At 45.7% G+C, this 72,089-nt stretch overlaps 1 protein-coding gene across 1 annotated transcript; it reads right to left on the bottom strand.

The window, feature by feature from the left end:
• Positions 1-49,319: 49,319 nt before the first annotated feature.
• LOC136592639 (phospholipid scramblase 3-like) lies at positions 49,320-70,921 on the bottom strand. Its single transcript, XM_066588624.1, has 3 exons — positions 70,732-70,921; positions 68,330-68,458; positions 49,320-49,680 (listed from the first exon to the last, which is right to left on the bottom strand). The coding sequence occupies exons 1-3, from the start codon at positions 70,810-70,812 to the stop codon at positions 49,621-49,623; spliced, it is 270 nt and encodes an 89-aa protein (XP_066444721.1). The 5' UTR covers positions 70,813-70,921; the 3' UTR covers positions 49,320-49,620.
• Positions 70,922-72,089: the final 1,168 nt, after the last annotated feature.

The raw sequence follows: 72,089 nt of genomic DNA, 5'->3' as shown, positions 1-72,089 counted from the left end.
TACACCTTATACCCTACATACCATACACCTTATACCCTACATACCATACACCTTATACCCTACATACCGCACACCTTATACCCTACATACCACACACCTTATACCCTACATACCACACACCTTATACCCTACACACCACACACCTTATACCCTACATACCATACACCTTATACCCTACATACCACACACCTTATACCCTACATACCACACACCTTATACCCTACACACCACACACCTTATACCCTACATACCATACACCTTATACCCTACACACCACACACCTTATACCCTACATACCATACACCTTATACCCTACATACCGCACACCTTATACCCTACATACCACACACCTTATACCCTACACACCACACACCTTATACCCTACATACCGCACACCTTATACCCTACATACCATACACCTTATACCCTACACACCACACACCTTATACCCTACATACCACACACCTTATACCCTACATACCACACACCTTATACCCTACACACCACACACCTTATACCCTACACACCACACACCTTATACCCTACATACCGCACACCTTATACCCTACATACCACACACCTTATACCCTACATACCACACACCTTATACCCTACATACCACACACCTTATACCCTACATACCACACACCTTATACCCTACATACCGCACACCTTATACCCTACATACCACACACCTTATACCCTACATACCGCACACCTTATACCCTACATACCGCACACCTTATACCCTACATACCGCACACCTTATACCCTACATACCACACACCTTATACCCTACACACCACACACCTTATACCCTACACACCACACACCTTATACCCTACACACCACACACCTTATACCCTACACACCATACACCTTATACCCTACATACCACACACCTTATACCCTACATACCGCACACCTTATACTCTACACACCACACACCTTATACCCTACACACCACACACCTTATACCCTACACACCACACACCTTATACCCTACACACCACACACCTTATACCCTACATACCACACACCTTATACCCTACATACCGCACACCTTATACCCTACATACCACACACCTTATACCCTACATACCACACACCTTATACCCTACATACCACACACCTTATACCCTACATACCGCACACCTTATACCCTACATACCACACACCTTATACCCTACATACCACACACCTTATACCCTACATACCGCACACCTTATACTCTACACACCACACACCTTATACCCTACACACCACACACCTTATACCCTACACACCACACACCTTATACCCTACATACCGCACACCTTATACCCTACATACCACACACCTTATACCCTACATACCACACACCTTATACCCTACATACCGCACACCTTATACCCTACACACCACACACCTTATACCCCACACACCACACACCTTATACCCTACATACCACACACCTTATACCCTACATACCGCACACCTTATACCCTACACACCATACACCTTATACCCTACATACCGCACACCTTATACCCTACATACCACACACCTTATACCCTACATACCGCACACCTTATACCCTACATACCGCACACCTTATACCCTACATACCACACACCTTATACCCTACACACCACACACCTTATACCCTACATACCATACACCTTATACCCTACACACCGCACACCTTATACCCTACATACCACACACCTTATACCCTACATACCATACACCTTATACCCTACATACCACACACCTTATACCCTACATACCACACACCTTATACCCTACACACCACACACCTTATACCCTACATACCGCACACCTTATACCCTACATACCATACACCTTATACCCTACATACCACACACCTTATACCCTACATACCACACACCTTATACCCTACATACCGCACACCTTATACCCTACATACCACGCCCCTTATACCCTACATACCGCACACCTTATACCCTACATACCACACACCTTATACCCTACATACCACACACCTTATACCCTACATACCGCACACCTTATACCCTACACACCGCACACCTTATACCCTACACACCGCACACCTTATACCCTACATACCATACACCTTATACCCTAGACACCATACACCTTATACCCTACACACCATACACCTTATACCCTACACACCACACACCTTATACCCTACATACCACACACCTTATACCCTACATACCGCACACCTTATACCCTACATACCACACACCTTATACCCTACATACCATACACCTTATACCCTACATACCGCACACCTTATACCCTACATACCGCACACCTTATACCGTACATACCATACACCTTATACCCTACATACCGCACACCTTATACCCTACATACCGCACACCTTACACCCTACATACCATACACCTTATACCCTACACACCACACACCTTATACCCTACATACCACACACCTTATACCCTACATACCACACACCTTATACCCTACATACCATACACCTTATACCCTACATACCACACACCTTATACTCTACATACCGCACACACCTTATACCCTACATACCGCACACCTTATACCCTACATACCACACACCTTATACCCTACATACCGCACACCTTATACCCTACATACCACACACCTTATACCCTACATACCGCACACCTTATACCCTACATACCACACACCTTATACCCTACATACCGCACACCTTATACCCTACATACCATACACACCTTATACCCTACATACCACACACCTTATACCCTACATACCACACACCTTATACCCTACCTACCGCACACCTTATACCCTACATACCACACACCTTATACCCTACACACCACACACCTTATACCCTACACACCACACACCTTATACCCTACATACCATACACCTTATACCCTACATACCGCACACCTTATACCCTACATACCGCACACCTTATACCCTACACACCATACACCTTATACCCTGCATACAGCACACCTTATACCCTACATACCACACACCTTATACCCTACATACCATACACCTTATACCCTACATACCATACACCTTATACCGTACATACCATACACCTTATACCCTACATACCGCACACCTTATACCCTACATACCGCACACCTTATACCCTACACACCACACACCTTATACCCTACATACCGCACACCTTATACCCTACATACCGCACACCTTATACCCTACATACCATACACCTTATACCCTACATACCACACACCTTATACCCTAAATACCACACACCTTATACCCTACATACCACACACCTTATACCCTACACACCACACACCTTATACCCTACATACCACACACCTTATACCCTACACACCACACACCTTATACCCTACATACCACACACCTTATACCCTACATACCATACACCTTATACCCTACATACCACACACCTTATACCCTACATACCACACACCTTATACCCTACATACCGCACACCTTATACCCTACACACCATACACCTTATACCCTACATACCACACACCTTATACCCTACATACCGCACACCTTATACCCTACATACCACACACATTATACCCTACATACCGCACACCTTATACCCTACATACCATACACACCTTATACCCTACACACCATACACCTTATACCCTACATACCACACACCTTATACCCTACATACCGCACACCTTATACCCTACATACCACACACCTTATACCCTACATACCACACACCTTATACCCTACATACCACACACCTTATACCCTACATACCATACACCTTATACCCTACATACCGCACACCTTATACCCTACATACCACACACCTTATACCCTACATACCACACACCTTATACCCTACATACCGCACACCTTATACCCTACATACCACACACCTTATACCCTACACACCACACACCTTATACCCTACACACCACACACCTTATACCCTACACACCACACACCTTATACCCTACATACCGCACACCTTATACCCTACATACCGCACACCTTATACCCTACATACCACACACCTTATACCCTACCTACCGCACACCTTATACCCTACACACCACACACCTTATACCCTACACACCACACACCTTATACCCTACATACCGCACACCTTATACCCTACACACCACACACCTTATACCCTACATACCACACACCTTATACCCTACATACCACACACCTTATACCCTACACACCACACACCTTATACCATACATACCACACACCTTATACCCTACATACCGCACACCTTATACCCTACATACCGCACACCTTATACCCTACACACCACACACCTTATACCATACATACCACACACCTTATACCCTACATACCGCACACCTTATACCCTACATACCACACACCTTATACCCTACATACCATACACCTTATACCCTACATACCATACACCTTATACCCTACATACCGCACACCTTATACCCTACATACCGCACACCTTATACCCTACACACCATACACCTTATACCCTACATACCATACACCTTATACCCTACATACCGCACACCTTATACCCTACATACCACACACCTTATACCCTACATACCACACACCTTATACCCTACATACCACACACCTTATACCCTACATACCACACACCTTATACCCTACATACCACACACCTTATACCCTACATACCATACACCTTATACCCTACATACCACACACCTTATACCCTACATACCACACACCTTATACCCTACACACCACACACCTTATACCCTACATACCACACACCTTATACCCTACATACCACACACCTTATACCCTACATACCATACACCTTATACCCTACATACCATACACCTTATACCCTACATACCACACACCTTATACCCTACACACCATACACCTTATACCCTACATACCACACACCTTATACCCTACATACCGCACACCTTATACCCTACATACCACACACCTTATACCCTACACACCGCACACCTTATACCCTACACACCGCACACCTTATACCCTACATACCACACACCTTATACCCTACATACCGCACACCTTATACCCTACATACCACACACCTTATACCCTACATACCGCACACCTTATACCCTACATACCACACACCTTATACCCTACATACCACACACCTTATACCCTACATACCATACACACCTTATACCCTACATACCATACACCTTATACCCTACATACCGCACACCTTATACCCTACATACCACACACCTTATACCCTACATACCGCACACCTTATACCCTACATACCGCACACCTTATACCCTACATACCACACCTTATACCCTACATACCACACACCTTATACCCTACATACCACACACCTTATACCCTACACACCACACACCTTATACCCTACACACCGCACACCTTATACCCTACATACCACACACCTTATACCCTACATACCGCACACCTTATACCCTACATACCACACACCTTATACCCTACATACCACACACCTTATACCCTACATACCACACACCTTATACCCTACATACCATACACCTTATACCCTACATACCATACACCTTATACCCTACATACCGCACACCTTATACCCTACATACCATACACCTTATACCCTACATACCGCACACCTTATACCCTACATACCATACACCTTATACCCTACATACCGCACACCTTATACCCTACATACCGCACACCTTATACCCTACATACCATACACCTTATACCCTACACACCATACACCTTATACCCTACACACCGCACACCTTATACCCTACATACCACACACCTTATACCCTACATACCACACACCTTATACCCTACACACCACACACCTTATACCCTACATACCATACACCTTATACCCTACATACCACACACCTTATACCCTACATACCACACACCTTATACCCTACATACCACACACCTTATACCCTACATACCGCACACCTTATACCCTACATACCGCACACCTTATACCCTACATACCACACACCTTATACCCTACATACCACACACCTTATACCCTACATACCGCACACCTTATACCCTACATACCGCACACCTTATACCCTACATACCACACACCTTATACCCTACACACCACACACCTTATACCCTACATACCGCACACCTTATACCCTACATACCACACACCTTATACTCTACATACCGCACACCTTATACCCTACATACCACACACCTTATACCCTACATACCACACACCTTATACCCTACATACCGCACACCTTATACCCTACATACCGCACACCTTATACCCTACATACCACACACCTTATACCCTACATACCACACACCTTATAGCCTACATACCGCACACCTTATAGCCTACATACCACACACCTTATACCCTACATACCACACACCTTATACCCTACATACCGCACACCTTATACCCTACACATACCACACACCTTATACCCTGCATACCACACACCTTATACCCTACATACCATACACCTTATACCCTACATACCACACACCTTATAGCCTACATACCACACACCTTATACCCTACATACCACACACCTTATACCCTACACACCACACACCTTATACCCTACACACCACACACCTTATACCCTACACACCATACACCTTATACCCTACATACCGCACACCTTATACCCTACATACCGCACACCTTATACCGTACACACCACACACCTTATACCCTACATACCACACACACCTTATACCCTACATACCACACACCTTATACCCTACATACCACACACCTTATACCCTACATACCGCACACCTTATACCCTACACACCACACACCTTATACCCTACATACCTTATACCCTACATACCATACACCTTATACCCTACATACCATACACCTTATACCCTACATACCGCACACCTTATACCCTACACACCACACACCTTATACCCTACATACCACACACCTTATACCCTACATACCGCACACCTTATACCCTACACACCATACACCTTATACCCTACATACCATACACCTTATACCCTACACACCGCACACCTTATACCCTACATACCGCACACCTTATACCCTACACACCACACACCTTATACCCTACATACCGCACACCTTATACCCTACATACCGCACACCTTATACCCTACATACCACACACCTTATACCCTACATACCGCACACCTTATACCCTACACACCACACACCTTATACCCTACATACCACACACCTTATACCCTACATACCACACACCTTATACCCTACATACCGCACACCTTATACCCTACATACCACACACCTTATACCCTACATACCACACACCTTATACCCTACATACCACACACCTTATACCCTACACACCACACACCTTATACCCTACATACCATACACCTTATACCCTACATACCGCACACCTTATACCCTACATACCGCACACCTTATACCCTACATACCACACACACCTTATACCCTACATACCGCACACCTTATACCCTACATACCGCACACCTTATACCCTACACACCATACACCTTATACCCTACATACCATACACCTTATACCCTACACACCGCACACCTTATACCCTACATACCACACACCTTATACCCTACATACCATACACCTTATACCCTACACACCACACACCTTATACCCTACATACCGCACACCTTATACCCTACATACCGCACACCTTATACCCTACATACCACACACCTTATACCCTACATACCACACACCTTATACCCTACATACCGCACACCTTATACCCTACATACCGCACACCTTATACCCTACACACCACACACCTTATACCCTACATACCGCACACCTTATACCCTACATACCGCACACCTTATACCCTACATACCACACACCTTATACCCTACATACCGCACACCTTATACCCTACATACCGCACACCTTATACCCTACACACCACACACCTTATACCCTACATACCACACACCTTATACCCTACATACCACACACCTTATACCCTACATACCGCACACCTTATACCCTACATACCACACACCTTATACCCTACATACCACACACCTTATACCCTACATACCACACACCTTATACCCTACACACCACACACCTTATACCCTACATACCACACACCTTATACCCTACATACCACACACCTTATACCCTACACACCACACACCTTATACCCTACATACCGCACACCTTATACCCTACATACCGCACACCTTATACCCTACATACCACACACCTTATACCCTACATACCACACACCTTATACCCTACATACCGCACACCTTATACCCTACATACCGCACACCTTATACCCTACATACCACACACACCTTATACCCTACATACCGCACACCTTATACCCTACATACCACACACCTTATACCCTACACACCACACACCTTATACCCTACATACCACACACCTTATACCCTACATACCGCACACCTTATACCCTACACACCACACACCTTATACCCTACATACCACACACCTTATACCCTACATACCGCACACCTTATACCCTACATACCACACACCTTATACCCTACATACCACACACCTTATACCCTACATACCACACACCTTATACCCTACACACCACACACCTTATACCCTACATACCACACACCTTATACCCTACATACCACACACCTTATACCCTACACACCACACACCTTATACCCTACATACCGCACACCTTATACCCTACATACCGCACACCTTATACCCTACATACCACACACCTTATACCCTACATACCACACACCTTATACCCTACATACCGCACACCTTATACCCTACATACCGCACACCTTATACCCTACATACCACACACACCTTATACCCTACATACCGCACACCTTATACCCTACATACCACACACCTTATACCCTACACACCACACACCTTATACCCTACATACCACACACCTTATACCCTACATACCACACACCTTATACCCAACACAGCACACACCTTATACCCTACATACCACACACCTTATACCCTACATACCACACACCTTATACCCTACACACCACACACCTTATACCCTACATACCACACACCTTATACCCTACATACCACACACCTTATACCCTACATACCACACACCTTATACCCTACACACCACACACCTTATACCCTACATACCATACACCTTATACCCTACACACCACACACCTTATACCCTACATACCGCACACCTTATACCCTACATACCGCACACCTTATACCCTACATACCACACACACCTTATACCCTACATACCGCACACCTTATACCCTACATACCACACACCTTATACCCTACACACCACACACCTTATACCCTACATACCACACACCTTATACCCTACATACCACACACCTTATACCCAACACAGCACACACCTTATACCCTACATACCACACACCTTATACCCTACATACCACACACCTTATACCCTACATACCACACACCTTATACACTACATACCGCACACCTTATACCCTACACACCACACACCTTATACCCTACATACCATACACCTTATACCCTACATACCATACACCTTATACCCTACATACCATACACCTTATACCCTACATACCATACACCTTATACCCTACATACCATACACCTTATACCCTACATACCATACACCTTATACCCTACATACCATACACCTTATACCCTACACACCATACACCTTATACCCTACATACCATACACCTTATACCCTACATACCACACACCTTATACCCTACATACCGCACACCTTATACTCTACATACCATACACCTTATACCCTACATACCACACACCTTATACCCTACACACCACACACCTTATACCCTACACACCGCACACCTTATACCCTACATACCGCACACCTTATACCCTACATACCACACACCTTATACCCTACATACCACACACCTTATACCCTACATACCACACACCTTATACCCTACACACCACACACCTTATACCCTACACACCACACACCTTATACCCTACATACCACACACCGTATACCCTACATACCGCACACCTTATACCCTACATACCACACACCTTATACCCTACATACCACACACCTTATACCCTACATACCGCACACCTTATACCCTACACACCACACACCTTATACCCTACATACCACACACACCTTATACCCTACATACCACACACCTTATACCCTACATACCACACACCTTATACCCTACATACCGCACACCTTATACCCTACACACCACACACCTTATACCCTACATACCTTATACCCTACATACCATACACCTTATACCCTACATACCATACACCTTATACCCTACATACCGCACACCTTATACCCTACACACCACACACCTTATACCCTACATACCACACACCTTATACCCTACATACCGCACACCTTATACCCTACACACCATACACCTTATACCCTACATACCATACACCTTATACCCTACACACCGCACACCTTATACCCTACATACCGCACACCTTATACCCTACACACCACACACCTTATACCCTACATACCGCACACCTTATACCCTACATACCGCACACCTTATACCCTACATACCACACACCTTATACCCTACATACCGCACACCTTATACCCTACACACCACACACCTTATACCCTACATACCACACACCTTATACCCTACATACCACACACCTTATACCCTACATACCGCACACCTTATACCCTACATACCACACACCTTATACCCTACATACCACACACCTTATACCCTACATACCACACACCTTATACCCTACACACCACACACCTTATACCCTACATACCATACACCTTATACCCTACATACCGCACACCTTATACCCTACATACCGCACACCTTATACCCTACATACCACACACACCTTATACCCTACATACCGCACACCTTATACCCTACATACCGCACACCTTATACCCTACACACCATACACCTTATACCCTACATACCATACACCTTATACCCTACACACCGCACACCTTATACCCTACATACCACACACCTTATACCCTACATACCATACACCTTATACCCTACACACCACACACCTTATACCCTACATACCGCACACCTTATACCCTACATACCGCACACCTTATACCCTACATACCACACACCTTATACCCTACATACCACACACCTTATACCCTACATACCGCACACCTTATACCCTACATACCGCACACCTTATACCCTACACACCACACACCTTATACCCTACATACCGCACACCTTATACCCTACATACCGCACACCTTATACCCTACATACCACACACCTTATACCCTACATACCGCACACCTTATACCCTACATACCGCACACCTTATACCCTACACACCACACACCTTATACCCTACATACCACACACCTTATACCCTACATACCACACACCTTATACCCTACATACCGCACACCTTATACCCTACATACCACACACCTTATACCCTACATACCACACACCTTATACCCTACATACCACACACCTTATACCCTACACACCACACACCTTATACCCTACATACCACACACCTTATACCCTACATACCACACACCTTATACCCTACACACCACACACCTTATACCCTACATACCGCACACCTTATACCCTACATACCGCACACCTTATACCCTACATACCACACACCTTATACCCTACATACCACACACCTTATACCCTACATACCGCACACCTTATACCCTACATACCGCACACCTTATACCCTACATACCACACACACCTTATACCCTACATACCGCACACCTTATACCCTACATACCACACACCTTATACCCTACACACCACACACCTTATACCCTACATACCACACACCTTATACCCTACATACCGCACACCTTATACCCTACACACCACACACCTTATACCCTACATACCACACACCTTATACCCTACATACCGCACACCTTATACCCTACATACCACACACCTTATACCCTACATACCACACACCTTATACCCTACATACCACACACCTTATACCCTACACACCACACACCTTATACCCTACATACCACACACCTTATACCCTACATACCACACACCTTATACCCTACACACCACACACCTTATACCCTACATACCGCACACCTTATACCCTACATACCGCACACCTTATACCCTACATACCACACACCTTATACCCTACATACCACACACCTTATACCCTACATACCGCACACCTTATACCCTACATACCGCACACCTTATACCCTACATACCACACACACCTTATACCCTACATACCGCACACCTTATACCCTACATACCACACACCTTATACCCTACACACCACACACCTTATACCCTACATACCACACACCTTATACCCTACATACCACACACCTTATACCCAACACAGCACACACCTTATACCCTACATACCACACACCTTATACCCTACATACCACACACCTTATACCCTACACACCACACACCTTATACCCTACATACCACACACCTTATACCCTACATACCACACACCTTATACCCTACATACCACACACCTTATACCCTACACACCACACACCTTATACCCTACATACCATACACCTTATACCCTACACACCACACACCTTATACCCTACATACCGCACACCTTATACCCTACATACCGCACACCTTATACCCTACATACCACACACACCTTATACCCTACATACCGCACACCTTATACCCTACATACCACACACCTTATACCCTACACACCACACACCTTATACCCTACATACCACACACCTTATACCCTACATACCACACACCTTATACCCAACACAGCACACACCTTATACCCTACATACCACACACCTTATACCCTACATACCACACACCTTATACCCTACATACCACACACCTTATACACTACATACCGCACACCTTATACCCTACACACCACACACCTTATACCCTACATACCATACACCTTATACCCTACATACCATACACCTTATACCCTACATACCATACACCTTATACCCTACATACCATACACCTTATACCCTACATACCATACACCTTATACCCTACATACCATACACCTTATACCCTACATACCATACACCTTATACCCTACACACCATACACCTTATACCCTACATACCGCACACCTTATACCCTACATACCATACACCTTATACCCTACACACCACACACCTTATACCCTACACACCGCACACCTTATACCCTACACACCGCACACCTTATACCCTACACACCGCACACCTTATACCCTACACACCACACACCTTATACCCTACATACCACACACCTTATACCCTACATACCGCACACCTTATACCCTACACACCACACACCTTATACCCTACATACCATACACCTTATACCCTACATACCATACACCTTATACCCTACATACCATACACCTTATACCCTACATACCATACACCTTATACCCTACATACCATACACCTTATACCCTACATACCATACACCTTATACCCTACATACCACACACCTTATACCCTACATACCGCACACCTTATACTCTACATACCATACACCTTATACCCTACATACCACACACCTTATACCCTACACACCACACACCTTATACCCTACACACCGCACACCTTATACCCTACATACCGCACACCTTATACCCTACATACCACACACCTTATACCCTACATACCACACACCTTATACCCTACATACCACACACCTTATACCCTACACACCACACACCTTATACCCTACACACCACACACCTTATACCCTACATACCACACACCGTATACCCTACATACCGCACACCTTATACCCTACATACCACACACCTTATACCCTACATACCACACACCTTATACCCTACATACCGCACACCTTATACCCTACACACCACACACCTTATACCCTACATACCATACACCTTATACCCTACATACCATACACCTTATACCCTACATACCATACACCTTATACCCTACATACCGCACACCTTATACCCTACATACCGCACACCTTATACCCTACACACCACACACCTTATACCCTACATACCATACACCTTATACCCTACATACCACACACCTTATACCCTACACACCACACACCTTATACCCTACATACCACACACCTTATACCCTACATACCATACACCTTATACCCTACATACCGCACACCTTATACCCTACATACCGCACACCTTATACCCTACATACCGCACACCTTATACCCTACATACCGCACACCTTATACCCTACATACCGCACACCTTATACCCTACATACCGCACACCTTATACCCTACATACCACACACATTATACCCTACACACCACACACCTTATACCCTACATACCACACACCTTATACCCTACATACCACACACCTTATACCCTACATACCGCACACCTTATACCCTACACACCACACCTTATACCCTACATACCATACACCTTATACCCTACATACCATACACCTTATACCCTACATACCATACACCTTATACCCTACACACCACACACCTTATACCCTACATACCACACACCTTATACCCTACATACCATACACCTTATACCCTACATACCACACACCTTATACCCTACATACCATACACCTTATACCCTACACACCATACACCTTATACCCTACATACCACACACCTTATACTCTACATACCACACACCTTATACCCTACATACCATACACCTTATACCCTACATACCACACACCTTATACCCTACATACCATACACCTTATACCCTACACACCATACACCTTATACCCTACATACCATACACCTTATACCCTGCATACCACACACCTTATACCCTACATACCGCACACCTTATACCCTACATACCATACACCTTATACCCTACATACTGCACACCTTATACCCTACACACCACACACCTTATACCCTACATACCACACACCTTATACCCTACACACCGCACACCTTATATACTACACACCACACACCTTATACCCTACATACCATACACCTTATACCCTACATACCACACACCTTATACCCTACACACCGCACACCTTATACCCTACATACCACACACCTTATACCCTACACACCACACACCTTATACCCTACATACCACACACCTTATACCCTACATACCACACACCTTATACCCTACATACCATACACCTTATACCCTACATACCACACACCTTATACCCTACACACCACACACCTTATACCCTACACACCACACACCTTATACCCTACATACCACACACCTTATACCCTACATACCGCACACCTTATACCCTACATACCGCACAACTTATACCGTACACACCACACACCTTATACCCTACATACCACACACCTTATACCCTACATACCACACACCTTATACCCTACATACCACACATCTTATACCCTACATACCATACACCTTATACCCTACACACCACACACCTTATACCCTACATACCACACACCTTATACCCTACATACCACACACCTTATACCCTACACACCACACACCTTATACCCTACATACCACACACCTTATACCCTACATACCACACACCTTATACCCTACATACCGCACACCTTATACCCTACATACCACACACCTTATACCCTACATACCGCACACCTTATACCCTACATACCATACACCTTATACCCTACATACCGCACACCTTATACCCTACACACCACACACCTTATACCCTACATACCACACACCTTATACCCTACATACCACACACCTTATACCCTACATACCGCACACCTTATACCCTACACACCACACCTTATACCCTACATACCATACACCTTATACCCTACATACCATACACCTTATACCCTACATACCATACACCTTATACCCTACACACCACACACCTTATACCCTACATACCACACACCTTATACCCTACATACCATACACCTTATACCCTACATACCACACACCTTATACCCTACATACCATACACCTTATACCCTACACACCATACACCTTATACCCTACATACCACACACCTTATACTCTACATACCACACACCTTATACCCTACATACCATACACCTTATACCCTACATACCACACACCTTATACCCTACATACCATACACCTTATACCCTACACACCATACACCTTATACCCTACATACCATACACCTTATACCCTGCATACCACACACCTTATACCCTACATACCGCACACCTTATACCCTACATACCATACACCTTATACCCTACATACTGCACACCTTATACCCTACACACCACACACCTTATACCCTACATACCACACACCTTATACCCTACACACCGCACACCTTATATACTACACACCACACACCTTATACCCTACATACCATACACCTTATACCCTACATACCACACACCTTATACCCTACACACCGCACACCTTATACCCTACATACCACACACCTTATACCCTACACACCACACACCTTATACCCTACATACCACACACCTTATACCCTACATACCACACACCTTATACCCTACATACCATACACCTTATACCCTACATACCACACACCTTATACCCTACACACCACACACCTTATACCCTACACACCACACACCTTATACCCTACATACCACACACCTTATACCCTACATACCGCACACCTTATACCCTACATACCGCACAACTTATACCGTACACACCACACACCTTATACCCTACATACCACACACCTTATACCCTACATACCACACACCTTATACCCTACATACCACACATCTTATACCCTACATACCATACACCTTATACCCTACACACCACACACCTTATACCCTACATACCACACACCTTATACCCTACATACCACACACCTTATACCCTACACACCACACACCTTATACCCTACATACCACACACCTTATACCCTACATACCACACACCTTATACCCTACATACCGCACACCTTATACCCTACATACCACACACCTTATACCCTACATACCGCACACCTTATACCCTACATACCATACACCTTATACCCTACATACCGCACACCTTATACCCTACATACCACACACCTTATACCCTACATACCACACACCTTATACCCTACATACCATACACCTTATACCCTACATACCACACACCTTATACCCTACATACCACACACCTTATACCCTACATACCACACACCTTATACCCTACATACCACACACCTTATACCCTACATACCACACACCTTATACCCTACATACCGCACACCTTATACCCTACACACCACACCTTATACCCTACATACCATACACCTTATACCCTACATACCATACACCTTATACCCTACATACCATACACCTTATACCCTACACACCACACACCTTATACCCTACATACCACACACCTTATACCCTACATACCATACACCTTATACCCTACATACCACACACCTTATACCCTACATACCATACACCTTATACCCTACACACCATACACCTTATACCCTACATACCACACACCTTATACTCTACATACCACACACCTTATACCCTACATACCATACACCTTATACCCTACATACCACACACCTTATACCCTACATACCATACACCTTATACCCTACACACCATACACCTTATACCCTACATACCATACACCTTATACCCTGCATACCACACACCTTATACCCTACATACCGCACACCTTATACCCTACATACCACACACCTTATACCCTACATACCATACACCTTATACCCTACACACCATACACCTTATACCCTACATACCATACACCTTATACCCTGCATACCACACACCTTATACCCTACACACCACACACCTTATACCCTACATACCACACACCTTATACCCTACACACCATACACCTTATACCCTACACACCATACACCTTATACCCTACATACCACACACCTTATACCCTACATACCATACACCTTATACCCTACATACCATACACCTTATACCCTACATACTGCACACCTTATACCCTACACACCACACACCTTATACCCTACATACCACACACCTTATACCCTACACACCGCACACCTTATATACTACACACCACACACCTTATACCCTACATACCATACACCTTATACCCTACATACCACACACCTTATACCCTACACACCGCACACCTTATACCCTACATACCACACACCTTATACCCTACACACCACACACCTTATACCCTACATACCACACACCTTATACCCTACATACCACACACCTTATACCCTACATACCATACACCTTATACCCTACATACCACACACCTTATACCCTACACACCACACACCTTATACCCTACACACCACACACCTTATACCCTACATACCACACACCTTATACCCTACATACCGCACACCTTATACCCTACATACCGCACAACTTATACCGTACACACCACACACCTTATACCCTACATACCACACACCTTATACCCTACATACCACACACCTTATACCCTACATACCACACATCTTATACCCTACATACCATACACCTTATACCCTACACACCACACACCTTATACCCTACATACCACACACCTTATACCCTACATACCACACACCTTATACCCTACACACCACACACCTTATACCCTACATACCACACACCTTATACCCTACATACCACACACCTTATACCCTACATACCGCACACCTTATACCCTACATACCACACACCTTATACCCTACATACCGCACACCTTATACCCTACATACCATACACCTTATACCCTACATACCGCACACCTTATACCCTACATACCACACACCTTATACCCTACATACCACACACCTTATACCCTACATACCATACACCTTATACCCTACATACCACACACCTTATACCCTACATACCGCACACCTTATACCCTACATACCATACACCTTATACCCTACATACCGCACACCTTATACCCTACATACCACACACCTTATACCCTACATACCACACACCTTATACCCTACATACCATACACCTTATACCCTACATACCATACACCTTATACCCTACATACCGCACACCTTATACCCTACATACCGCACACCTTATACCCTACATACCGCACACCTTATACCCTACATACCACACACCTTATACCCTACATACCACACACATTATACCCTACATACCACACACCTTATACCCTACATACCACACACCTTATACCCTACATACCTTATACCCTACATACCATACACCTTATACCCTACATACCGCACACCTTATACCCTACATACCATACACCTTATACCCTACATACCGCACACCTTATACCCTACATACCACACACCTTATACCATTAAGAAGCTCAAGTTCAGTGCTTACAAGCCCTCTTTTCTTCCTCTATTTACTAAAACAAAAAGCTATCAAGTGAATAGAATAAAATTAGCCCATCACCGGGAAAGGAGACCCCAGGCTAGGGCACTCCAAAAGAAAGACCCCTCCATAGGCGAGAGGCCCTGAGTGCACCCAACCTGTTGAACTCCAAAGAACACACCTTCACCAGGTCACCGAGGATGTCCCTACACACCACATCCACAGGGAGGATTTTTTGACGCGTCGAAACTAAACACCGCGCGTGCCACGTGTAGTACCTAACCACTAGACTAACTAGATATAATGTGCACCTGTCCCGTCCACCCAGATCTCTGAATGCCCCATAGGCCCACTCAGGATAGGAGAGGACAGCCAGCCTAGGCCAACCGATGGAAGCCCCTACCCTTCTATAGACCTCTGTATTAAAGGGACACTGAAGTAAGAAATGCTCCATAGTTTCCACTACAGAGCCACACTCCTCCCGGGGACAGTCCCTCTCCTCCACCTTTCTGTACTTCAAGTTATCCCTCACATACAACTTACCATGGAAGGAGCGCCAGGCCAAATCCCAAAACTTCAATGGGACCCTTACTGAATTTAACAAAACTAACCCTACCTCTAGGTCCTGACCTGGGCAGTCCCTGAGGGCCAGTGGATTTTGGAAGCGGGTGACCAGAACCCTATTGTCAAGGAACCTCCTTGACAGAGTCCTAATCTCCTCAGCTCCCAAGCCCCAGTGACGGATAACCTTCAGAACCGGCGCAACGTAAGCCGGGAGATGTCCATGGGTTGAACGAAAATCTTTCACACGCCCTCCTGTCTCCCATTCCTGGAAGAAAGGCTGAAACCATGCCTTAGAGGAGACTACCCACAAAGGAGCCCTTCCTGTACTCCAGAAGTTTGCTATATTGGTTTTAAGAAAGGTATTCACTAGGAATACCACAGGGTTGACCATGCACAACCCCCCTAGGCTCCTTGTGCGGTATGTGACCTCCCGCTTTACTAGGTTCAGTCGGTTCCCCCACAACAGCTGGAAGAACAGAATATAGACCCGTGTCCAGAGAGGCTCCGGCAAGATACATCCACTGCCCAAATAGATTAACAACGGGAGCAGGAAAGTCTTGATAAGGCTAACCCTTTCTCTCAGGGACAAAGACCATCCCTTCCACTGGTCAACCTTCTGACTGGCATCTTTCAGTTTACCATCCCAATTTCTCCCTGGGTAATCACTCTGGCCAAATTGGATGCCTAAAACTTTTGCAAATTCTTGAGGCTCCGGGAGAGTGTCCGGGAGACTGAAATCAGGATCTCCTACCCCCAGCCAGAGACTTTCACACTTGTCCCAATTGACTTGGGATCCGGAAGCCTCCGAATACCTAACCACCTCTGACATCACCCATCCAGCCTCCTCCTTGGACAAGACAAAGACAGTGACATCGTCAGCGTAGGCCACCGCCCTAAGTGCAGACTCCGGCCCCTCCAGGCCCATCCCGACCCCCGCCAATCGTCCGCCACTCAACCGCCTTAAAAAGGGGTCAATTGCGAACACATATAGCAATGGGCTCAAAGGACAACCCTGGCGGACACCGGACCCCACCCCAAAGGGGCGCCCGACCCAACCGTTCACCAGCGGGAAACTCTCAGCCCCTGCATACAAAACTTTAAGCCAATCAATAAACCCTATTGGTAAACCATATCTCAGAAGGACTGACCAGAGGTACTCATGGTCAACCCTATCAAAGGCCTTTGCCTGATCCAAGGACAGCAAGAACCCTTTCCAATTACCGGCCCTACCCTGTTCCACAGCCTCCCGGACACCCAGTACAGCACTGAAAGTACTTCAGCCAGGAACAGAGCAGTGCTGGTCCCCCGAAAGTAGTTTGGGTGCAAAATGCACCAGCCTGTTAAAAATGATCTTTGCAAGAACCTTCCGGTCCGTATTGAGAAGTGCTATGGGACGCCAATTCTCAATCCGGGATGGATCTTTACCCTTTGACAAAATGATCAGGGCCGACCTCCTCATTGACTCTGGCAGAATGCCCGAGGATAGACATTCATTAAATATCTCGGTCAACAGGGGAGCCAACAGCTCCTTAAAGGTCTTATAAAATTCGGATGTTAAGCCATCCGGACCTGGCGTTTTCTTGAGCGCAAGCCCATCAAAGGCCAGTCTCACTTCCTCTTCCCTGATCGGTTCCGTCAAAACATCAAGCGACGACGCCACCCCCTGCTCAGGGATGGTATCAGCCAGGAAAGCCGACATCTTGGCTCGATCTAGATCCTTCCTTGCCAAAAGGTGTGAGTAGAAAGATCTGATGACCTCCAGGATCCCTGAACTGGACCTCTTCAGAGATCCTGTACTATCAACCAGACCTGTTACCAACCTACTATTCACTGACAACTTACAGTTTCTGTAGGGGTCGGGCGAGCGGAATTTCCCGAAATCCCTCTCAAAAACTAAAGATGTGTGCCTATCATACTGACATCCCTTCAGCAAGGCTTTCACCCTGGAGGCCTCCTCATGGCTGCCCCCAGTCGAGACAATTTGCTCGAGTTTCCTCCTCAAAGCTTGATATAAACGGTACTGGGTCAAACTTCTGAGGTTTGAGAGCTCACGGAAATATTTTGCAACCCGTTTCTTGAAGATCTCCCACCACTCTGACTTACTGTTACAAAGGCCCATCAGTGGAAGCTGGCTCTGCAGAAAATCCCCAAAGGACTGTCTTATTTCCTCCTCCCCCAGGAGTGCCGAATTTAACTTCCATAAACCTCTTCCAATCCGAGGGGTTTCTGAAACATTCAGAGAAAATATAATTAAACAGTGATCGGAGAATTCCACCTCCACCACCAGAATTGGTGAGGAGACAGCCTCCTCCTTTAAATAAAACCTATCTATTCTAGATCTACAACTACCTCGATAAAAAGTGAACCCCGTGTCGCCTGTGGTGTGCCGAACGTGGACATCCACCAGGCGAGCCTCACTCACTATATTATTCAAGGCGACGCTGTCGTAAGCCAAATTGTCTCTGGCACCTCCCCTATCACAGAGCCTCGAGACATTATTGAAGTCTCCGCCAAAGATCACCAGTCGACTCGTAAAAAGAAAGGGCTTGATCCTTATGAAGAGGTCCTTCCTCTCGTTCTTGCTCTGAGGACCATAAATATTTATGAGCCGAAGCTCTTGACCTCTCATAAGGACGTCCAAGACCAAGCACCTCCCCATTTCCACCTCGATTACCCGTCTGCATTCAACCGCTGCGGTTTTAAAAAGAACCGCCACCCCGCTATATGGTTCGGCCGCAAGAGACCAATAGGAGGGCCCATGCGTCCACTCCCTCTTTGCTTTATGGATACTGGTCAGGTCTGTTAGCCTGGTCTCTTGCAAAAACAAAATATCAGCTTCATTCCGGCTGAAAAAAATCAAAGGCCATAAAGCGAGCCATATCAGACTTAAAGGGGTTGTCCCGCGCCGAAATGGTTTTTTTGTTTTTTTTAACCCCCCCCCGTTCGGCGCGAGACAACCCCGATGCAGGGGTTAAAAAAACAAACCGCCCAGCGCTTACCTGATTCCCGGCGGTCCGGCGTCTTCATACTTACCTGCTGAAGATGGCCGCCGGGGTCTGCTCCCTCCGTGGACCGCAGCTCTTCTGTGCGGTCCATTGCCGATTCCAGCCTCCTGATTGGCTGGAATCGGCACGTGACGGGGCGGAGCTACACGGAGCCGGCATTCTGCACGAGCGGCTCCATTGAAGAGAGCAGAAGACCCGGAATGCGCAAGCGCGGCTAATTTGGCCATCGGAGGGCGAAAATTAGTCGGCTCCATGGGAACGAGGACGCTAGCAATGGAGCAGGTAAGTAAAAAACTTTTTATAACTTCTGTATGGCTCATAATTAATGCACAATGTACATTACAAAGTGCATTAATATGGCCATACAGAGGTGTATAGACCCACTTGCTGCCGCGGGACAACCCCTTTAATGCTAGCGACATTAATGGTCGCCAACGTCAACGGGGTGAGTGCCGCCATCAAGGGTGATCGAGTTGGACAGCTCTCTTCTTTACATTACCCGATTCCCCACCAGAATCCCTACCACCCCTTTTTAAACACTCCGACATATCCATTTCTACAATATTTATATTTTTTACATGATTGTTTATTTCTTTTTGCGAACCCCCTCCAGATTCGGAGAGGAGCCCTCACCTTTGTCCCATTGCACTGAGTCTCCCCTAAGCCCCGGAGGAACTTGTGGCCCCCCAGGGGGGAGGGGAGCGACGTCCCCCACCGGCACTACTCTATTCCTTGGCTCCCCCACCTCCTCCTCCTCCTCTAATGAGGAGGATTCAGGGTCGCCTCCTTCCAGAGTCTGAAAGCGGTTTGTTAAGATGACCAGAGGGGATCCGGTTTGGCCCTCCTTTAGCATCTGACCTGGAGGGGGAGAAGATTTCTTTTTCCCCTTCTTTTTATTCTGTTTACCCTTCTTACGTTTTTCCTTTTGCCATTCCCTACTCTCCTCATCCAAACTGTCTTCTGGATGGGAACTTGATAGGGAACTGGACCTTTCCTCCTCCTCTCTCGCCAGTCTCCTGACCTCTTCCTCCAAATCGCTGCCCCTTATGTCCTCAGAGGTGGTCACTGGCCCTTGGGAAACAGGGACCAGGGTCATCCTACTGGATTCCCCCCCTTCCCCTGCCTCCTTTCGGGACATCTGCTGTCTGGTCTTACTCACTCTTCCACCTTTTTCCATCACCGGACCTCCAGACCCCCTACTTCCGCCCTCCCCCTCTCCAGCTGAGGCCTTGCTGCCCCGGGGTACCCCAGTCGGATCAGGAGCAACATCAGCACGGGCACGCTGAGGACAGCGACTGAAGGGGTGTCCTAGGACACCACACAGGTTGCAGCGAATGTCTGTACACGAGGCGGCTTGGTGACCCTCTCCCCCACACAATGTACACATCACTTTGGTACATGCCGCACTGAAATGTGTGGGGTCATTGCACTTGTGACAGACCTTCGGCTGCCCCTGGTAAAAGGCCAGGATCCTATCTCTTCCCAAGAAAGCAGAGGAGGGAATGTGGGTAACAGAGTTTCCGGACCGCCTCAATTTCACCAGGAAAGTCCAGGCTCCAGACCAGATGCCGTACTCGTTAAGGTTCTTTGTGGGGTTACCCTGCACCTCCCCATAACGAGATATCCAGGTCATGATGTCAATGAACGACAGTGACTCATTACGGGTTAAAAAGTTCACTGACTTCACCGTGTCCTGGCGGGAAACGGGGATCACCTCGAAATCCCGCCAGTCGGGCCTAGTCTGAACCAGCTCATAATTCGACCAGAAAAGTTCAAGACCTTCTGACCGAACAAAGCTGATATCAAACTCCGAGGTGCCAAAAGGATGCATAAGGGCAAAGATGTCATATGCCCTGAAGCCCATATTCAGCAGGAGCTCAACCACCTTCCCCCATTTTGGGCATGTATCTCTGCTACCTATATGCCGAAGACGGACTACATTCCTTCTGGCCCCTATGGCCCGCTTGTTGGGAGTGACCAATTCCCTCTATTTTCTCGGAAGGCCCCAAGTCCATGCCGCTGGATCCAGAACTCGAGGTTAACCTGCTCACCCTCTATATTGGCCGTCTTTTCTCCCCGCCTCAGGGCCTCCAAGAGACGCCGCTGTAAATTTCCCTGTCCAGCCCCACGGGAAAAAGGCCTCTCTGCCCCCCCGGTAACCGCTCCAGCATAACTTTTGGGGCCAGGCACCACCGGGAGGGGAGATGGGTCAGACACAGCCCCCACCGCACCCCCCACTATGGCAACATCAGCCCTGGCCTGTTCCTGGGCACCAGTCCTATTATCTGTAGATAATGCATCTCCACCAAAACCATCTGAAGACGCAGCACCACTAACCATAGCACCAGATGGGTGGGCAATCATCCCCACAGCATCCCTTTCTGGACAAACCACCCTCCCATCCCTAGACTCCGGCTGTTGTACGTCGGCAGAGGAGGTGACCGGGTTTTGAGCCTCTCCTCACAATCTAGGACCAACTACACCCTGCATGGACCCCGCGGTCACCCTTATAATGGCCGGGCTAGTCTGCATAGCCGGACACCCTCCTGACTTTCCTAATTCAGAAGAAACACTCTTTATATCACTCACGGTTTCCCATCCTACTGCACCTGCCACTACCATCCCAGACATCCTCTCCTCCCCTCCTGTGACTCCGGATCCACTACCATCCTCAGTGCTCCTACCAGCATTCCTACTACCACCCTCCTCCTCTGCAACCACAGTAGATATGCTACACCCACCCTTATGTAGCCCCTTCCCCTGGACCTCCTTCACACTTTCACGTCCCACCACCTGCATCCCTGTTGACACTAGTACCCCTGAAACAGGAGAAGCCTTCTTCACTCCAACTGCTACTTGACCTCCATGACCTGATGTCACCGATTTTGCCACTGTAACGTCACTAGGCTCCGCCCCCTTCCTAGATGCCGGCACCGCCGCCGATGCCCTGGTGTCCTGTGCTGCCGGAGCAGCTGCGATCCCGCGCCCAGACTCTGACACCGCCGCTGATGTCTGCCTGCTCCGGGCATCAGGATTCACCTCTGACAAGGTGATAGCCTGCACCCCCTCTCCGGATGCCTGCGTGCTCCAGAGGGCGGGGTCTATCTCGGAAGACGGCACGCCACCCGCGAGCGTGCAGTCCATGGGAGTCTCAACACCCACCGCAGGTGCCTGACTAAAAACGGATGCCATACCTTTCCCTCCCTGCTCAGCATCCAACACCATTACTGGTACTGGGGTCAGCTGAGCAGGTGGGGGGGGGGGGGGTCTTTCCCATCCTCCCCCTGGGTGCCGCTGGGAAAGATTCTCTCCCTCTGATCCATTCCCGGGACCACCACAGATGCCGAGTCTGTTTGACCAGAGGGGCTAGGAAATGGTACAAAACGGGTGCATACGACCTGTCATTGCTTCTTCTTCTTGTTCTTCTTCTGCTTGCCTTTTCCTGATCTTACTTTGCCCTCCTCAGGTAGGTCGTCCCCAAAAGAAAGATTGGACATATTAGTAGGGGATTCCATTCTTTTAATTTCTGCCATTAAATAACCACCTTCTCCCTCCCTTTCCTCCTCATCTGAGGAGTAAGAAGCACTCAGCCTTGGGCTGGGCTGCCGTGGGGGGATGGGCTGGGAAATCTCCACAGGTGATAGATCTGGAGACGCCCTGCAGGACATCACACCTGGAGACGCCATTACACCTGCCTCATCCTCCTCACTGTCAGACACCGAGGTCACTGCTAACTCCTTCCCAGAGAGGTTCCTCATGCTGTCCAATCTCTCTTGGTTGCTCAGTCTTTAAATCCACCAGCATTCTGTAAAATGTATTCTTTTCCAGTAGAATGAAGCTTAATGGCCTCTCTCACCTTCCCCATCTCTTCTGATATAGTCACACGGTCCTTTCTCCTTGTAGCAGTCTCGGCCCGAGCCTTCAAAGATTTCAGCTCCATCTGCAGCTCTTTAAGCTTCTGACCGCATGCCTCAAATTCATTAGTACATAGATGAATTCTGGTACTATACTTGTTGGTGGTCTCCCCGGGACGGCGCTCACCCCACCCCTTGTACTGGATAAGGGAATCGCCACCATCCCGTCCTGGGGAAGACTCACCTTTCTTTCCAGGTTGGCCTGCACTCTCCATGGAGTCTTGCTGCATCAGCCTCTGGGATCTTCCAAGTCTCTCTCCTCCTGAGACCAGTAACACACCGTCATTCCCCGCTGGTCTCACCCGGGGAACGGTGGAGGATGTGCTAGGTTGCACACTCATGGAGGCCCCCTCACCTCTCCAGGGAGAGGGAAAGGGCTCCAGACACGTCTGCTCAGACTGCAAGGCTCTACCTACTCCCAACCTACTCCAGCCCCCTTGTTGCAGTCCTGGGTAGAATAGATGATGGGAGAGATCTCTGTACTGACTCCTGATATATCTATACATAGTTATTAGAGCGCCCCCTTGGTATAGTCCTGGGTAGAATAGATGATGGGAGAGATCTCTGTACTGACTCCTGATATATCTATACATAGTTATTAGAGCGCCCCCTTGTTACAGTCATGGGTATAATAGATGATGGGAGAGATCTCTGTACTGACCCCTGATATATTATACATAGTTATTAGAGCGCCCCCTTGTTACAGTCCTGGGTATAATAGATGATGGGACAGATCTCTGTACTGACCCCTGATATATCTATACATAGTTATTAGAGCACCCCCTTGTTACAGTCCTGGGTATAATAGATGATGGGGGAGATCTCTGTACTGACCCCTGATATATCTATACATAATTATTAGAGCGCCCCCTTGTTACAGTCCTGGGTATAATAGATGATTGGAGAGATCTCTGTACTGACCCCTGATATATCTATACATAGTTATTAGAGCGCCCCCTTGTTACAGTCATGGGTATGATAGATAATGGGAGAGATTTCTGCCCTGACGCCTGATATATCTATACACAGTTATTAGAGCGTCCCCTTGTTACAGTCCTGGGTATAATAGATGATGGGAGAGATCTGTGTACTGACCCCTGATATATCTATACATAGTTATTAGAGCGCCCCCTTGTCACAGTCATGGGTATAATAGATGATGAAAGAGATCTCTGTACTGACCCCTGATATATCTATACATAGTTATTATGGCGCCCCCTTGTTACAGTCCTGGGTATAATAGATGATGGGATAGATCTCTGTACTGACCCCTGATATATCTAAACACAGTTATTAGAGCCACCCTTGTTACAGTCCTGGGTATAATACATGATGGGAGAGATCTCTGTACTGACCTCTGATATATCTATACATAGTTATTAGAGCGCCCCCTTGTTACAGTCATGGGTATAATAGATGATGGAAGAGATCTCTGTACTGACCCCTGATATATCTATACATAGTTATTATGGTGCCCCCTTGTTACAGTCCTGGGTATAATAGATGATGGGAGAGATCTCTGTACTGACCCCTGATATATCTATACATAGTTATTAGAGCGCCCCCTTGTTACAGTCCTGGGTACAATAGATGATGGGAGAGATCTCTGTACTGACCCCTGATATATCTAAACACAGTTATTAGAGCCACCCTTGTTACAGTCCTGGGTATAATACATGATGGGAGAGATCTCTGTACTGACCTCTGATATATCTATACATAGTTATTAGAGCGCCCCCTTGTTACAGTCATGGGTATAATAGATGATGGAAGAGATCTCTGTACTGACCCCTGATATATCTATACATAGTTATTAGAGCGCCCCCTTGTTACAGTCCTGGGTATAATAGATGATGGGAGAGATCTCTGTACTGACCCCTGATATATCTATACATAGTTATTAGAGCGCCCCCTTGTTACAGTCATGGGTATAATAGATGATGGGAGAGATCTCTGTACTGACTCCTGATATATCTATACATAGTTATTAGAGCGCCCCCTTGTTACAGTCCTGGGAATAATACATGATGGGGGAGATCTCTGTACTGACCCCTGATATATCTATACACAGTTATTAGAGCGCCCCCTTGTTACAGTCCTGGGTATAATAGATGATGGGAGAAATCTCTGTACTGGCCCCAGATATATCTATACATAGTTATTAGAGCGCCCCCTTGTTACAGTCCTGGGTACAACAGATGATGGGAGAGATCCCTATACAATCCCTGATATATATATGTATACATATACATAGTTATTAGACCGCCCCCTTGTTACAGTCCTGGGTACAATAGATGATGGGAGAGATCTCTGTACTGGCCCCAGATATATCTATATATAGTTATTAGAGCGCCCCCTTGTTACAGTCCTGGGTACAATAGATGATGGGAGAGATCTCTGTACTGACCCCTGATCTATTACACATAGTTATTAGAGCGCCCCCTTGTTACAGTCCTGGGTATAACAGATGTTGGGAGAGATCTCTGTACTGACCCCTGATATATTATACATAGTTATTAGAGCGCCCCCTTGTTACAGTCCTGGGTATAATAGATGATGGGGGAGATCTCTGTTCTGACCCCTGATCTATTACACATAGTTATTAGAGCGCCCCCTTGTTACAGTCCTGGGTACAATAGATGATGGGAGAGATCTCTGTACTGACCCCTGATCTATTACACATAGTTATTAGAGCGCCCCCTTGTTACAGTCCTGGGTATAATAGATGTTGGGTGAGATCTCTGTTCTGACCCCTGATATATTATACATAGTTATTAGAGCACTGCCTTGTTACAGGCCTGGGTATAATAGATGATGGGAGAGATCTCTATACTGACCCCTGATATATTACACCTAGTTATTAGAGCGCCCCCTTGTTACAGTCCTGGGTATAATAGATGATGGGGGAGATCTCTGTTCTGACCCCTGATATATTATACATAGTTATTAGAGCGCCGCTTTGTTACAGGCCTGGGTATAATAGATGATGGGAGAGATCTCTGTACTGACCCCTGATATATTAGACATAGTTATTAGAGCAGCCTCTTGTTACAGTCCTGGTATAATAGATGATGGGAGAGATCTCTGTACTGACCCCTGTTATATCTATACATAGTTATTGGAGAGCCCCCTTGTTACAGTCCTGGTATAATAGATGATGGGAGAGATCTCTGTACTGACCCCTGATATATCTATACACAGTTATTAGAGCACCCTCTTGTTACAGTCCTGGTATAATAGATGATGGGAGAGATCTCTGTACTGACCCCTGTTATATCTATACATAGTTATTGGAGAGCCCCCTTGTTACAGTCCTGGTATAATAGATGATGGGAGAGATCTCTGTACTGACCCCTGTTATATCTATACATAGTTATTAGAGCGCCCCCTTGTTACAGTCCCGGATATAATAGATGATGGGAGAGATCTCTGTACTGACCCCTGATATCTATATATATAAAGCTGAAAGTCCTCACTGACTCACTGACTGACTCACTGACTCACTGACTGACTGACTCGCCAAAAGTTCTCCAACTTCCCGATATCGTAGAAACCTGAAATTTGGCACGAGCATAGATTATCTCCAAAGTAGGAAAAGTAATTGGGTCCCAACTCGATTATTCAATTCTAGCACAAAAGAATTGGCGTCCAAATTTAACGTACATAATCTAAATCTCTCACTTCCCAATGTCATAGAAACGTGAAATTTGGCAGGAGCATTGATTATGTCATAAATAGGAAAAGCTAATGGGTCCCAACTCCATTATTTAATTCTATGCGCAAAAGAATTAGCGTCAAAATTTTACGTACGGAATGTATTTTTCTCACTTTCCGGTGTCATAGAAATGTGAAATTTGGCACGGGCATTGATTATGTCATAAATAGAAAAAGCTAATGGGTCCCAACTCCATTATTCAATTCTATGCGCAAAAGAATTAGCGTCCACATTTTACGTACGGAATCTAATTCTCTCACTTTCTGATGTCATTTTACATAAAGGAAATGTCGCATGGTTACCTCCACGTGGTGTTTCCTGGGTAACGCAGAGAACTATGCAAAATGGTGAACATATGTTTTTCCCGGTATCTCTAAAGTAACCACGACTTCATAAGATTTCCGTGTGAACACCAGATAAACACCAGTACCAAATTAAGTCGGGCGAAGCCGGGTATATCAGCTAGTATCTATATATAGTTATTAAAGCATCCCCTTGTTACAGTCCTGGGTATAAGAGATGATGGGGGAGATCTCTTTACTAACCCTTGATATATCTATACACAGTTATTAGAGCGCCCCCTTGTTACAGTCCTGGGTACAATAGATGATGGGAGAGATCTCTGTACTGACCCCTGATCTATTACGCATAGTTATTAGAGCGCCCCCTTATTACAGTCCTGGGTATAATAGATGATGGGAGAGATCTCTGTACTGACCCCTGAAATATTACACATAGTTATTAGAGCGCCCCCTTGTTACAGTCCTGGGTATAACAGATGTTGGGAGAGATCTCTGTACTGACCCCTGATATATTATACATAGTTATTAGAGCGCCCCCTTGTTACAGTCCTGGGTATAATAGCTGATGGAGAGATCTCTGTACTGGCCCCAGATATATCTATACATAGTTATTAGAGCGCCCCCTTGTTACAGTCCTGGGTATAATAGATGATGGGGGAGATCTCTGTACTGACCCCTGATATATTAGACATAGTTATTAGAGCAGCCTCTTGTTACAGTCCTGGGTATAATAGATGATGGGGAGATCTCTGTACTGACCCCTGATATATTATACATAGTTATTAGCGTGACCCCTTGTTACAGTCCTGGGTATAATAGATGATGGGAGAGATCTCTGTACTGACCCCTGATATATTAGACATAGTTATTAGAGCAGCCTCTTGTTACAGTCCTGGGTATAATAGATGATGGGGGAGATCTCTGTTCTGACCCCTGATATATTATACATAGTTATTAGAGCGCCGCCTTGTTACAGGCCTGGGTATAATAGATGATGGGAGAGATCTCTGTACTGACCCCTGATATATTAGACATAGTTATTAGAGCAGCCTCTTGTTACAGACCTGGTATAATAGATGATGGGAGAGATCTCTATACTGACCCCTGTTATATCTATACATAGTTATTGGAGCACCCCCTTGTTACAGTCATGGGTATAAAAGATGATGGGAGAGATCTCTGTACTGACCCCTGATATATCTATATATAGTTATTAGAGCGCCCCCTTGTTACAGTCCTGGGAATAATAGATGATGGGAGAGATCTCTGTACTGACCCCTGATATATTACACATAGTTATTAGAGCACCCCCTTGTTACAGTTCTGGGAATAATAGATGATGGGAGAGATCTCTGTACTGACCCCTGATATATTACACATAGTTATTAGAGCACCCCCTTGTTACAGTCCTGGGAATAATAGATGATGGGAGAGATCTCTATACTGACCCCTGATCTATATATATAAAGCTGAAAGCCTTCACTGACTCTCTGACTGACTCACTGACTGACTCTCCAAAAGTTCTCCAACTTCCCGATATCGTAGAAACATGAAATTTGGCGCAAGCATAGATTATCTCCAAAATAGGAAAAGTAATTGGGTCCCAACTCGATTATTCAATTCTAGCGCAAAAGAATTGGCGTCCAAATTTAACGTACATAATCTAAATCTCTCACTTCCCAATGTCATAGAAACGTGAAATTTGGCAGGAGCATTGATTATGTCATAAATAGGAAAAGCTACTAGGTCCCAACTCCATTATTTAATTCTATGCGCAAAAGAATTAGCGTCAAAATTTTACGTACGGAATGTATTTTTCTCACTTTCCGGTGTCATAGAAATGTGAAATTTGGCACGGGCATTGATTATGTCATAAATAGAAAAAGCTAATGGGTCCCAACTCCATTATTCAATTCTATGCGCAAAAGAATTAGCGTCCACATTTTACGTACGGAATCTAATTCTCTCACTTTCTGATGTCATTTTACATAAAGGAAATGTCGCATGGTTACCTCCACGTGGTGTTTCCTGGGTAACGCAGAGAACTATGCAAAATGGTGAACATATGTTTTCCCGGTATCTCTAAAGTAACCACGACTTCATAAGATTTCCGTGTGAACACCAGATAAACACCAGTACCAAATTAAGTCGGGCGAAGCCGGGTATATCAGCTAGTATCTATATATAGTTATTAAAGCATCCCCTTGTTACAGTCCTGGGTATAAGAGATGATGGGGGAGATCTCTTTACTAACCCTTGATATATCTATACACAGTTATTAGAGCGCCCCCTTGTTACAGTCCTGGGTATAAAAGATGATAGAAGAGATCTCTGTACTGACCCCTGATATATTACACATAGTTATTAGAGCACCCCCTTGTTACAGTCCTGGGTATAATAGATGATGGGAGAGATCTCTGTACTAAACCCTGATATATCTATACATTGTTATTAGAGCGCCCCCTTGTTACAGTCATGGGTATAATAGATGATGGGAGAGATCTCTGTACTGACCCCTGATATATCTATATATAGTTATTAAAGCGCCCCCTTGTTACAGTCCTGGGTATAATAGATGATGGGCGAGATCTCTGTACTAACCCCTGATATATCTATACACAGAAATTAGAGCGCCCCCTTGTTACAGTCCTCGGTATAAAAGATGATGGGAGAGATCTCTGTACTGTCCCCTGATATATATATACATAGTTATTAGAGCACATCTGTTACAGTCCTGGTATAATAGATGATGGGAGAGATCTCTGTACTGACCTCTGATATATTATACATAGTTATTAGAGCGCCCCCTGGTTACAGTCCTGGGTATAATAGATGATGGCAGAGATCTCTGTACTGACCCCTGATATATTATACATAGTTATTAGAGCGTTCCCTTGTTACAGTCATGGGTATAATAGATGATGGGAGAGATCTCTGTACTGACCCCAGATATATTATACATAGTTATTAGAGCGCCCTCTTGTTACAGTCCTCGGTATAATAGATGATGGGAGAGATCTCTATACTAACCCCTGATATATAATACATAGTTATTAGAGCGTCCCCATGTTACAGTCCTGTGTATAATAGATGAGAGGGAGAGATCTCTGTACTGACCCCTGATATATCTATACATAGTTATTAGAGCGCCCCCTTGTTACAGTCCTGGGTATAATAGATGATGGGAAAGATCTCTGTACTGTCCCCTGATATATCCATACATAGTTATTAGAGCGCCCCCTTATTACAGTCCTGGGTATAATCGATGATGGGAGAGATCTCTGTACTGACCCCTGATATATTATACATAGTTATTAGAGCGTCCCCTTGTTACGGTCCTGGGTATAATAGATGATGGGAGAGATCTCTGTACTGTCCCCTGATATATCCATACATAGTTATTAGAGCGCCCCCTTGTTACACTCCTGGGTATAATAGATGTTGGGAGAGATCTCTGTACTGACCCCTGATATATCTATACATAGTTATTACAGCGCCCCCTTGTTACAGTCCTGGGTATAATCGATGATGGGAGAGATCTCTGTACTGACCCATGATATATTTATACATAGTTATTACAGCGCCCCCTTGTTACAGTCCTGGGTATAATCGATGATGGGAGAGATCTCTGTACTGACCCATGATATATTTATACATAGTTATTACAGCGCCCCCCTGTTACAGTCCTGGGTATAATAGAGGATGGGAGAGATCTCTGTACTGGCCCTGATATATCTATACATAGTTATTAGATCGCCCCCTTGTTACAGTCCTGGGTATAATAGATGATGGGAGAGATCTCTGTACTGACCCCAGATATATTATACATAGTTATTAGAGCGCCCCCTTGTTACAGTCATGGGTATAAAAGATGATGGGAGAGATCTCTGTACTAACCCCTGATATACTATACATAGTTATTAGAGCGTCCCCTTGTTACAGTCCTGGGAATAATAGATGATGGGAGAGATCTCTGTACTGACCCCTGATATATCTAAACACAGTTATTAGAGCCACCCTTGTTACAGTCCTGGGTATAATACATGATGGGAAAGATCTCTGTACTGACCTCTGATATATTATACATAGTTATTAGTGTGCCCCCTTGTAACAGTCCTGGGTATAATAGATGATGGGAGAGATCTCTGTACTGACCTCTGATATATCTATACATAGTTATTAGAGCGCCCCTTGTTACAGTCATGGGTATAATAGATGATGGGAGAGATCTCTGCACTGATGCTTGATATATCTATACACAGTTATTAGAGCGCCCCCTTGTTACAGTCATGGGTATGAAAGATGATAGAAGAGATCTCTGTACTGACCCCAGATATATTACACATAGTTATTAGAGCACCCCCTTGTTACAGTCCTGGGTATAATAGATGATGGGAGAGATCTCTGTACTAAACCCTGATATATCTATACATTGTTATTAGAGCGCCCCCTTGTTACAGTCATGGGTATAATAGATGATGGGAGAGATCTCTGTACTGACCCCTGATATATCTATATATAGTTATTAAAGCGCCCCCTTGTTACAGTCCTGGGTATAATAGATGATGGGCGAGATCTCTGTACTAACCCCTGATATATCTATACACAGAAATTAGAGCGCCCCCTTGTTACAGTCCTCGGTATAAAAGATGATGGGAGAGATCTCTGTACTGTCCCCTGATATATTACACATAGTTATTAGAGCACCCCCTTGTTACAGTCCTGGGTATAATAGATGATGGGAGAGATCTCTGTACTAAACCCTGATATATCTATACATTGTTATTAGAGCGCCCCCTTGTTACAGTCATGGGTATAATAGATGATGGGAGAGATCTCTGTACTGACCCCTGATATATCTATATATAGTTATTAAAGCGCCCCCTTGTTACAGTCCTGGGTACAATAGATGATGGGCGAGATCTCTGTACTAACCCCTGATATATCTATACACAGAAATTAGAGCGCCCCCTTGTTACAGTCCTCGGTATAAAAGATGATGGGAGAGATCTCTGTACTGTCCCCTGATATATATATACATAGTTATTAGAGCACATCTGTTACAGTCCTGGTATAATAGATGATGGGAGAGATCTCTGTACTGACCTCTGATATATTATACATAGTTATTAGAGCGCCCCCTGGTTACAGTCCTGGGTATAATAGATGATGGCAGAGATCTCTGTACTGACCCCTGATATATTATACATAGTTATTAGAGCGTTCCCTTGTTACAGTCATGGGTATAATAGATGATGGGAGAGATCTCTGTACTGACCCCAGATATATTATACATAGTTATTAGAGCGCCCTCTTGTTACAGTCCTCGGTATAATAGATGATGGGAGAGATCTCTATACTAACCCCTGATATATAATACATAGTTATTAGAGCGTCCCCATGTTACAGTCCTGTGTATAATAGATGAGAGGGAGAGATCTCTGTACTGACCCCTGATATATCTATACATAGTTATTAGAGCGCCCCCTTGTTACAGTCCTGGGTATAATAGATGATGGGAAAGATCTCTGTACTGTCCCCTGATATATCCATACATAGTTATTAGAGCGCCCCCTTATTACAGTCCTGGGTATAATCGATGATGGGAGAGATCTCTGTACTGACCCCTGATATATTATACATAGTTATTAGAGCGTCCCCTTGTTACGGTCCTGGGTATAATAGATGATGGGAGAGATCTCTGTACTGTCCCCTGATATATCCATACATAGTTATTAGAGCGCCCCCTTGTTACACTCCTGGGTATAATAGATGTTGGGAGAGATCTCTGTACTGACCCCTGATATATCTATACATAGTTATTACAGCGCCCCCTTGTTACAGTCCTGGGTATAATCGATGATGGGAGAGATCTCTGTACTGACCCATGATATATTTATACATAGTTATTACAGCGCCCCCTTGTTACAGTCCTGGGTATAATCGATGATGGGAGAGATCTCTGTACTGACCCATGATATATTTATACATAGTTATTACAGCGCCCCCCTGTTACAGTCCTGGGTATAATAGAGGATGGGAGAGATCTCTGTACTGGCCCTGATATATCTATACATAGTTATTAGATCGCCCCCTTGTTACAGTCCTGGGTATAATAGATGATGGGAGAGATCTCTGTACTGACCCCAGATATATTATACATAGTTATTAGAGCGCCCCCTTGTTACAGTCATGGGTATAAAAGATGATGGGAGAGATCTCTGTACTAACCCCTGATATACTATACATAGTTATTAGAGCGTCCCCTTGTTACAGTCCTGGGAATAATAGATGATGGGAGAGATCTCTGTACTGACCCCTGATATATCTAAACACAGTTATTAGAGCCACCCTTGTTACAGTCCTGGGTATAATACATGATGGGAAAGATCTCTGTACTGACCTCTGATATATTATACATAGTTATTAGTGTGCCCCCTTGTAACAGTCCTGGGTATAATAGATGATGGGAGAGATCTCTGTACTGACCTCTGATATATCTATACATAGTTATTAGAGCGCCCCTTGTTACAGTCATGGGTATAATAGATGATGGGAGAGATCTCTGCACTGATGCTTGATATATCTATACACAGTTATTAGAGCGCCCCCTTGTTACAGTCATGGGTATAAAAGATGATAGAAGAGATCTCTGTACTGACCCCAGATATATTACACATAGTTATTAGAGCACCCCCTTGTTACAGTTATGGGTATAAAAGATGATGGGAGAGATCTCTGTACTAACCCCTGATATATTACACATAGTTATTAGAGCACCCCCTTGTTACAGTCCTGGGAATAATAGATGATGGGAGAGATCTCTATACTGACCCCTGATCTATATATATAAAGCTGAAAGCCCTCACTGACTCTCTGACTGACTCACTGACTGACTCTCCAAAAGTTCTCCAACTTCCCGATATCGTAGAAACATGAAATTTGGCGCAAGCATAGATTATCTCCAAAATAGGAAAAGTAATTGGGTCCCAACTCGATTATTCAATTCTAGCGCAAAAGAATTGGCGTCGACATTTTACGTACATAATCTAAATCTGTCACTTCCCAATGTCATAGAAACGGGAAATTTGGCACGAGCATTGATTATGTCATAAATAGGAAAAGCTACTAGGTCCCAACTCGATTATTCAATTCTAGCGCAAAAGAATTAACGTCCAAATTTTACGTGCGGAATGTAATTTTTTCACTTTCCGGTGTCATAGAAACATGAAATTTGGCACGAGCATTGATTATGTCATAAATAGGAAAAGCTAATGGGTCCCAACTCCATTATTCAATTCTATGCGCAAAAGAATTGGCGTCCAAATTTTATGTACGTAATCTAATTCTCTCACTTCCTGATGTCATTTTATATAAAGGAAACCGTCGCATGGTTACCTCCCCGTGGTGTTTCCTGGGTAACGCAGAGAACTATGCAAAATGGTGAACATATGTTTTTCCTCAGTATCTCTAAAGTAACCACGACTTCATAAGATTTTCCGTGTGAACACCAGATAAACACCAGTACCAAATTAACTCGGGCGAAGCCGGGTATATCAGCTAGTATATATATACTGTATGTATACATATACATAGTTATTAGAGCGCCCCTTTGTTACAGTCCTGGGATATAATAGATGATGGGAGAGATCTCTGTACTGACCCTGATATATCTATACATAGTTATTAGAGCGCCCCCTTGTTACAGTCCTGGGTACAATAGATGATGGGAGAGATCTCTGTACTGACCCCTGAAATATTACACATAGTTATTAGAGCGCCCCCTTGTTACAGTCCTGGGTACAATAGATGATGGGAGAGATCTCTGTACTGACCCCTGAAATATTACACATAGTTATTAGAGCGCCCCCTTGTTACAGTCCTGGGTATAACAGATGTTGGGAGAGATCTCTGTACTGACCCCTGATATATTATACATAGTTATTAGAGCGCCCCCTTGTTACAGTCCTGGGTATAATAGCTGATGGAGAGATCTCTGTACTGGCCCCAGATATATCTATACATAGTTATTAGAGCGCCCCCTTGTTACAGTCCTGGGTATAATAGATGATGGGGGAGATCTCTGTACTGACCCCTGATATATTAGACATAGTTATTAGAGCAGCCTCTTGTTACAGTCCTGGGTATAATAGATGATGGGGGAGATCTCTGTACTGACCCCTGATATATTATACATAGTTATTAGCGTGACCCCTTGTTACAGTCCTGGGTATAATAGATGATGGGAGAGATCTCTGTACTGACCCCTGATATATTAGACATAGTTATTAGAGCAGCCTCTTGTTACAGTCCTGGGTATAATAGATGATGGGGGAGATCTCTGTTCTGACCCCTGATATATTATACATAGTTATTAGAGCGCCGCCTTGTTACAGGCCTGGGTATAATAGATGATGGGAGAGATCTCTGTACTGACCCCTGATATATTAGACATAGTTATTAGAGCAGCCTCTTGTTACAGTCCTGGTATAATAGATGATGGGAGAGATCTCTATACTGACCCCTGTTATATCTATACATAGTTATTGGAGCACCCCCTTGTTACAGTCATGGGTATAAAAGATGATGGGAGAGATCTCTGTACTGACCCCTGATATATCTATATATAGTTATTAGAGCGCCCCCTTGTTACAGTCCTGGGAATAATAGATGATGGGAGAGATCTCTGTACTGACCCCTGATATATTACACATAGTTATTAGAGCACCCCCTTGTTACAGTCCTGGGAATAATAGATGATGGGAGAGATCTCTGTACTGACCCCTGATATATTACACATAGTTATTAGAGCACCCCCTTGTTACAGTCCTGGGAATAATAGATGATGGGAGAGATCTCTATACTGACCCCTGATCTATATATATAAAGCTGAAAGCCTTCACTGACTCTCTGACTGACTCACTGACTGACTCTCCAAAAGTTCTCCAACTTCCCGATATCGTAGAAACATGAAATTTGGCGCAAGCATAGATTATCTCCAAAATAGGAAAACCAATTGGGTCCCAACTCGATTATTCAATTCTAGCGCAAAAGAATTAACGTCCAAATTTTACGTGCGGAATGTAATTTTTTCACTTTCCGGTGTCATAGAAACGTGAAATTTGGCAGGAGCATTGATTATGTCATAAATAGGAAACGCTAATGGGTCCCAACTCCATTATTCAATTCTATGCGCAAAATAATTAGTGTCCAAATTTTACGTACGGAATCTAATTCTCTCACTTCCTGATGTCATTTTATATAAAGGAAACGTCGCATGGTTACCTCCCAGTGGTGTTTCCTGGGTAACGCAGAGAACTATGCAAAATGGTGAACATATGTTTTTCCGGTATCTCTAAAGTAACCGCGACTTCATAAGATTTTCCATGTGAACATCAGATAAACACCAGTACCAAATTAACTCGGGCGAAGCCGGGTATATCAGCTAGTATATATATACTGTATGTATACATATACATAGTTATTAGAGCGCCCCTTTGTTACAGTCCTGGGAATAATAGATGATGGGAGAGATCTCTATACAATCCCTGATATATATGTATACATAGTTATTAGAGCACCCCCTTGTTACAGTCCTGGGTACAATAGATGATGGGAGAGATCTCTGTACTGACCCCTGATCTATTACGCATAGTTATTAGAGCGCCCCCTTATTACAGTCCTGGGTATAATAGATGATGGGAGAGATCTCTGTACTGACCCCTGATATATTATACATAGTTATTAGAGCGTCCCCTTGTTACCGTCCTGGGTATAATAGATGATGGGAGAGATCTCTGTACTGTCCCCTGATATATCCATACATAGTTATTAGAGCGCCCCCTTATTACAGTCCTGGGTATAATAGATGATGGGAGAGATCTCTGTACTGACCCCTGATATATTATACATAGTTATTAGAGCGTCCCCTTGTTACCGTCCTGGGTATAATAGATGATGGGAGAGATCTCTGTACTGACCCCTGATATATCCATACATAGTTATTAGAGCGCCCCCTTGTTACAGTCCTGGGTATAATAGATGATGGGAGAGATCTCTGTACTGACCCCTGATATATTATACATAGTTATTAGAGCGTCCCCTTGTTACCGTCCTGGGTATAATAGATGATGGTAGAGATCTCTGTACTGACCCCTGATATACTAGACATAGTTATTAGAGCAGCCCCTTGTTACAGTCCTGGGTATAACAGATGATGGGAGAGATCTCTGTACTGGCCCTGATATACTATACATAGTTACTAGAGCGCCCCCTTGTTACTGTCCTGGGTATAACAGATGATGGGAGAGATCTATGTACTGACCCCTGATATATCTATACATGAAGCCTACAAATGGATCCCTTTTAGGGTGACCACCCACTAGCGGTTTTTCAGCTGCGAATTCGCTGCATTTGTCAATAGGACTTTGCACACAACACGACACACCTCGACGGACCCCGACGTACCCTGACACAACACGACGGACCCCGACACAACACGACGGACCCCGACGCAACACAACACGACACACCTCGACGGACCCCGACGTACCCTGACACAACACAACACGACACACCTCGACGTAACACGACGGACCCCGACGCAACACGATGGACGCAGACACAACACGACGCAGCCCGACACAACACGACAGACCCCGACGCAACACGACGCACCCCGACACAACACGACGGACCCCGACGCAACACGATGGACGCAGACACAACACGACGCACCCCGACACAACACGACGCAGCCCGACACAACACGACGCACCCCGACACAACACGACGCACCCCGACGCAACACGACGCACCCCGACGGACCCTGACGCAACATGATGCACGCCGACGCAACTTGCGTTTTTAACATTAGAAAGTCCCATTGACAATTGGAAAAAAAAAACACAGTGAATTTGCAGTGGAAAAAAACCGCTAGTGGGTGGGCACCCTTAAGCAGACAGGCCTTTTCACCCTGGCTAGGCTTACACCCGCCACCCTTCTGTTACTGCATGCTGGCTGGTTATAAACTGTAAACCCTGAAGAGGCTTTAAGAGAGCTGCGGATAGTTGGCGGAGGACAAATGGTGAGCTTTCTGTAATGTCTATGGGCACGGCTAACAGGATGGGTTACTCGTCCATTCTTACCACCAATGGGAGATAAGCTAATGGAAGCCACAGGCTGTCTAAGTGATTAGATTCTCCTAGTATTGGGGCTGGATAATCACACAATACACACAATAGTGCTGATTACCTTACAGCCGCCCAGGGGGGCACATGCCAGGATGTTGTGTACTTTGTCGCACTTTAGGTATTCCCATGCATCAAACATCTGAGTACAATTATAGGGCAAAGGCAAGAGAAGTACCAGCGATGGTTGGATCAGCTCTTCGGTTCCCGGCTTGGTGCAGCTTGGCTTCGTCGGCTCTTCTGTATATTTTGTAGTGGAGCGGTAAGCTGTATACTCCTTTGCTATTGCATACCTAATTTAGTGAGTTTATGTAATAATTGTCTGATGGGCTGATGAACACACAAAGGATCGCATCATGTTTCCTCATGCCATGTCTATACCCATATCCAGAACCAACGAGTCTCCTACCCTCAGGCCCAGGGTTAGAATTGAGCCCTTAGGGATGGGCGTAACCGGGTGGATTATGGATAATTCTCCAGAACGTCCATCTTCCTAGAGCTAGTGCTTAGCCCAAGTTCAAGGAATGAGGATGGAGATCATGCTACCCATGGGACACGAGGAAATAGTCCCAAAAGAGGGACTTTGTTGGAGAAACTATAGTGTTTGAACACCATCTTGCTCTCCACTCCATTCTCTAATTTACTTGACACGTATTCGGATATTATGTTCAGAATAATAGGAAAATCATAAGATTAAAAGGCCTAAAGAATGCTGCGACTGACCTTCACTCAACGAGAGTCTACTCGGGGGAAGGCGGCTGACTACAATGTACTCTGCTAAGCAAATGGTTACACAGATGATAAGAGGTTCTTCATTTGATCTTCTATGCATTTATTGTACTATGTAAGCCTTAAGTAAGCTGAGGAAGGCTTCTAGATTACCGATCCCAGAAAGAGTACCCAGCAGGGGACTAGAGAAGAGTTCTGCCCAGAGACCGCCATCACTGCACATGGTGGGAGTAATCAATAATGGAGAATGCTAACAAGTTCTGCATATCTACAAGTCAGGCGTTCTTTAGCCTCAAATTTGATGTATTTGTCTAAAAGAACTATAAATACTTTCGCTTGTTAACAAATAAATCAGTGCTGATCTAAACAAATACTGTGTGACCTGTGATCCTGCAAGCAGCTCGCACTTAACTCTGATCTGGAACACAAGGATATGCCTGCAGCGCTCCATTGCATCACATAATAAAATTGGTTGTGGAAACATATCTATATAATAGTCTTGGTTCTGGTACTGTATCTATGTAGATAAACTGGGTTATGTTATGTATGCTCCCACTGGAGCCAAGCCTCAGCCAGAAGCATTCAGCTTAATTCCTTCCTCCAATGAAAACCCTCCGTGATTTCAGATAATGAAAGATCTTTGAGTAAAGCCGTGTCCCTATCACCCCCCATCCGTGGTTTCTGGTGGTAAAGCCAGTAATTCTATAGACAAGGCTGCCACGTAGAACGCCGCCTCCTGCTATCAGACCTCTCCATACTGAGGGGGTCTCCTAGGACAGAAGGCTGGTACTTGTGTGAGGGTATATGTATATATCACCATATGTTTTTTATGCTTTTATACCTGTATGCAAGTTCTATTCAATTCCAAATGAGAAAAAACTTATATGTCGCCTTACATCAGATATTCCAAAGGCCTTGCAAGGCGAAGACAAAATGTATCTTAAACACAGCAAAGAAGAATCGGACGAAGGCCGTGTGCTTGGCTGTTTTCCCAGAAGCGCCGTATCAAGATAACGACTGTTTAACTACATATATGACTATCACTGCCTCAGCCGGAAATCCGGACTTTACATATATGGTTATGCGGTGAATTTGAGCCAATGAGACCATTACCCATTCCTAGTGATGAGACCAAAGGGTATAAGATCCCATGTAATCTGTAATAAAGTGCGCAGTCATGTCCCCGTGTGAGGAACTATACCAGACCTCCGTGTGTGGTGTCTCTTCTTTACCGCCGGCAGCGGGGCATTGGGGTGGGCCTGATTGGTGCTGTACGCAGAAATTTCCCTGACAAATGGCGCCCAAAGGTGGGGCGATAAAACCGGAGCCGTGCAGCGCAGTCCACACGGATCCACGCCACGGGGAAGCCGTCCTGCTGCAAACCGAGCCTGATCAACGCACAGAACTCCAGGTAAGACCAGCATATATTTATGTTGTGTTTTACACTGCGAGTCTTGCAGCGGGAGGGACTATCTGTGTTTTGTGACCGGACGGGTTGGGTTAAGAGTTCTACATGGTAACTCGTGTGGGCTTCGGGTTTGCTGTCACAGACCACTGACCGTGATATGCGCACCAATCGCTCACCCAGGGACTAGTCTGTAGTCTATTTGTACTTTGAAGTCCGTAGCATTTTAACGATAGTGGAGATTGTTTGTTGTATCTGCAGAATTTTTTTCTCTTTCTTTTCATTTAGTCTCTTTCTTTCATTTAGAGAAGGGACCCTCGGTTGTTTTGCCATATATATAAGGGGCTAACAATTTGATTTAAGAGGGATGCATTTTGTGAGACAGGCTTCATAGGAGAAGAGACCCTCGGTTGTTTTGCCTTATATATGGGGCTAACGATTTGATTTCAGAGAGATGCATTCTGTGAGGCTGGTTCCATAGGAGAAGAGACCTTCGGTTGTTTTGCCGGTATATAAGGGGCTGACAATTTGGTTTAAGGAGGATACATTCTATGGAGCGTGTTATTATTATTATTGTTGTTCTACTATGCGTAAGACCTTATTAAAGAAGATGGAGCCTCTCAAGGGCTGCCGCCGTGCGGATGAATTGGTGGAGGAGAGACGAGTTCCAATCTGTAAACTGTAAGAAAACTTATGAAAATGTGTGACATCGACCCGCACGGTAGATTACAGTATGGGGACTGGGAGGAGGTCTTTAGGACCAAGAAGGGCGCCTTGGAAGACCAAGGTTTACTAGAAAGTGCTGAAGTGAGAAGCAGAGAGACAGTCAGAGAAAGTTAAGTATGTACACATTATTTGTTTAAGAAAGTATCCGTAAGTGAAATGTTGGAAAGTGCAGTAAGTGATCAAGAGGGTGTCGGGAGAGTGTCTACTGAAGGTTACATTGGCAGTTAGGTAGGGAGAGAAATATGGGAAACAAGCAAAGTCGAGAGGAAAGTTACAAAGCATGTGATTTGTTGGCAAAGAGAGAGGAAAAGGTGTATAATACTAGATAGATAATAGATATAGATGTATGTGTATATATGTATATATGTATATATGTGTGCAAATGGTTAACTAAGCTTGCTTTTAGAGGAGGATTGTTTACTTGAAGCTGCAGCTTGTGTCTAGCTTTCAAGGTCAAGCGATAACAAAGCAGAGAGAAAATGCAATACTAACCCTGGAAAGTAGCCTTGCTTGCTGTAATGGAATGAATCTAATGAATTTATACTGTCTTAGGAAGGCAGGAAATATAGCAAATTCTAAGGTATATTCTTACTGGGTTCTGAGGTCACAAATGGACATGTCTTGGTCTCTTTCATACTGGTGTAAGTTATACCCCACTCACATCCTGTGGGGGCTTTTAAGAATGCAGGGGTTGAAAATGAAGAACATGTTGCGCTGTCAGAAGGTCCCAGCATATGTGTTATTTATGAGTTCAAATGCAGGGAATAGTTAAACTAAAACAACTTATTCAGTCTGTGTGTCATATTCGTAGAGAGATAACAGTTATTTTGCAAAGGTGGGGGCTTTCAGCTCAGGGTCAAATACAGAGAAAGAAAGACAAGGGGGCTGAAAGATACCCACGCATTCTAAAATACTTCAGCGCTTAATACAGCATATAATAGCTTCAGTAAATAAGAAAGATAGAATGTCTCAGTCACTCAGCAAATTTTTTTTCACATAAATGGTCAAAAATAGCGCTCATTCACAATCTCATCTCAATAGAATCATGTACTTTATAACATTATAGCACTCACCTCAATGTTTGTCAACTGATGTATGTATGTTTGCCAAACTTTTTTTGTCCGTGCATCTGTGTGTACTGGTACACCTCCAAGGGGGGTGATGGAGCAGACTTGAGAGCATGGATGGATGAGAGTTAGTGACCCGTGTTCAGGCTGTGATGAATGTAAAATATGTGATGCAGGTATTGACTGGGGATAATAGTCCCCCCCCCCCCCCCCATGCATAAGACTTTACTTGGTTGTGATGTGGATGTGCGGACTGTAAAGCTTAAATGAAGTTGTGAAAAAAGACGCAAGCAGCCAGTATCGAAGGGGTGGAGCTAGATGATGTAAAAGTATGTAGTAATGGGTCATCCCTCTTGTCCACAAAGGAGGGGTCTGAGAATCTTGAGCAGCTAGTAAATGTTTTTTTTGTTGTTTAGTTTTTTTGTTTTTTTTCTCTCTCAAATTTGATAAGACATTGCAGGCAGGATCAGATTAATAATGAATTCGCTTAAAGGATATCACATTTCAAATATTAGTAGATGTTTGTAGATTATTCTGCCCTGATGTAATTCATGTCTCTGTTATTAGTGCTAACATCTTACAGGCCTAATCTGCATCCATCAAATCTTTTTACAATGTTATACTACCTTGAACCCGGCTACTCTTCTTACAATTGAGTACCCTGGTTCAAAGGGGGGGAGGAGAAGGCATAGGTGATCTAGGTATTACAAATCAGCCATTTTTAAAATTTTTTGCAACGAGATTCTGATCTTTTTGAAATAGAATATCAGCCTGATTGTCCAGCAGTGATGCAACAAGAAAATTTAAGTTTTAAAAAGTTACTGAAAGCCCTTGTTAATAATGCATATTTTGAGTTGTTTTTTATAGATGGTACCCAGGGTGATTGACGACTCCACACTGGATATGCAGTGGTCACACAACAAGATGTCCTAAAAACAGAATGCCTCCGCATGTCGCAGTACAAGAAGCGGAACTGAAGGCCCTCACTGAGGCATGTAGAGTGGTAGAAGGTAAGACGGCAACCCTTTACATTGACTCCCGGTATGCATTTGGCATAGCTCATGATTACGGCCCAACATGGAAGGCCAAACAGTTTTTTACCTCAGCAGGACAGCCAATTAAGAATGGTGCAGCGGTGCAGAGTCTCATGGAGGCCCTACTTCTACCTGACAAAGTGGAGAGCTCACACCAATTCCTACACCGGAGAAGCAAGGGGCAACGCCATCACAGACCACACAGCAAAGGCAGCGGCCCCCAAGCCATGGAAGAAAAGAAGAATTTAACAATAACTTTGGACTTTGATAAAAACTTTGGACTTTGATATGCTAAAGACTTTACAGTTACAAGCCAGCAAGGAAGAAAAAGACAAATGGACTAAATATGGGAGCAGCAGAAACGGGACGGCGTATGGTGAACAGTCAACAGCACTTGCCCACCACAGTTCCTGTGCCCCATGATGGCCCAGCTGACGCACGGAAAGACGCACCTCTTAAAGCAGCAATGATGTTGACGCTTGAACAAGGACGGGTGGCTTCTGGGTTTTCTGTAGCTGCTGCATCATTTGTCCAATTTTGCATGATCTTTGCCGTAAGCAACAGGGCAGAAGTAAAATTTGCCACATAACACTTGCTGGGGCCACTCTACCCATTTCAGGGATTGCAAATTGGCTACACTCAGCTCCCACCTGTTGGGAAGTATGAATATGTGCTTGTTGTTGTTGTTGATGTCTTTTCAGGTTGGAGAGACCTACCCTGTTACCAAAGTAAATAAGCAGGTCACAATCTGAAACCAGGTGACAGGGTCTATGTGAAAAAGTTTGAGAGAGAAACCCTGTTTGAATGTCCTTACCAGATGTTGTTCACCACCCCAACTGCAGTCAAGCTCGAAGGAAAGCCCACTTGGATCCACACTTCGCACTGAAAAAACTAATGATCCTGCATATCCTTTACATGCTATAATGTGGTACAATTCCTCTAACACACCTTTGACTACTGTACACTAGCCCCCTGTTTCAGAACAAATTAATACAATCAAATGTGCAATATGAAGACTACACTGAGGGTGAGAATCCAACTCCGCATCGTGCTAAGAGAGAAGTTGACGCTCCAGGTGGTAACTTTGACCCACATGTATACATAGATGCAATAGGAGTGCCAAGGGGGGTGGCAGATGAATTAAATTCTAGAGATCAGGTTAAAGCAGGTTTTGAGTCCTTATTTGCTATTGTCACTGTTAATAATAATGTAGATTAGATGAATTATATCTATTACAATCAGCAGAGGTTTGTAAACTACACCAGGCATGCTTTACAAGGGTTAGCTGACCAGTTAGGGCCCACTGCATCCATGGCCATAGAGTGGCCCTGGATATGATTTTAGCAGAAAGAGGTGGGGTATGTAACTTCCTGTATGTGTATTATCCCTTTGATCAAAAAGAGTATGAGTAAGGGACTGGACAATGTGACACCAACATTTCCCTTGTTTGAAAAAGATGAAGAGCCAGTTCCGATAGTGCCAACCACGTACGTTACCAGAAGAATGGAGAAATGTACTAGTACTGCGCCTGCCCCGATCTCCTAAGATGGACTGTCAGTGGAATTCCCATTTGCCTAGGGATAGTGCAGAAGACCTTAGGTTCGAGCGAGGGCGCACTCTGCGGGGTGTTAACTTGTACAGATAGAGGGTATGGATGCCCGGAAATAAGCCCAGGGAATCCATGGCCTCCTTCTGAGGTGAGGTAGGGATCCCCCCTCCTAGGAGTAGGGACTCACGGGCAGTGGGGAAACCCTGACACAAGGGAGAGGCGACCGAGGAAGAGTGCAAGGTCTGGTGCTTGATCTCCATATTAAGTTTTTAGGGGGGTTTGTGAGGGTATATATATATATTGCCAAATGTTTTTTATGCTTTATACCTGTATGCAAGTTCTATTCAATTCCAAATGAGAAAAAACTTATATGTCGCCTTACATCAGATATTCCAAAGGCCTTACAAGGCGAAGATAAAATGTATTTTAAACACAGCAAAGAAGAATCGGACACGAAGGCCGTGTGCTTGGCTGTTTTCCCAGAAGCGCCGTATCTAGATAACGACTGTTCAACTACGTATATAATCATCAGTGCCTCAGCCGGAAATCCGGACTTCACATATATGGTTATGCGGTGAATTTGAGCCAATGAGCCCATCACCCATTCCTAGTGATGAGACCAAAGGGTATAAGATCCCATGTAATCTGTAATAAAGGGCGCAGTCATGTCCCCGTGTGAGGAACTATACCAGACCTCCGTGTGTGGTGTCTCTTCTTTACCGCCGGCAGCGGGGCATTGGGGTGGGCCTGATTGGTGCTGTACGCAGAAATTTCCCTGACACTTGTAGTGCACACATTCTCATGTGATGTATCCAGTCATTTCAGACAGACAGAAGGAGACATCAGCCGGAAGATACGGCATTTATTGACTATATTTAACACATCCAGAACAATGCGCTCTATTAGACCCCAGCACTGCCGCCGCGAAGCCCTTACGATTGTGGGCTGTTCTTACATGGAGAACACTAGATGCAATGCTCTGCAGAGGGAGGATTTACTATGAGCAGTAGTGTCCTGAGAATCCTGGGTGTGATGCTCTGCTTCAAGGTCAGCACTAGCGCATGTGGAGGTGCTGTCAGATGGATGTAGTGGAATACTAATAGAGAGATAGGCTGCAGGCGCATCAGTCATGTGACATTTAGGAGTTGCTTTGCGCTTGCATCTGCAGATTCCTCCTCTTCTCTTTAATTAGATCTCCCTGCAAGCAGAAGAGAAAGTCAGTTATTATAAAGAGAAACTGCAGAGATGGAGAAAGAAGAAGGAGGAAGATGATGAGGAAGAGGAGGAGAGAGGTGGTGGAGGAGGAGGAAGAAGAAAAAAGGAAGAGAAGGGGGAGGAACAAGGAGAAGGTGATGAAGAACAGGAGGGGGGAGATGGTGGAGGAGGAAGAAGAGGAGGAGGAAGAAGAGGAGGAGGAAGAAGAAGAAGAAAGAAAGACGAGAAGGAGGATGAACAAGGAGGAAGACGATGAAGAAGAAAAAAAACAGGTAAGCATATATTTGGTGGGCGCCTTGCTTCACCCATTAGGAGAGCTTTACACTAGAACAATATGGGAAGGGAAGGGAAAAGTGAAAATATACAGCTAATTAAGACATCTGAGAACCTTGTTATTAGAAGTGGGAAGAAAGACCAAGGACAGACAATTCAGAAGGAAAGTAGAGGAGCAAGAGACCCCGATCACAAACTAACATGTTCCTACACAAATGCACAGAGCTGGGAAACAAACATTGAGAATTGGAGCTCCGAACACAGGAAGAGAAATATGATGTCTTCGGCATCACGGACACTTGGTGGGATGATACACATGATTGGATACAAGGCTTGTAGGGTACAATGTATTTATAAGAAACAGACCTAATAAAGGGGAGAACCTTCATCTCCACAGAGATTCAAGCTTCAGAGCTGGGAGTTCTGTAGGAACTGTTTGGGTAAGAATACAAGGAGAGAACAACAGAAAGGACACCATTGTAGGCATTTACTATAGGCCGCCTGGACAAACAGAGGATATGGAGGGACTCTTTCTACATCAGATGGCCAAGCTCTCAGAGAAGCCCAACATAGTGATCATGGGAGATTTTACCCATCCAGACATTTGTTGGGAATCTCTCAGGTAAAAGTAATGGATCCAACAGATTCTTATCCACTCTTGGTGACAACTTTATCTTCCAGAGGGTAGTAGAGAAAACAAGGGGGTCTGCTATCTTGGACCTAATTCTTACCAACAGGGAGGAAGTAAGGGTGGCTGGGACCTTATGGGGCAGTGATCATGATATCCTTGGAGGTTGGATAACAAGGGGAGGAAGACCTGAGAAGAGGAGAGGAAGAATCCAATGGCTGGATGTTCTTAAGGACAGAAATGTCCAAGAAGGTTGGGAAATATTGTGGAATGGGATTCTCAAAGCACAATCGTTACCAATCCCTAAAAGAAGGAAGAATGGGAAGCATCTAAAGAGACCCGGATGGATGAACACAGAACTTGTACACATGTTAAAGAGGAGGAAAAATATGTTTATCAAATGGGAAGAGGAAGAATATCTAAAGAAGAATATAATGGGGTCTGCAGAAACTGTAGGACAAGTGTCAGAGAAGGTAAAGCTAATAATGAATGGAGGCTTGTAACAGAGGCCAAAAGCAATAAAAAAGGATTTGGGGTCAAAAGCAAAAGAAAAGTCAAAGATGCAATTGGATGCTTACAGGATGAAAATGGTGAATTGGATAAGAATGATGCTGAGAATGACGGACTGTTAAATTCCTATTTTGTATCTGTTTTCTCTCAGAAAGTAGATGGAACATCAACTGATCTTCCCTGTGCTATTGGGGGAATAAAAGAATGCAGGCTATCTGTAAGCAGAGAGATGGTGAGGGAACATATAGCTAACTTACATGACTTCAAGTCTCCAGGTCCAGATGAATTACAGCCTAGGATACTAAAGGAAGCAGCGGAGGTAATTGCTGAACCACTCGCCATAATCTGTGAAAATTTCTGGAGAACAGGAGAAGTCCCAGAAGATTTGAGAAGGGCAAATGTTGTCCCTATCTTCAAAAAAAGGAAGAAGGTGGATCCAGGAAACTACAGTCCTGTGAGCCTGACTTCTATACCGGGAAAGATCTTTTACAAATTATTAAACAGCATGTATGCAAGTACTTGGATGAGAATGGAGTAATTAACCAGAGCCAGCATGGGTTTGTAACAAACAAGTCATGCCAGACTAATCTAATTTTCTTCTATGATAGTATCACTGACTGGGCTGATCAGGGAAATGCGGTGGATATAGTATATCTTGGCTTTAGTAAAGCATTTGACAAAGTATCTCATACCATACTTATTGATGAAATGACCAAATCTGGGACTGACAAGACAACTGTTAGGTGGATTCACAACTGGCTGAGTGATCGTACTCCAAGAGTGGTCATAAATGGCTGCACATCCAAGTGGAAGAATGTATCAAGTGGGAACTACAAGGCTCTGTCCTGGGCCCTGTGTTGGTCAACATTGTTATAAATGATCTGGAGGAGGGAATTGTGGGAAACTGATCAAATCTGCTGATGACACAAAGCTAGGAGGGATAGCTAACACTAGGGGAGAGGGAGAGAGAGTATCTGATACCCCTAAACATATAACTGAGACCCCCATACTAACACCTGCCACCCTAAACATAACTAAGACCCCAACACTGATAGCTGATGCCCCTAAACATATAACTGAGACCCCCATACTAAAACCTGATGTCCCTAAACATATAAATGAGACCCCCATACTAATACCTGATGCCCCTAAACATATAACTGAGACCCCCACACTGATACCTGATGGGCCTAAACATATAACTGAGACCCCCACACTAATACCTGATGTCCCTAAACCTATAACTGAGACCCCCACACTGATACCTGATGCCCTAAACATATAACTGAGACCCCCACACTAATACCTGATGGGCCTAAACATATAACTGAGACCCCCACACTGATACCTGATGAGCCTAAACATATAACTGAGACCCCCACACTGATACCTGATGAGCCTAAACATATAACTGAGACCCCCACACTAATACCTGATGCCCCTAAACATATAACTGAGACCCCCACACTAATACCTGATGAGCCTAAACATACAACTGAGACCCCCACACTAATACCTGATGGGCCTAAACATATAACTGAGACCCCCACACTGATACCTGATGAGCCTAAACATATAACTGAGACCCCCACACTGATACCTGATGGGCCTAAACATATAACTGAGACTCCCACACTGATACCTGATGCCCCTAAACATATAACTGAGACCCCCACACTGATACCTGATGTCCCTAAACATATAACTGAGACCCCCACACTAATACCTGATGGGCCTAAACATATAACTGAGACCCCCACACTAATACCTGATGGGCCTAAACATATAACTGAGACCCCACACTGATACCTGATGGGCCTAAACATATAACTGAGACCCCCACACTAATACCTGATGTCCCTAAACATATAACTGAGACCCCCACACTAATACCTGATGGGCCTAAACATATAACTGAGACCCCCACACTAATACCTGATGGGCCTAAACATATAACTGAGACCCCCACACTGATACCTGATGAGCCTAAACATATAACTGAGACTCCCACACTGATACCTGATGGGCCTAAACATATAACTGAGACCCCCACACTAATACCTGATGGGCCTAAACATATAACTGAGACCCCCACACTGATACCTGATGAGCCTAAACATATAACTGAGACCCCCACACTGATACCTGATGAGCCTAAACATATAACTGAGACCCCCACACTAATACCTGATGAGCCTAAACATATAACTGATAAACCCCACACTGATACCTGATGAGCCTAAACATATAACTGAGACCCCCACACTGATACCTGATGGGCCTAAACATATAACTGAGACCCCCACACTAATACCTGATGGGCCTAAACATATAACTGAGACCCCCACACTGATACCTGATGGGCCTAAACATATAACTGAGACCCCCACACTGATACCTGATGGGCCTAAACATATAACTGAGACCCCCACACTGATACCTGATGAGCCTAAACATATAACTGAGACCCCCACACTGATACCTGATGAGCCTAAACATATAACTGAGACCCCCACACTGATACCTGATGGGCCTAAACATATAACTGAGACCCCCACACTGATACCTGATGGGCCTAAACATATAACTGAGACCCCCACACTGATACCTGATGGGCCTAAACATATAACTGAGACCCCCACACTAATACCTGATGGGCCTAAACATATAACTGAGACCCCCACACTGATACCTGATGGGCCTAAACATATAACTGAGACCCCCACACTAATACCTGATGAGCCTAAACATATAACTGAGACCCCCACACTGATACCTGATGGGCCTAAACATATAACTGAGACCCCCACACTGATACCTGATGAGCCTAAACATATAACTGAGACCCCCACACTGATACCTGATGGGCCTAAACATATAACTGAGACCCCCACACTAATACCTGATGGGCCTAAACATATAACTGAGACCCCCACACTAATACCTGATGGGCCTAAACATATAACTGAGACCCCCACACTAATACCTGATGGGCCTAAACATATAACTGAGACCCCCACACTAATACCTGATGGGCCTAAACATATAACTGAGACCCCCACACTGATACCTGATGAGCCTAAACATATAACTGAGACCCCCACACTAATACCTGATGGGCCTAAACATATAACTGAGACCCCCACACTAATACCTGAGGAGCCTAAACATATAACTGAGACCCCCACACTGATACCTGATGAGCCTAAACATATAACTGAGACCCCCACACTGATACCTGATGGGCCTAAACATATAACTGAGACCCCCACACTGATACCTGAGGAGCCTAAACATATAACTGAGACCCCCACACTGATACCTGATGAGCCTAAACATATAACTGAGACCCCCACACTGATACCTGATGGGCCTAAACATATAACTGAGACCCCCACACTAATACCTGATGGGCCTAAACATATAACTGAGACCCCCACACTAATACCTGATGAGCCTAAACATATAACTGAGACCCCCACACTGATACCTGATGGGCCTAAACATATAACTGAGACCCCCACACTGATACCTGATGGGCCTAAACATATAACTGAGACCCCCACACTAATACCTGATGAGCCTAAACATATAACTGAGACCCCCACACTAATACCTGATGGGCCTAAACATATAACTGAGACCCCCACACTAATACCTGATGGGCCTAAACATATAACTGAGACCCCCACACTAATACCTGATGGGCCTAAACATATAACTGAGACCCCCACACTGATACCTGATGAGCCTAAACATATAACTGAGACCCCCACACTGATACCTGATGAGCCTAAACATATAACTGAGACCCCCACACTGATACCTGATGAGCCTAAACATATAACTGAGACCCCCACACTGATACCTGATGGGCCTAAACATATAACTGAGACCCCCACACTAATACCTGATGGCCCTAAACATATAACTGAGACCCCCACACTGATACCTGATGAGCCTAAACATATAACTGAGACCCCCACACTGATACCTGATGGGCCTAAACATATAACTGAGACCCCCACACTGATACCTGATGAGCCTAAACATATAACTGAGACCCCCACACTGATACCTGATGGGCCTAAACATATAACTGAGACCCCCACACTAATACCTGATGAGCCTAAACATATAACTGAGACCCCCACACTGATACCTGATGGGCCTAAACATATAACTGAGACCCCCACACTGATACCTGATGAGCCTAAACATATAACTGAGACCCCCACACTAATACCTGATGAGCCTAAACATATAACTGAGACCCCCACACTGATACCTGATGGGCCTAAACATATAACTGAGACCCCCACACTGATACCTGATGGGCCTAAACATATAACTGAGACCCCCACACTAATACCTGATGGGCCTAAACATATAACTGAGACCCCCACACTGATACCTGATGGGCCTAAACATATAACTGAGACCCCCACACTGATACCTGAGGAGCCTAAACATATAACTGAGACCCCCACACTAATACCTGATGAGCCTAAACATATAACTGAGACCCCCACACTAATACCTGATGAGCCTAAACATATAACTGAGACCCCCACACTAATACCTGATGGGCCTAAACATATAACTGAGACCCCCACACTAATACCTGATGGGCCTAAACATATAACTGAGACCCCCACACTAATACCTGATGAGCCTAAACATATAACTGAGACCCCCACACTAATACCTGATGAGCCTAAACATATAACTGAGACCCCCACACTAATACCTGATGAGCCTAAACATATAACTGAGACCCCCACACTGATACCTGATGGGCCTAAACATATAACTGAGACCCCCACACTGATACCTGATGGGCCTAAACATATAACTGAGACCCCCACACTAATACCTGATGGGCCTAAACATACAACTGAGACCCCCACACTAATACCTGATGGCCCCTAAACATATAACTGAGACCCCCACACTAATACCTGATGGCCCCTAAACATATAACTGAGACCCCCACACTGATACCTGATGAGCCTAAACATATAACTGAGACCCCCACACTAATACCTGATGAGCCTAAACATATAACTGAGACCCCCACACTAATACCTGATGGGCCTAAACATATAACTGAGACCCCCACACTGATACCTGATGAGCTTAAACATATAACTGAGACCCCCACACTGATACCTGATGAGCCTAAACATATAACTGAGACCCCCACACTGATACCTGATGGGCCTAAACATATAACTGAGACCCCCACACTGATACCTGATGGGCCTAAACATATAACTGAGACCCCCACACTAATACCTGATGAGCCTAAACATATAACTGAGACCCCCACACTAATACCTGATGGCCCCTAAACATATAACTGAGACCCCCACACTGATACCTGATGGGCCTAAACATACAACTGAGACCCCCACACTAATACCTGATGGCCCCTAAACATATAACTGAGACCCCCACACTGATACCTGATGGGCCTAAACATATAACTGAGACCCCCACACTAATACCTGATGAGCCTAAACATATAACTGAGACCCCCACACTGATACCTGATGGGCCTAAACATATAACTGAGACCCCCACACTGATACCTGATGGGCCTAAACATATAACTGAGACCCCCACACTGATACCTGATGGGCCTAAACATATAACTGAGACCCCCACACTGATACCTGATGAGCCTAAACATATAACTGAGACCCCCACACTGATACCTGATGAGCCTAAACATATAACTGAGACCCCCACACTGATACCTGATGGGCCTAAACATATAACTGAGACCCCCACACTGATACCTGATGGGCCTAAACATATAACTGAGACCCCCACACTGATACCTGATGGGCCTAAACATATAACTGAGACCCCCACACTAATACCTGATGAGCCTAAACATATAACTGAGACCCCCACACTGATACCTGATGGGCCTAAACATATAACTGAGACCCCCACACTGATACCTGATGGGCCTAAACATATAACTGAGACCCCCACACTGATACCTGATGAGCCTAAACATATAACTGAGACCCCCACACTAATACCTGATGAGCCTAAACATATAACTGAGACCCCCACACTGATACCTGATGGGCCTAAACATATAACTGAGACCCCCACACTAATACCTGATGGGCCTAAACATACAACTGAGACCCCCACACTAATACCTGATGGCCCTAAACATATAACTGAGACCCCCACACTAATACCTGATGAGCCTAAACATATAACTGAGACCCCCACACTGATACCTGATGGGCCTAAACATATAACTGAGACCCCCACACTGATACCTGATGAGCCTAAACATATAACTGAGACCCCCACACTAATACCTGATGGGCCTAAACATATAACTGAGACCCCCACACTGATACCTGATGGGCCTAAACCTATAACTGAGAGCCCCACACTGATACCTGATGAGCCTAAACATATAACTGAGACCCCCACACTGATACCTGATGGGCCTAAACATATAACTGAGACCCCCACACTAATACCTGATGAGCCTAAACATATAACTGAGACCCCCACACTGATACCTGATGCCCCTAAACATATAACTGAGACCCCCACACTGATACCTGATGGCCTAAACATATAACTGAGACCCCCACACTAATACCTGATGAGCCTAAACATATAACTGAGACCCCCACACTGATACCTGATGGGCCTAAACATATAACTGAGACCCCCACACTATACCTGATGGGCCTAAACATATAACTGAGACCCCCACACTGATACCTGATGAGCCTAAACATATAACTGAGACCCCCACAACTGATACCTGATGAGCCTAAACATATAACTGAGACCCCACACTGATACCTGATGGGCCTAAACATATAACTGAGACCCCCACACTGATACCTGATGGGCCTAAACATATAACTGAGACCCCCACACTGATACCTGATGGGCCTAAACATATAACTGAGACCCCCACACTGATACCTGATGGGCCTAAACATATAACTGAGACCCCCACACCTGATACCTGATGAGCCTAAACATATAACTGAGACCCCCACACTAATACCTGATGGGCCTAAACATATAACTGAGACCCCCACACTGATACCTGATGAGCCTAAACATATAACTGAGACCCCCACACTGATACCTGATGGGCCTAAACATATAACTGAGACCCCCACACTGATACCTGATGAGCCTAAACATATAACTGAGACCCCCACACTGATACCTGATGGGCCTAAACATATAACTGAGACCCCCACACTGATACCTGATGGGCCTAAACATATAACTGAGACCCCCACACTAATACCTGATGGGCCTAAACATATAACTGAGACCCCCACACTAATACCTGATGCCCTAAACATATAACTGAGACCCCCACACTGATACCTGATGGGCCTAAACATATAACTGAGACCCCCACACTGATACCTGATGTCCCTAAACATATAACTGAGACCCCCACACTAATACCTGATGGGCCTAAACATATAACTGAGACCCCCACACTGATACCTGAGGAGCCTAAACATATAACTGAGACCCCCACACTGATACCTGAGGAGCCTAAACATATAACTGAGACCCCCACACTGATACCTGATGGGCCTAAACATATAACTGAGACCCCCACACTGATACCTGATGGGCCTAAACATATAACTGAGACCCCCACACTAATACCTGAGGAGCCTAAACATATAACTGAGACCCCCACACTAATACCTGATGCCCCTAAACATATAACTGAGACCCCCACACTAATACCTGATGAGCCTAAACATATAACTGAGACCCCCACACTGATACCTGATGGGCCTAAACATATAACTGAGACCCCCACACTAATACCTGATGAGCCTAAACATATAACTGAGACCCCCACACTAATACCTGATGCCCCTAAACATATAACTGAGACCCCCACACTAATACCTGATGGGCCTAAACATATAACTGAGACCCCCACACTAATACCTGATGAGCCTAAACATATAACTGAGACCCCCACACTGATACCTGATGCCCCTAAACATATAACTGAGACCCCCACACTGATACCTGATGAGCCTAAACATATAACTGAGACCCCCACACTAATACCTGATGAGCCTAAACATATAACTGAGACCCCCACACTGATACCTGATGGGCCTAAACATATAACTGAGACCCCCACACTAATACCTGATGAGCCTAAACATATAACTGAGACCCCCACACTGATACCTGATGAGCCTAAACATATAACTGAGAGCCCCACACTGATACCTGATGAGCCTAAACATATAACTGAGACCCCCACACTAATACCTGATGGGCCTAAACATATAACTGAGACCCCCACACTGATACCTGATGAGCCTAAACATATAACTGAGACCCCCACACTAATACCTGATGGGCCTAAACATATAACTGAGACCCCCACACTGATACCTGATGGGCCTAAACATATAACTGAGACCCCCACACTGTTATACCTGAGACCCCCACACTGTTATACCTGAGACCCCCACACTGTTATACCTGAGACCCCCACACTAATACCTGATGAGCCTAAACATATAACTGAGACCCCCACACTGATACCTGATGAGCCTAAACATATAACTGAGACCCCCACACTGATACCTGATGGGCCTAAACATATAACTGAGACCCCCACACTAATACCTGATGCCCCTAAACATATAACTGAGACCCCCACACTAATACCTGATGAGCCTAAACATATAACTGAGACCCCCACACTAATACCTGATGAGCCTAAACATATAACTGAGACCCCCACACTAATACCTGATGAGCCTAAACATATAACTGAGACCCCCACACTGATACCTGATGAGCCTAAACATATAACTGAGACCCCCACACTAATACCTGATGCCCCTAAACATATAACTGAGACCCCCACACTGATACCTGATGGGCCTAAACATATAACTGAGACCCCCACACTGATACCTGATGAGCCTAAACATATAACTGAGACCCCCACACTGATACCTGATGGGCCTAAACATATAACTGAGACCCCCACACTAATACCTGATGGGCCTAAACATATAACTGAGACCCCCACACTGATACCTGATGGGCCTAAACATATAACTGAGACCCCCACACTGATACCTGATGGGCCTAAACATATAACTGAGACCCCCACACTGATACCTGATGAGCCTAAACATATAACTGAGACCCCCACACTAATACCTGATGGGCCTAAACATATAACTGAGACCCCCACACTAATACCTGATGAGCCTAAACATATAACTGAGACCCCCACACTGATACCTGATGAGCCTAAACATATAACTGAGACCCCCACACTAATACCTGATGGGCCTAAACATATAACTGAGACCCCCACACTAATACCTGATGGGCCTAAACATATAACTGAGACCCCCACACTAATACCTGATGGGCCTAAACATATAACTGAGACCCCCACACTAATACCTGATGGGCCTAAACATATAACTGAGACCCCCACACTGATACCTGATGCCCCTAAACATATAACTGAGACCCCCACACTGATACCTGATGGGCCTAAACATATAACTGAGACCCCCACACTAATACCTGATGGGCCTAAACATATAACTGAGACCCCCACACTGATACCTGATGAGCCTAAACATATAACTGAGACCCCCACACTAATACCTGAGGAGCCTAAACCTATAACTGAGACCCACACACTGATACCTGATGGGCCTAAACATATAACTGAGACCCCCACACTAATACCTGATGGGCCTAAACATATAACTGAGACCCCCACACTGATACCTGATGGGCCTAAACATATAACTGAGACCCCCACACTGATACCTGATGGGCCTAAACATATAACTGAGACCCCCACACTGATACCTGATGGGCCTAAACATATAACTGAGACCCCCACACTGATACCTGATGGGCCTAAACATATAACTGAGACCCTCACACTGATACCTGATGGGCCTAAACATATAACTGAGACCCCCACACTAATACCTGAGGAGCCTAAACATATAACTGAGACCCCCACACTGTTATACCTGATGGGCCTAAACATATAACTGAGACCCCCACACTGATACCTGATGGGCCTAAACATATAACTGAGACCCTCACACTGATACCTGATGCCCCTAAACATATAACTGAGACCCTCCACTCTTATACCTGAGACCCCCACACTGATACCTGATGGGCCTAAACATATAACTGAGACCCCCACACTAATACCTGAGGAGCCTAAACATATAACTGAGACCCCCACACTGATACCTGATGGGCCTAAACATATAACTGAGACCCTCCACACTGATACCTGATGGGCCTAAACATATAACTGAGACCCCCACACTGATACCTGATGAGCCTAAACATATAACTGAGACCCCCACACTGATACCTGATGAGCCTAAACATATAACTGAGACCCCCACACTGATACCTGATGGCCCTAAACATATAACTGAGACCCCCACACTGATACCTGATGAGCCTAAACATATAACTGAGACCCCCACACTAATACCTGATGGGCCTAAACATATAACTGAGACCCCCACACTAATACCTGATGGGCCTAAACATATAACTGAGACCCCCACACTGATACCTGATGAGCCTAAACATATAACTGAGACCCCCACACTGATACCTGATGAGCCTAAACATATAACTGAGACCCCCACACTGATACCTGATGGGCCTAAACATATAACTGAGACCCCCACACTGATACCTGATGGGCCTAAACATATAACTGAGACCCCCACACTAATACCTGATGGGCCTAAACATATAACTGAGACCCCCACACTAATACCTGATGAGCCTAAACATATAACTGAGACCCCCACACTGATACCTGATGGCCCTAAACATATAACTGAGACCCCCACACTGATACCTGATGAGCCTAAACATATAACTGAGACCCCCACACTAATACCTGATGGGCCTAAACATATAACTGAGACCCCCACACTAATACCTGATGGGCCTAAACATATAACTGAGACCCCCACACTGATACCTGATGAGCCTAAACATATAACTGAGACCCCCACACTGATACCTGATGGGCCTAAACATATAACTGAGACCCCCACACTAATACCTGATGGGCCTAAACATATAACTGAGACCCCCACACTGATACCTGATGAGCCTAAACATATAACTGAGACCCCCACACTAATACCTGAGGAGCCTAAACATATAACTGAGACCCCCACACTGATAGCTGATGGGCCTAAACATATAACTGAGACCCCCACACTGATACCTGATGGGCCTATACATATAACTGAGACCCCCACACTAATACCTGATGAGCCTAAACATATAACTGAGACCCCCACACTAATACCTGATGGGCCTAAACATATAACTGAGACCCCCACACTGATACCTGATGAGCCTAAACATATAACTGAGACCCCCACACTGATACCTGATGGGCCTAAACATATAACTGAGACCCCCACACTAATACCTGATGGGCCTAAACATATAACTGAGACCCCCACACTAATACCTGATGGGCCTAAACATATAACTGAGACCCCCACACTGATACCTGATGGGCCTAAACATATAACTGAGACCCCCACACTAATACCTGATGAGCCTAAACATATAACTGAGACCCCCACACTGATACCTGATGGGCCTAAACATATAACTGAGACCCTCCACACTGATAGCTGATGGGCCTAAACATATAACTGAGACCCCCACACTAATACCTGATGGGCCTAAACATATAACTGAGACCCCCACACTAATACCTGATGAGCCTAAACATATAACTGAGACCCCCACACTAATACCTGATGAGCCTAAACATATAACTGAGACCCCCACACTAATACCTGATGGGCCTAAACATATAACTGAGACCCCCACACTAATACCTGATGGGCCTAAACATATAACTGAGACCCCCACACTGATACCTGAGGAGCCTAAACATATAACTGAGACCCCCACACTGATACCTGATGGGCCTAAACATATAACTGAGACCCCCACACTAATACCTGATGGGCCTAAACATATAACTGAGACCCCCACACTAATACCTGATGGGCCTAAACATATAACTGAGACCCCCACACTGATACCTGATGAGCCTAAACATATAACTGAGACCCCCACACTGATACCTGATGGGCCTAAACATATAACTGAGACCCCCACACTAATACCTGATGGGCCTAAACATATAACTGAGACCCCCACACTAATACCTGAGGAGCCTAAACATATAACTGAGACCCCCACACTAATACCTGATGGGCCTAAACATATAACTGAGACCCCCACACTAATACCTGATGGGCCTAAACATATAACTGAGACCCCCACACTGATACCTGATGGGCCTAAACATATAACTGAGACCCCCACACTGATACCTGATGAGCCTAAACATATAACTGAGACCCCCACACTGATACCTGAGGAGCCTAAACATATAACTGAGACCCCCACACTGATACCTGATGAGCCTAAACATATAACTGAGACCCCCACACTGATACCTGATGGGCCTAAACATATAACTGAGACCCCCACACTGATAGCTGATGGGCCTAAACATATAACTGAGACCCCCACACTAATACCTGAGGAGCCTAAACATATAACTGAGACCCCCACACTGATACCTGATGGGCCTAAACATATAACTGAGACCCCCACACTAATACCTGAGGAGCCTAAACATATAACTGAGACCCCCACACTGATACCTGATGAGCCTAAACATATAACTGAGACCCCCACACTAATACCTGAGGAGCCTAAACATATAACTGAGACCCCCACACTGATACCTGATGAGCCTAAACATATAACTGAGACCCCCACACTGATACCTGATGAGCCTAAACATATAACTGAGACCCCCACACTGATACCTGATGGGCCTAAACATATAACTGAGACCCCCACACTAATACCTGATGAGCCTAAACATATAACTGAGACCCCCACACTGATACCTGATGGGCCTAAACATATAACTGAGACCCCCACACTGATACCTGATGAGCCTAAACATATAACTGAGACCCCCACACTAATACCTGATGGGCCTAAACATATAACTGAGACCCCCACACTGATACCTGATGGGCCTAAACATATAACTGAGACCCCCACACTAATACCTGATGGGCCTAAACATATAACTGAGACCCCCACACTGATACCTGATGGGCCTAAACATATAACTGAGACCCCCACACTAATACCTGATGGGCCTAAACATATAACTGAGACCCCCACACTGATACCTGATGAGCCTAAACATATAACTGAGACCCCCACACTAATACCTGAGGAGCCTAAACATATAACTGAGACCCCCACACTGATAGCTGATGGGCCTAAACATATAACTGAGACCCCCACACTAATACCTGAGGAGCCTAAACATATAACTGAGACCCCCACACTGATAGCTGATGGGCCTAAACATATAACTGAGACCCCCACACTGATACCTGAGGAGCCTAAACATATAACTGAGACCCCCACACTGATACCTGATGGGCCTAAACATATAACTGAGACCCCCACACTGATACCTGATGAGCCTAAACATATAACTGAGACCCCCACACTGATACCTGATGGGCCTAAACATATAACTGAGACCCCCACACTAATACCTGATGAGCCTAAACATATAACTGAGACCCCCACACTGATACCTGATGAGCCTAAACATATAACTGAGACCCCCACACTAATACCTGATGTCCCTAAACATATAACTGAGACCCCCACACTAATACCTGATGAGCCTAAACATATAACTGAGACCCCCACACTGATACCTGATGGGCCTAAACATATAACTGAGACCCCCACACTAATACCTGATGTCCCTAAACATATAACTGAGACCCCCACACTAATACCTGATGTCCCTAAACATATAACTGAGACCCCCACACTGATACCTGATGAGCCTAAACATATAACTGAGACCCCCACACTGATACCTGATGGGCCTAAACATATAACTGAGACCCCCACACTGATACCTGATGGGCCTAAACATATAACTGAGACCCCCACACTGATACCTGATGAGCCTAAACATATAACTGAGACCCCCACACTGATACCTGATGGGCCTAAACATATAACTGAGACCCCCACACTGATACCTGATGAGCCTAAACATATAACTGAGACCCCCACACTGATACCTGATGAGCCTAAACATATAACTGAGATCCCCACACTGATACCTGATGGGCCTAAACATATAACTGAGACCCCCACACTGATACCTGATGAGCCTAAACATATAACTGAGACCCCCACACTGATACCTGATGAGCCTAAACATATAACTGAGACCCCCACACTGATACCTGATGAGCCTAAACATATAACTGAGACCCCCACACTAATACCTGATGAGCCTAAACATATAACTGAGACCCCCACACTGATACCTGATGAGCCTAAACATATAACTGAGACCCCCACACTAATACCTGATGAGCCTAAACATATAACTGAGACCCCCACACTGATACCTGATGAGCCTAAACATATAACTGAGACCCCCACACTAATACCTGATGGGCCTAAACATATAACTGAGACCCCCACACTGATACCTGATGGGCCTAAACATATAACTGAGACCCCCACACTGATACCTGATGGGCCTAAACATATAACTGAGACCCCCACACTAATACCTGATGGGCCTAAACATATAACTGAGACCCCCACACTGATACCTGATGGGCCTAAACATATAACTGAGACCCCCACACTGATACCTGATGAGCCTAAACATATAACTGAGACCCCCACACTGATACCTGATGGGCCTAAACATATAACTGAGACCCCCACACTGATACCTGATGGCCCTAAACATATAACTGAGACCCCCACACTGATACCTGATGAGCCTAAACATATAACTGAGACCCCCACACTGATACCTGATGGGCCTAAACATATAACTGAGACCCCCACACTAATACCTGATGGGCCTAAACATATAACTGAGACCCCCACACTGATACCTGATGGGCCTAAACATATAACTGAGACCCCCACACTGATACCTGATGAGCCTAAACATATAACTGAGACCCCCACACTGATACCTGATGGGCCTAAACATATAACTGAGACCCCCACACTAATACCTGATGGCCCTAAACATATAACTGAGACCCCCACACTGATACCTGATGAGCCTAAACATATAACTGAGACCCCCACACTGATACCTGATGGGCCTAAACATATAACTGAGACCCCCACACTGATACCTGATGAGCCTAAACATATAACTGAGACCCCCACACTAATACCTGATGGGCCTAAACATACAACTGAGACCCCCACACTGATACCTGATGGGCCTAAACATATAACTGAGACCCCCACACTGATACCTGATGGGCCTAAACATATAACTGAGACCCCCACACTAATACCTGATGAGCCTAAACATATAACTGAGACCCCCACACTAATACCTGATGGGCCTAAACATATAACTGAGACCCCCACACTGATACCTGATGAGCCTAAACATATAACTGAGACCCCCACACTGATACCTGATGTCCCTAAACATATAACTGAGACCCCCACACTGATACCTGATGAGCCTAAACATATAACTGAGACCCCCACACTAATACCTGATGGGCCTAAACATATAACTGAGACCCCCACACTGATACCTGATGAGCCTAAACATATAACTGAGACCCCCACACTGATACCTGATGGGCCTAAACATATAACTGAGACCCCCACACTGATACCTGATGAGCCTAAACATATAACTGAGACCCCCACACTAATACCTGATGGGCCTAAACATATAACTGAGACCCCCACACTGATACCTGATGCCCCTAAACATATAACTGAGACCCCCACACTGATACCTGATGGGCCTAAACATATAACTGAGACCCCCACACTGATACCTGATGGGCCTAAACATATAACTGAGACCCTCACACTAATACCTGATGGGCCTAAACATATAACTGAGACCCCCACACTAATACCTGATGCCCCTAAACATATAACTGAGACCCCCACACTGATACCTGATGGCCCTAAACATATAACTGAGACCCCCACACTGATACCTGATGAGCCTAAACATATAACTGAGACCCCCACACTGATACCTGATGGGCCTAAACATATAACTGAGACCCCCACACTGATACCTGATGAGCCTAAACATATAACTGAGACCCCCACACTGATACCTGATGGGCCTAAACATATAACTGAGACCCCCACACTAATACCTGATGAGCCTAAACATATAACTGAGACCCCCACACTAATACCTGATGGGCCTAAACATATAACTGAGACCCCCACACTGATACCTGATGAGCCTAAACATATAACTGAGACCCCCACACTGATACCTGATGTCCCTAAACATATAACTGAGACCCCCACACTGATACCTGATGGGCCTAAACATATAACTGAGACCCCCACACTGATACCTGAGGAGCCTAAACATATAACTGAGACCCCCACACTAATACCTGATGAGCCTAAACATATAACTGAGACCCCCACACTAATACCTGATGGGCCTAAACATATAACTGAGACCCCCACACTGATACCTGATGAGCCTAAACATATAACTGAGACCCCCACACTAATACCTGATGGGCCTAAACATATAACTGAGACCCTCACACTGATACCTGATGCCCCTAAACATATAACTGAGACCCCCACACTGATACCTGATGGGCCTAAACATATAACTGAGACCCCCACACTGATACCTGATGGGCCTAAACATATAACTGAGACCCTCACACTAATACCTGATGGGCCTAAACATATAACTGAGACCCCCACACTAATACCTGATGCCCCTAAACATATAACTGAGACCCTCCACTCTTATACCTGAGACCCCCACACTGATACCTGAGACCCCCACACTGTTATACCTGAGACCCCCACACTTTTCCCCTATGCTCCTGCCTTTTGACATCTCTGAATGCCCCCATCTTCTCCGCCTCTCCCTGCACGCGGGTGATGCCAGTGTGCCCCCAGGTGCCCCTGTCTGCAGTGGGCGCGGGCCTGGTTACAGCCCCCCTATGATAAGGGTTGGCAGACCCTGCCCCATCCCAGGACTCACCAGGTACAGGGCAGCGCCCAGCAGCATGGCCTTCACCGTCACCTCCAGGTCCAATGGGAAGGTGACCAGAAGCTGATCGCTGTCCGTCCTGATCATCCCCACAACGTGCTGCTCATCCCGAGACTTCACCTGAGACAGAGAGGCAGAGATGGCATGTCTCACCTGAGCCAGCTTACCTGAAAAGGGGAGGGGCCAGCTCATAGATCCCTTCTGTGTCATCCTGCAGGGGATGGGGCTCATAGATCCCTTCTGCATCACCCTGCAGGGGATGGGGCTCATAGATCCCTTCTGCATCACCCTGCAGGGGGTGGGGCTTATAGATCCCTTCGACATCACCCTGCAGGGGTTGGGGTTCATAGATCCCTTCTGCATCATCCTGCAGGGGAGGAGCCAGCTCATGGATCCCTTCTGTGTCATCCTGCAGGGGATGGGGCTCATAGATCCCTTCTGCATCACCCTGCAGGGGGTGGGGCTCATAGATCCCTTCTGCATCATCCTGCAGGGGAGGAGCCAGCTCATGGATCCCTTCTGTGTCATCCTGCAGGGGATGGGGCTCATAGATCCCTTCTGCATCACCCTGCTGGGGGTGGGGCTTATAGATCCCTTCTGCATCACCCTGCTGGGGGTGGGGCTCATAGATCCCTTCGACATTGCCCTGCAGGGGGTGGGGCTCATAGATCCCTTCTGCATCACCCTGCAGGGGGTGGGGCTCATAGATTTCTTCTGCTTCACCCTGCAGGGGGTGGGGCTCATAGATTTCTTCTGCTTCACTCTGTAGGGGGTGGGGCTCATAGATCGCTTCTGCATCACCCTGCAGGGGGCGGGGCTAGCTCATAGATCCCTTCTGCATCACCCTGCAGTGGGTGGGGCTCATAGATTAATTCTGCATCGTCCTGTAGGGTATGGGGCTCATAGATCCCTTCTGTATCACTCTGCAGGGGGTGGGGCTCACAGATCACTTCTGCATCACCCTGCAGGGAGTGGGGCTCATAGATCCCTTCTGCATCACCCTGCAGGGGGAGGGACTAGCTAATAGTTCACTTCTGCATCACCCTGCAGGGGGTGGGGCTCATAGATGCCTTCTGCATCACCCTGCAGGGGGTGGGGCTCACAGATCGCTTCTGCATCACCCTGCAGGGAGTGGGGCTCATAGATCCCTTCTGCATCACCCTGCAGGGGGAGGGACTAGCTAATAGTTCACTTCTGCATCACCCTGCAGGGAGTGGGGCTCATAGATCCCTCTGCATCAGCCTGAAGGGTATGGGGCTCATAGATCCCTTCTGTATCACTCTGCAGGGGGTGGGGCTCACAGATCAGTTCTGCATCACCCTGCAGGGAGTGGGGCTCATAGATCCCTTCTGCATCACCCTGCAGTGGGAGGGACTAGCTAATAGTTCACTTCTGCATCACCCTGCAGGGGGTGGGGCTCATAGATCCCTTCTGCATCACCCTGCAGGGGGTGGGGCTCACAGATCGCTTCTGCATCACCCTGCAGGGAGTGGGGCTCATAGATCCCTTCTGCATCACCCTGCAGGGGGAGGGACTAGCTAATAGTTCACTTCTGCATCACCCTGCAGGGAGTGGGGCTCATAGATCCCTCTGCATCAGCCTGAAGGGTATGGGGCTCACAGATCGCTTCTGCATCACCCTGCAGGGAGTGGGGCTCATAGATCCCTCTGCATCAGCCTGAAGGGTATGGGGCTCACAGATCGCTTCTGTATCACCCTGCAGGGGACGGGGCTGGCTCACAGATCCCTTCTACATCACCCTGCAGGGGGTGGGGTTAGCTCATAGTTCCCTTCTGCATCGCCCTGCAGGGGGCGGGGCTCATGGGTCCCTTCTGTATCACCCTGCAGGGGGCGGGGCTGGCTCTTAGTCCCTTCTACATCACCCTGCAGGGGGAGGGGCTAGCTCATAGTTCACTTCTGCATTGCCCTGCAGGGGGTGGGGCTCATAAATCCCTTCTGTATCACCCTGCAGGGGGCGGGGCTGGCTCATAGATCCCTTCTATATCACCATGCAGGGGGCGGGGCTGGCTCATAGATCCCTTCTGTATCACCCTGCAGGGGGCGGGGCTGGCTCATAGATCCCTTCTATATCACCATGCAGGGGGCGGGGCTGGCTCATAGATCCCTTCTACATCACCCTGCAGGGGGAGGGGCTAGCTCATAGTTCACTTCTGCATCGCCCTGCAGGGGGAGGGGCTAGCTCATAGTTCACTTCTGCATCGCCCTGCAGGGGGAGGGGCTAGCTCATAGTTCACTTCTGCATCGCCCTGCAGGGGGAGGGGCTAGCTCATAGTTCACTTCTGCATCGCCCTGCAGGGGGAGGGGCTAGCTCATAGTTCACTTCTGCATCGCCCTGCAGGGGGCGGGGAATACAATGAATATTATTTGATTTACCTCAAAGGTGGAGCTGCCAAAAATATTATTCTGGAAGCTGGGCCCCAGGATGAGCAGAGTCACCTCCCTGGAGGCATCCATCACTTGCAGGTGGGTGACGAGGTTGTTCCAGTGCAATTTGACAAATCCGATGGGAGACCCCCGGGGACAAAGCACTTGTATCTAGAAGAGGAAGACCCCCGCCTGCGGGTTACATACATGGTGGTAGATATGTATTACTGCGCACATTGCTCAGGGTCCATCCTACTGTTGTGGACAGCGGCACCTCTTACAATGGACATAATGTAATATTCAAGTTCGTCACTAGGGGGAGCACCAATACAGGCAGAAACAATAGAAGTTAATAGGAAGCATTGTATTCGATGGACTTTACTGAGCATGCTCAATACGAATGTGCTGGAAACGTCTAGAAAGGGGTCTCTGCGGTGCTATATAAGGCTGGGGTCACACAGGGCGGATTTGCCGCGGTTTTGCCGTGGATTGCCGTTGCATATCCGCACTGCGGCAAAACCGCAGCGTTTGCAGTGCAATGCAGCACAAATGAGATTTGCCAAAAAGCTGTTCTCACGGGGCGGATTTTTTCCGCACAGCCGCAGTGCAGAAATAAAACTGCGTCGCGGTTTTAAAAGATGCAGCATGTCCATTCTACGGTCTTTTCCGCAGCGCTTTTTTGTCCATAGACCTCTATGGACGCAGCCAAAACCACAGCAAAACCGCGACAAAAGTAAAAAAGCACTGCGGGAAAATTCGCAGCAAAATCCGCAAGCCATAATTAACCTATGAAGCGGTTTTGCCGCAGAAGCAGTTCTTCTGCGTCAAAACCGCAACGGAAAAACCGCAGCAAAACCGCGACAAATCTGCCCTGTGTGAACCCGGCCTAAGGGGTCTGTACAGTACAGGAGACCCCACACACATACCCCACAGGAGACCCCACACACATACCCCACAGGAGACCCCCCACACATACCCCACAGGAGACCCCACACACATACCCCACAGGTCAGTACAGGAGACCCCACACACATACCCCACAGGAGACCCCGCACACATACCCCACAGGACAGTACAGGAGACCCCACACACATACCCCACAGGAGACCCCACACACATACCCCACAGGAGACCCCACACACATACCCCACAGGTCAGTACAGGAGACCCCACACACATACCCCACAGGAGACCCCACACACATACCCCACAGGTCAGTACAGGAGACCCCACACACATACCCCACAGGAGACCCCACACACATACCCCACAGGAGACCCCACACACATACCCCACAGGACAGTACAGGAGACCCCACACACATACCCCACAGGAGACCCCACACACATACCCCACAGGTCAGTACA

This window comes from Eleutherodactylus coqui, unplaced genomic scaffold (assembly GCF_035609145.1).
Source record: "Eleutherodactylus coqui strain aEleCoq1 unplaced genomic scaffold, aEleCoq1.hap1 HAP1_SCAFFOLD_135, whole genome shotgun sequence".
Classification (NCBI taxonomy): Eukaryota; Metazoa; Chordata; class Amphibia; order Anura; family Eleutherodactylidae; genus Eleutherodactylus; species Eleutherodactylus coqui.
The sequence above is the reverse complement of the archived record's forward strand: the minus strand, read 5'-3'. Positions and strand labels throughout refer to the sequence as shown.

Bases quoted from the DNA above. Each gene is read 5' to 3' on its own strand.
- LOC136592639 (XM_066588624.1), bottom strand. From the start codon at position 70,812: ATGGATGCCTCCAGGGAGGTGACTCTGCTCATCCTGGGGCCCAGCTTC. The intron at 68,459-70,731 runs GTAAATCAAATA...TCTCTGTCTCAG, and splicing joins TTGGCAGCTCCACCTTTGAG to GTGAAGTCTCGGGATGAGCA. The intron at 49,681-68,329 runs GTGAGTCCTGGG...TTCTGCTTGCAG, and splicing joins TGGGCGCTGCCCTGTACCTG to GGAGATCTAATTAAAGAGAA.